The sequence below is a fragment of the Poromitra crassiceps genome (assembly GCF_964638095.1).
Source record: "Poromitra crassiceps genome assembly, chromosome: 1".
NCBI lineage: Eukaryota > Metazoa > Chordata > Actinopteri > Beryciformes > Melamphaidae > Poromitra > Poromitra crassiceps.
Window position 1 is genome coordinate 66757744 of NC_139623.1, and position 60948 is coordinate 66818691.

At 43.6% G+C, this 60948-nt stretch overlaps 1 protein-coding gene across 1 annotated transcript; it reads left to right on the forward strand.

The window, feature by feature from the left end:
* The first annotated feature begins 17362 nt into the window (after positions 1 to 17362).
* cyb5r4 (cytochrome b5 reductase 4) lies at positions 17363 to 60521 on the forward strand. Its single transcript, XM_083643995.1, has 15 exons — positions 17363 to 17691; positions 21892 to 22045; positions 23897 to 23997; positions 24911 to 24995; positions 27370 to 27451; positions 27564 to 27621; positions 34218 to 34311; positions 40407 to 40439; positions 40541 to 40663; positions 43489 to 43629; positions 44369 to 44515; positions 47920 to 48070; positions 56249 to 56335; positions 57543 to 57704; positions 58177 to 60521. Exons 1-15 carry the CDS (start codon positions 17608 to 17610, stop codon positions 58229 to 58231), a joined length of 1557 nt encoding a protein of 518 aa, XP_083500121.1. The 5' UTR covers positions 17363 to 17607; the 3' UTR covers positions 58232 to 60521.
* The last annotated feature ends 427 nt before the right edge of the window (positions 60522 to 60948 follow it).

Below are 60948 nucleotides of genomic sequence, written 5' to 3' on the forward strand. Positions count from 1 at the left end.
AGGAGTGTGAGAGAGACAAGTGTTTAGAGGAAGACGAGGCAAAGTGCCTACACTGTGATGGTGATCATCATGCGGGTTCAAAACAGTGCCCAAGGAGAGTAAATGAGGTGAAAGTGAATCAGATTAGGGTAAAAGAGAAGGGTATGTCATATGCTGAAGCTGTTAAAAGAGTGGAGAATGAGAGAGATACAATGGAAGAAATTGAAAAGGAACCAGAGAAGAAACAGAAGGGAGTTGAACAAAACATTTGTCTGGACAAAAAAGGATTTTTGACATTTATGGCCATGGTGATTAATTGTACAGAGCAGATCAAGGGAAAAAAGGAAAAGATTAAGATGATGATGGATGCAGCTAGAAGGTTCTTGAATGTTGTTGACATTTCCGGAGAGGAGATCGAGAAGGCGCTGAGGGATGAGTTCCCGCCGACTGAGTCGTAGAATGGACATATATATCGTGAATGGGAGCACTATTGAAAATGACCCATATGATGCTACCAAAAACGTTTTTTATTTATTTTTTAACATTTTTTTTTTTTTTTTTTTTTTCTCCGTGAAGCAAAAAACACATACAGGATATAAGTGATGAGATTTATGGCACATTAAAAAAAAAAAAAAAAGGCTTCCATAGGCTTCCATAGGCTACCATCATATTTAGGTCATTTTCAAAACTTTCCCTTCATACATTTCCTTAACACTTTTTTTCCTTCATTGAGGACATATTGAGGATACAAAATCAGTTGAGTTTGGTTTTGTTGCAATTAGTGTGAGGTTGACCCACATATTTGCGTAAAATGCCTGGACTATGTCTGGCCAAAGGTGGTCTGCCTGTGAGGGATGACACAGTCGCCACGGTCAGAAGCCCATACTAGGCATCTCGCGCCGCCTAGCCTTGGCCTCGCCTGCCCATTGGCAAGCGCGAGTGTGTGTGTTGATCACTAAATGTTATTGCATCAGTGATGTCACAATGCATCCTTGTGTGTGTACCCCATTATGATATCACTGATGACATCATCAGTGTGTGTGTGCCCCCCTATGACATCACTGATCAGTCTTGTCACAATGCCTCCTTGTGTGTGTGTGTGACATCACTGAACAGTCGTATCACAATGCCTCCTTGTGTGTGTGTGTGTGTGTGTGTGTGTGTGTGTGTGTGCCCTTATGACATCACTTTTGACATCATCAGTGAAGACTGATGACATCACTGATGACATCACATCATTAGCTAATTAGCCTAATAAAAAAATCCAGCTCACCCGCATGGGTGCCCTTTACACACCCTGAAGGTTTCAGCCCGATCGCACATAAAACGGCATAGCTGTCGCCGAACACAGAACTTGAAACAAACAAAGCCCACATACTCAATTTTATATAGACTAGCAGACCCGTGGGGACCCTCGCTGTGAGTTAGGCCCACCTGGTCTGGAACATGACATCATCACTGATGACATCATCACTGATGACATCATCACTGAACTTATTAGCCTCAGCCAGGAAAGATGACATAACTGATGATGACATCACATAATTTCATTAGGTACCACACAGGTGCTCTTTACAACCGCTGAAAGTTTCAGCCCAATCGCACGTAAAGCGGTAGAGCCACGGCCGGACAAAATTCTGCTCACACGCACACACAGACACTTCTCAAATTATAATGTGTGTGTGTGTGTGTGTGTGTGTGTGTGTGTGTGTGTGTGTGCCTCATTCATATGTGCAGACATTTCACAAGCTATGATCTGCAGAAGTACCTATACTTTTCACGGGGTCCAACCGCTATGCCGACCACCCGCAGTGCCGACAGCCCGCAATGCCAATGTTAGGTTTAGGCGTGGGGGGTGGGAGAGGTTAGGTTTAGGGTTAGGGTCTGAGGGAGGTTAGGTGCCCCAAGGCTCGGTACTTGGACGAATCTTTTTTGCAGTTTATGCTCCCACTGGGTCTCCTTATTCACAGACATAATATTAGTTTCCATTTCTATGCTGACGATACTCAGATCTATCTTAAAGGAGAATTTCGTTTTTTTTTAACCTGGAGCCATTTCCTGGCATTAATTATGAATTGGCCACTCACCTAGCGATGTCTGCAGCGTTTCTGGGCGTCCTAGCGTTGTTTTGAGATCAATATCGTCCAAGTCAGTGTAAAATGGAGTTGATTTGGGGCCAAGTGGTAGCCTGTATTTCCTGCATCTAAATAGCTATTTTTCTTCCCGTTTTCGCCACATATCGCCATAATCAGATCCGTCAACATCCAGCCGAGTGTTATTTCACCCCAGGCTGTTTCCTGGACTGCACACGGATCAAATTACCTCAAACGTGATCTAGGTCACCAAGTCTCGTGAAGTCCCGCGATACTTTCCTGTCGACTGGCCAAATACAGGCAGGACGCTTTGCGGTCGTGGTTTTAGCGTAACCTATGTGGGGTTTGGCGTAACCTATGTGGGATTCGAAATAACGAAGGTTATGCCAAACCCCACATAGGTTACGCCAAACCCCACATAGGTTACGCTAAAACCACGACCGCAAAGCGTCCTGCCTGTATTTGGCCAGTCGACAGGAAAGTATCGCGGGACTTCACGAGACTTGGTGACCTAGATCACGTTTGAGGTAATTTGATCCGTGTGCAGTCCAGGAAACAGCCTGGGGTGAAATAACACTCGGCTGGATGTTGACGGATCTGATTATGGCGATATGTGGCGAAAACGGGAAGAAAAATAGCTATTTAGATGCAGGAAATACAGGCTACCACTTGGCCCCAAATCAACTCCATTTTACACTGACTTGGACGATATTGATCTCAAAACAACGCTAGGACGCCCAGAAACGCTGCAGACATCGCTAGGTGAGTGGCCAATTCATAATTAATGCCAGGAAATGGCTCCAGGTTCAAAAAAACCGAAATTCTCCTTTAAAGGAGGACTTACCTCCAAAACACTTTTTTTCAGCTTTTAACCAATATATATGACTTTGGGGGTGATGTGTGAAGAATTCTGGTCAAAATTTCCACATTTGACACCAAACTGTTGCCATTTGACCATTTGTATCATTTTTCAGCAGCATATCTGGCATAAGCGCCCTCTAAGGGTGGAACACTGCTTTTTTTTCTTTTCTCAAATGAATGGGATATTAGGAACACACTGACGTCACAGTGTTCCCAAAGACTATGGGATTTCAAGATAATTACTCCCCTACCCCCCCTGTACCCTTTCGGCTCCTCAGAACTCCAAGCCTATTCCTATTGAAGTTTGCTCTTAAAATACTGAACCAAACGTCGTCAAAGTTGGCACATGTCTTAATTATAGTTAGTTTCCCGCTGAATGTGTCACTACTTTATTAATATCTTACCTGGATAAGCTCGAATGATGATGTTTATATTATCAGTCCGAGTTGGAAGCACTGTCTCCAGCCCAGGCAGGCGGGAGCGGGCGGGAGAGAGTCGTACTGTAAACCTCATGCACTAGCCCCAAGCTCCGGGGGCGCGCGCAGCAGCAGCTGGGCTCTCTCGGACTCGGCCAGAGCAGAGAGAGCACAGTCTGACATTTCCGCGGCTATCAGTCCGACTTGGAAGCACTTTCTCTCGGCCAGTCAAACGGGAGAGTCTGCTCTCTCATGCACCTGCGGGGGCGCGCGCAGCAGCAGCAGCACACAGCAGCAGTGAGAGGCGGGGGCTTTCAACAGTCTGACATTTCAGCAAACAAATCTCGTCGCAGTTTAGCGGACATGTAAAATATAACGCTATACTACGACGTGACAACGTGACAATGCTTCTCTAAACATATCGGCTAATATAATATCGTCACTGTGTACAAGCAACGCCAACTTTTCAGGAAATCAAGTCAGCAGAGCAGAGCGACTGGCTCTGTCTGTGTGTGTGTGCTCCTCGGGGGGATTTGCATGAGAACAGTCTGTGAGGAGGAGAAGAGCTCTGCCCTGCACTGCCTGCGCCCTGAGAGGAAAAATCAGAGGTGCTGCAACTTTTAACAAGAATCACGAAAAGCCCCAAAACGCAAATTAAAAACGGATTTCATTGCGCGGTTTATCTCTAGTTAGACGAGGGAATTACGTGGAGAAATCTCGCATTGTGTTACCCCAGAGCGAGAGGTTTGTCCTATTGTGCGGTGTGCTGCTGTGACGAACCCACGTCACTTTGCTCTCGTAACGTAGTTTGACACGCTGCCATAGAGATACATGCAGAAAAATAATTAAATTTCTAGTTCGCCACTGAATTACCAAATTGATATAACTTTCAACCATTTTGAGCAAAGCTGTTTCCAAACAGGCCACCAGCGTTGGCTAGTTGTTGATATTTATAAAGATATTGCCCCTCTCAAATAAATTATTTTTGAGGCAGTAGGCAAACTGTAATGGCGTCGATTTCAGAAAAGAAATCTTGACTTGAACACAGCCAAAGAGTTTAGTATAGACAAGAGCATATGTCATTTCTTGGTTTTTTCCATAGGTATTTTCAAATCACTGTTCTGATACATATCTAGGGGGGTAGTCCTCCTTTAATGTTGACCCTGTAAACTCAAATTTTAATACCGACCTTCTCAACTGTCTACAAGTGGATGTCACTTTAAAATTCAATTACCTCCCACTGTAGAAATCTTGGTGTTATTTTTTACCAGAACCTCAGCCTAGACAAACATGTAAATTCTATGGTAAAATCCTGCTTTTATCACCTCAGAAACTAAAAAATCAAAAATCAGTTTGTTTCTGTCTCCCAAAAACCTAGAAACGGTTATTCATGCTTTCATTACCTGACCAAGCTCGGACGCACTCAGGAGTATTTTTAATGGATTCCCCATCAAATTCTACATAAGAATAAGTATGTTTGATTTGTTAAATAATTAGTTTTAACGTATTTTATAATTTGTAAATTTATATTTTAAATAGTATAAATAGCAAAGTTGCAGCTTTTCTCTCATTTTTCTCCTGCCCTTCGTACTGTCAAATTAATCCCTGTTTGTCCCCACCACAGTTTTGTTTGTCTTTGACATGGCTGAGGAGAGTGTTGACGTCCTGCCTATTGATGAGAGCTAGGCCGCAGAGCCCAGTCTCTCTCTCGTAGAGACAGGGGACATAAATACAGCTTCCCTCCTTGATGCGGTGGGGGACAGAGACATTCAGGAATTTCTTACGGACCCTGATGTGTCTGTCCACACACATGCAACCACCGTTGCTAGGGGCCTAGCAACGGTGGTCTCTAGAGGACCTCAATTTTGCCTATAATGTGGATGGTGTGTGCATGGAGTTGGAGGGCCTGCAGTACATCAGGGCGGGCCTCCACTCCATGCACCTGCGTCCCCCGTCCCCCAATACAATCAAGAAACACTACAACATCTTGAGGAAACACTTCCGGGTTTCTGGAATGTCGACCGGTGGACGGAAGGCATTGCAGAACTGTTAGGGCACATACATTGGCGTTGTCGACGAGGGTATTTTTTAAACCTCACCGTCCTCCCCCGTGACATGGCCAAGGGGTCCTTCACCCCCTACACATACAAGCAGGGGGCTGGCCTCTTGAGGGAGGTGTTTACGCACTTTCAGAGGCTCCTCGGAGCCCTTGATGAGTTTGACGTCAGGAGGCCAACTGTGGTGAAGAACAGCTGGCACAACCTGTCCACGTGGGATGTCCTCATCCTGCACCAGCAGTTCGTCTTGGGCCTCCTGGACGAGGCGATGGACAGGGTGACGGACGGCACACCCCTCAGAATACTTCTGACCATGACCAGGTTCAGTCAGAAGGCAGAAGTGTTAGAGATGGAGCCGCTGGTCGACCTGCATCATGTGTTGTGTGTGTCGCTCCACGTCGCCTGTGCCATTGGGGCGGCGGACGAGTCCACCCACCTGCTCTGGTCGAGGGTGGTGCTCGAGCAGGTTGCAGGCCAGCGCGGAAGCTTCTTTTCCGCGCTGAGCCTGCATGAAGCTGTAAATTTCAGCTCCAACCTTGACTCCAACCCCCCCAACTGGAGCAGGAAGCTGTCGAATCTGCTAATCCCAAAGACACTCAATTTCTTCCAGCTCTACGTGGATGCCCCGCACCGCCATGGACAAGTGGCCTTCAAGCATCCGGTCAGTGGGTGCTTGGTGACCTGGGGGTTGGCGCACGCCAAGGTCAACCAGGCCATGGCCAGCCGAGCTGTGGAATTTGTGAAGCACTCTGAGGAGCTGCAGAAGCAGATGGCGGGCCCCCTGAACCTCAGGATGGAGGCTGTGTGCCTGTTTGACAGAACAGCAGGGGTGCCCTACATCATCCAGCCCTCGGAGTGCTTCCGGCTCCCTGCATTACACCACCTCCTGGCCAACTGTCCGCTGGTGGCTCCCTTTCGGGACACTGCCCAGCGCCAGGGCCTGCTCACCATGGTCAAGGACGTGTTGGGGTCCCTGATCCAGACCTCAAGGAAGGGGATAGGGGGATTCCTGCCTACCTGGAGATGCTACCAGGCCGAGTTGGCTATAGAGGAGCTAATCTGGGGGCACCCTCTATAACCTCTTGACAGGGTGTGGAGCATCTCTTTGTGGACAGATTCAGTCAACCCCGACAACCTCACCACCCAACGTGGCTTTCTGGGGCTGGCCCCCCCAACAGCGGGACAGTTGGCAGTGAACCGCCACCGCTGTCCAACTGGACAGATGTCAGCCTCCAGAAGGTCTGGATGGAGTGGCTCTTTGACATGGTGGAGTCCCTGGAAGCTGGGCCAGTGGTTCTGGGGGTGGCCTTGCTCAAGGTCCTCCTCCAGGACCTGTTCCAACTCAACGATCGGATCCCACTGTCCCTGCTTAAGGGACCCTCCTCGCCCGGACCGATCAGTTACATCAGTGTGGAAAATTTTGTCCGGGACCTGGTCACCAAGGACAGCTTCTTTTTCCCATCAACATTTGGCCGGGCGAGGACAATCCTCCATGAAAGGGCCCTTAATGTGGTGGAGGTACTCCTTGCTGGGCTGAAGGAGCTGGATGTCAAGTATTTCCCGGCCCTCACATACAGGGATTTAAGGAACCGCAAGAAGTGCGAGTGGGATGGCTCACAGTTTTGGGAAGTGGTGAGGGAGGGGGAGCAGCCCTCCGGCCCAGCATGTGTCTCTGACGCCACACTGGCCGTGTGCAATAAACTGGAGCATAGGGGGCTGACTTGGGCCAGCAATCTGCAGCGATTCCGGGACCATGGCATGCCGTGGATGGAAAAGGCCATGGCCCGCATCCCCCAACGCTTGGAGACAGGGCCAGAGCTGCAGCTCCTAATCTTCCTCAGCTGTGTGGGGTTGCTTCATAATGGACTGTACGTGGCGTTTAACGAGTTGCAAACCCTTGTTCAGCAGCTTCCAATTCCACAGTCGAGGATGCAGACCCTCCATCTCTTGCCAAATTACAGCTTCCCCAAGGTGGGGACCTGCATCATTTATATACTGCACGACTCCATCCCCTACAAGCAGGTCGCCCCCCACCACATGTTTGCCTTTAAGGGGAACAAAAAGCCAGCCATAGAGCTGACAGAGGAGCCCGCAGAGGATGTCCAGGAGGTGGACCTTACCTTTATTCCACCCTGTCCACCAACTGGCAATCTGAGGTAATTGCCTGCCAACAGCAGCCGTGGTTGGACAGCACAGGAGGATGGGTTAATCTCTGCTGACCTCCACCTGACATAGCTCAGTACTGCAAGAGGAGCCAGGCAGTGGGACTCCCAATCAGGTCGGTCAGGGCCTTCCGCTACCGCAGACTGACAATCCCAAAAAATGCAAGAGGAGCTGGCCCCTCCTCGGGATGAAGGAGCCCTGTTTTTTTTTCTCGTTTTTGGCAGACGGGTGGAGGAGCCATGTTTGTTATTTATTTTTCTTGAAGATGTGACATTTTGTATCCCTGGCTTTAATTTCTTTATTTTTTTAAAGTATGTTCATTAAAAAAACCTGCTTTGCAGAGCAAAACAAACAAACAAACCAAAAAAAACTGCTTTCACAGAGCAAAAAAAAGAAAGAAAAAGAAAATGCTTTGCAGACCAATCGATTGGACTACTGTAATTCCCTGCTCTCTGGCATCAGCATAAAATCCCTCTCCCTCCTCCAGCTCATCCAAAACTCTACTGCCAGGATTTTAACTCGGACCAGGAAACAAGACCACATTTCACCAGTCATGGGCTGGCCACCTTACACTGGCTACCTGTTGCTTTTACAATTGATTTTAAGATTTTATTGATTGCCTATAAAGCCCAGAGAGGACTTGCTGCAAGCTACTTATCCGAGCTTTTAGTGCCCTATGCTACCTCCCGCCCCCTGAGATCATCAGATGCGGCAGCACTTGTTGTTCCGAGGTCCAGACTAATTCACAAAGGAGACAGAGCTTTTGCAGTCAGGGCTCCCAGACTCTGGAACGACTTGCCTGAAGAGATCAGGGGCCCTATCTTCGTACAGGCGATATCCCCTATTTACGCTTGCGCACCTAATAATAATAATAATAAATTCAATTTATATAGCACACTTTAAAATCCAAGGACTTCACAAGGTGCTTTACAGATGCATGATAAAAGAAATCAAGCAATCAAACAAGGAAAAAAAAAAAAAAAAAAAAAAAACTACTAAAAGCTACTAAAAGAATAAAAATATAAAAGGTGTGGCCTGGCAATGCCTGGGCGTTACATCAATCAGATTCCCATCTCGCAGTCCATGTAATACAATTTGCGTGAAGCATGCTGTACTTCTCACCATGCGTGATTTGGATAGGTGTAGGCCTATTGACTGTATATATTATCCCTATCTCATAACAACACCATCACATCATATACAGAGTTTTGATGCAATTCAGGTTATTTTGTTGACTGGGGTGGGACAATAGAAACATGTAAATGGATGCAATGTTTTTTGAGAAACATATGGGCATAAGTGACAAACATATTTTCAAACGGGTCCCTTGTTATCTGAATGAAATTAAGCCCTTCAGAATCGCAAGTGGCTGCTTTACACAGCCTGTCTGTCTGATGTGATGATGATGATAGCTTAACATGCGTGCATGGCATGCTATTCACTTTTCTTTCCTTCTTTCCCTATTTTTGCACGCTGTGGTGGTGGTAGCCTACCAACTTCCAACCAGTCAGATCTTGTTTTTTCCCACAATAATTTCATAATACCATTTGTAATGCCACCGTTGTAGTGCTGTTGTTCAAAATTAAAGTACATTTTCTCAGATGTCTTTCTAGTCACACAATTTAATAGTCAGTGTTTCCCATACACTGATCTATTTGTGGTGGTACACCCTACATAGATTTTGACCCCCACAAATACTGCCACATATTAATTTCAACTAGTTGACTGCAAACTCCTGCTTTAGTGCTTACAGTATATTATTATCTTGTCTGAATATTATTCCAGCCAATAAGTTAGGAAGTTCCCTTTTGATATAATTTTACTTTTGTTTTGCCTACAAAGCAAAATGTTACTTTACTTGAAACTCCCCTGAAGTGATTTTGGTATTATTTATGCAAGCATAATTCTACCATATAGAACCTGTATGCAGAATATATATAGTATATATAGGGAAACAATTATTTTTTCATCGCTGTAAAACCACAGAACGGTAAAGAAGATATTGATGTGTGTAGTTCTTCATAGATCTAGTCTCTTCATTTTGATCTCAAAGTGCGCCAGTTTGATCCATTTTTACTTGAAACTGTACAAAATTTCATTCCGGGGGGGCATGCCCCCGGACCCCCCTAGGGGTTCAGCGGTCCATGACCTTTGGGTGGGCTGAGCCCACCCAAAGCTCTGATGCTAAAACCGCCCCTGTTGTGGGCTATCGGCATTGCGACCTGTCGGCACTGCGACCTGTCGGCACATAGACGTGGCACCGTGCTTGTGCCCGCCCCCAATTTGCTTTGCACATGGCACAAACGCTAAATTACCGCTTTTGGAAAGATAGGGCCCCAGGACCGCAAACTCTGTCTCATCTTTTAAATCACTGTTAAAAACCCACCTGTTTAAAACTGCTTTTCTGTGATTTTAGGGCATTTTAGGTAATTTCATTTTCTGTTCTTAATGTGATTCATTTTTGGCTTTTAATGGTCATTTATGTGCATGGTTTTTATCCTGCTTTATTCATTGTGTTTAAATTTTGTTGCCTGTTTTTATTGTAAAGCACTTTGTAACTGTTGAAAAGTGCTATATAAATAAAGTTTATTATTATTATTATTATTATTATTATTATAATCAGGTGAGACTGAGGTACCAAGGTGTATATAAGAAATTAACATATAAGACTATTATATGAATGCATACTGTATATGCTCATATAAGCAATTAACATATGTTATTCTCTTGCATATCAGAATATGCGTTCACAAAATAATTTAACATTCTTACGTATGCTCTTATTCACAAGTAACATATATGAGCGTTCTCATGTTGTCATATATATTCACGTAAGTAATCACTATATACAGTTATTCTTACATGTGTCTACATATATGTACATACAAGCACAGAACATATGGGATTATTCTTACATATGTCAGCATATATGGTAATAAAAGCAATACGCATGTTATTCTCTTGCATATCAAAATATGTGTTCATAAAAGGATTTAACATATGGGGCCCTATCTTGGTAGAGGTGATATCCCCTATTTGCGCTTAGGCAGAGAAGATAGCAGTCCACCTTGCGCTAGTGTCCAGGTGTTATGCCGAGTTTTGCACCCCCGCCCGGCAGCAGCTAAAAGCATCCCCACCTCACGGGAGCATATTGTAATGATTTATACAGAAATGTAACTGTTTAAAAGTGATATAATTGTCTGTGTAGACGTGATCTCCCTGTTTTCTAAATTAAAACAGCCCCGAAATATGGGGATGCAATTCTCGACGGGGATGCGGAAACATTCATGACACGTGCCCAAATCTCATTTGCGCTGGCATTTGGTAGCCTTTGGGGCCCAAATTTAGCTATTAGTGTAGAAACCATTTGGAGAAATAACAGACCGTCCTTTGTATTTGTTCTGCTGGTCTATTTTCATTCAAACATTAAACTAAAGGTTAATCTTAGTGTTCTTATGTTCATTATGTTGGGTCTCGTAGTTTGATTTCTGCTTTAATTTTTATTGTAAAAACGAACTTTATCATGCTTTTATTCTGAAGGCAAAATCACTCAACCGGAAGTGAAATTCCTGCTGGAGCTGAGAAAACCCCTGCTCACTTCACGCTGGTTCTGCCCAAGGAGGTTATCTGCCTTAGTGATTTCAGACTGTAGGATATGTCACTAAGTCACAGTATTTCACCATATCATTGTTAGGCAAAAATTAATTTATTATAATTGAATAACAACAATAATGAATGAGCTGCATTAAGCCATTCTAGTAGGAAATGTGTGTCACATCATCATAATACATTGAATTGAATTAAATTGAACCATATCTGAGATTGATTGAATCATATCGAATTATTGTTCTTTATCAATTCCTTACAACCTTTGTATTTATTGTATTGCAGACCATTTATCATGATCCACACCAAACCACCACATGCTTTGTGGTTGTTTTGCATTCTGGTATACTGAGGCTACCGTCAGTGGAGAAATTGGTATATCTTTCTCTTCTGCGATCAATTTCTCCCTATGATTGTTGAACCTCGACTGGCAGTTTGTAGAAAGAGTGGAACCCCCGGTGGTTTGGTTGCAGGCTAGTTTGGTTGTGAGCCAGTAGTCAGCATTATAGCACCACATTTATGTCTATTTCTTATAAACACGTCCAATAACACGAACTAAAACAAATGACACATTTCTGTGCTGAATGAATGAATATTCAACACACAGCATTATTCATCTATAAAGCTATTGCTATTGCTATTGCTACTGTTCACCTGGTACAAAATTAATAAAAAGATGCGGAAATCAGTGGGCACGGTTTTCTTACAATTTACTCCTAAACCGTGCTCACAGATTAGTAATCCATGTGCACAGATTTGTGTAATATTTATGTTGATAACATCAAAGGACTTTTAGGCACACTGAGGCAGAGCCACACACAGCTTGGCATAGTGAGCTGTAATAGCCATTAGGGACATAGACCATATGTGGACGATAACCATTAATTAATCACATCAGTAGGTCTAGTTTATGATCCAATTTGGTGACAATATGAAACCTATTTACTCGCTATAAGTCATGCTTGTAGTAGATGTATAATATTGCTTTGCTTTGCTGAATATGATTGGATAACAAAAAACAGAAACAATAATCCGTGTGTGTGTGTGTGTGTGTGTCGAAAATAGTTTGTGAATCTAAAACGTTAAGAGGGAAATGTTTTATTTAATGCCTCTTTAATATCATATCAACTCCTGTACAATTGGCCCCTAGTCAACTCCCTCACTTTCACTTTTTACAGTGATTAAATCACATTCTGATTATAATAATTGTCATGAACTTGCAACATGCTTATAATGCATTTATGATGATGGATATTGCTTTATGAGCTCTACTGCAGTAAAGCGTAACCAATCATTGTTCTATGATGTGCTATACAAATGATTAAATAAGCGTGCCTTGGTGCCTGTGTGTATGGCAGAGGATTATAATGGTTGATGCGGCCTATCTATTTAAACTACAGCAAGTATATAAATTGGAAAAGTGATATGCAAGACAGGTCTGCAAAAATGACAGTATGTCTTTGTATTTTTGTCCTCCTTGTATCCTTGAGAAAGTGTGAACAGAGGAGTGTGTGGGAGGTTATGAGGGACAGGGCTAGGGCTAGGGGGGGAAGGTGAGAACAGAGTTTATATGGATCTGTCCTGACCTCTGAAAGAGAGACAAAGGCAGGCAGGACACAATTTATTGGATTACTACTGATCTCTGGTGACGGACTGAGGAATAGACTAGGGAGGGAGCAGACAGATTATCAGTTCAATACTGCCACCAAATGGAGAAAATCTGACACAGGTTACTTTTGGTTGGTCGATTGGTTGCTTTTAAAAGGATGCTCAGATCCCATCTATCTCACACACTATCACACACGTAATGTTTGTCACATCACTTTCCTCCTATGAGTTGTTGTATATAGTTTAGCGAGTTATAAGGACCATATATTATTTGGGTTATTCGCCAGCTAGAGGGCTAGCTGACTGTCTGTTTTGTTGTTTATTCTTTCTTCTATTCTTTTCCTTTGTGTTTTTGTATTTTTATTATTGTGTGTCATCATATTCAGTCAAAGTTAAATGGATGTATTGACTGGTTTGGCATTGATCTCCATATGGCTTTAACAGCAGTTGATACCACCAGGTTACTGTAATACATTTTAGATTTTCTTCCTGGCCAAATGACAAATTTAACCCAAAATTAAGAGTAGAAAAGCTTAAGATTACTAGGCTAGATTGAATGTACAATGTTCACTAACAACCTTCATTAAATTAAATTAGTTTTGACCAGAAGTGTGGCAACAAAGCCTGAAAACTAACATTTAACATGTTTGGTAAACAAGCTTTACTTTCAGTTTTTACAAATATGAACAATACAAAAATGCATGGAGACAGCAGGTAGGCAGAAAGAAACAATTCAGCAGACATCCAAAGATCCTTTTCCAAGTCTTTTCAGTACAACAGGTCATCAATTCCCCAATCTTCTCCATTTAGAAGGCAGGGCATGGCCAGAAGTCAACACAGACTGCAACATTTGGCTTCAACACTCCTGAACAGAAATGGGGTAAGTTAGGAATATACTACTATAATATATGCTGTCATATATCTTCTTTTAGATGACCCCAGATCAAATAAACTGTATTTTGATGCTTTTGGGGGGTTGGACCAGGTTTCAAGGTGCTTTAGGGTCATGAATGTACATGAATGATCACACTAACTTTCAAAAATAAAATAAAATCAACTTGTTTTTTCACCGAAGCTGGCTGTGTGGTGATGTAATTGTGTGGCTGTCCTCAGGGTGGCAAGGATGCAGAGGCTGTTGAACTTGAACCTTAAAACCATGGCCTTGGATCTGGCCCTGGCTTCCAAGGAGAACGCCCGGCTGAGGATGCAGGAGTGCAAGAACCTCCAAGAGATGCCAAGGCCTCATAGGAGATGGCTCAGAGTGAACTATGCAAAACGCAGTAGGATGTCTGCCTCTCTGGCCCTCAGTTTCTCTTTGCTGGATCAGAATCAGAATCACTTTATTGTCACAATATGCAGGATTACGCCAGGGGCGTTTCTAGGGAGTGGCCAGGGGTGGCACTGCCTCCCCCCCCTTCCTGAAATCTGATTGGGCACCCTTATGTGCCACCCAAAATCCTGAGGGTGCTGGCATTTGTGGCTGAGATTACTGTCTTTCAGAGGCTGTAGCGGTCTAATTTTTTAAGCTAGAGTGAAGATACTGACAGAACAGATTTGATTTGGGTCACCAAATAGATTTGCAGAATTCCTTCGTCTTTTAGTTAAAATCTTAATAATTGGTTGTTTCCCTCATGAGAGGGGGGAAAAGAGCCTTTTAACTCTGCATAAATGCACTTAATTTGTCTCATTTATAGAGTTAAAAATGTGTGTACCGGTATGTTACTGATGAGAGGAAATGACAACAGTGAGATAGCCTGTTCCGCCTGGGCCAGACTCTCATCATCTCAACATGTGAAGTGGGACAGATTTGACCATTACATGTACAGACGAGATACAAACCACTTTTGTGTTGCCAGTAGGTGGTGGTATGACTATGCGCGTGTAGGGGGTACGGTGGCTCACAGTGTGTGTCGCCTCACAGTTAGAAGGTCCTGAGTTCGATTCTCGCCTGGGACACTGTGAGCGCTGTGGTTGTGTTCCCCCCCATATCTTCAGTGCCTACTGCCCAGGTGGGGTATCTCGTCGTAAGGGCCTTTCTCTCTGTGTGGAGTTTGCATGTTCTCCCCGTACCCCCCAGGGGGTTCCTCCGTATATAACCCCCCCACTAAAAACATGCAGAAGATCAGATCGTCATCGTCATCCGACCAGTGACGACAACATCCGAAGTTGGTCCCCGGGCGCTGTACGAGAAAGCGACCACTGCTCCTGGCCTGCCCCTCGGAGGAAAGGACATGCCTGGATGGGTTAAATGCAGAGGACACTTTTCACCGGCCACCGTCAGCATGAGTGTGTTGTGGCCGCATGCATGTATTGTGGTGTTCGTGTGACAATAAAAGACGGTCCGTCCGTTACGAGAGAGACGGTCCGTCCGTTACGAGAGTGTACAGTGTGGACGAAAAGTGTGGACGATTCCAAGGGCCCTTGACTGACAGGGGCCCCAAATGGCCAACATTTTCCGCCGCCGCCCTTCGGACGGCGGCATCCGTGGGCCCGATCTGATATCCTTTCATGGGGCCCGAAATCCCTGGCTACGGCCCTGCGCGTGTACAAATTGCACTAGGTTTGACACTGCACTTTCTCAGGTTCCTAGCAACACACTCGCCAATAGTGAAGTCGATTGGACGAACGGCTGTAGAGATAAACCACTTATTGTGTTGCCAGTAGGTGGTGCTCTGACTACAACTGAATGTTGATATGATATGTAGATTTGTTCAGGCCTGGACACTTATCAAGCATGACAAGTTTGGGGCTTAACGGGGTCTGAGCCCCGGTAAACCTGTGCATTAAAATGGCATGCATGTGCTAAGCCCTGCATGTGCATGTAATAAGATGGTCTTTGTCTGACATCCTACAGCACAGTAGCCTACTTGTAAAAGCTGTGGGATGTTCTCCGTCAGGCCTATCCCTCCTTTCAGTTCATTAGCCTACATAAGAGCTTGGCCAAGCCTCCACCAAGTGCAAGAACTTTTATTTTGAAGTCAGAGGACTAACTCTTCTCTTTAAATCCTCTTAATGTTACGTAGCAGATTAGCCTTCAAAAGAAAATCCTTCGGTTGCCATGTTGTTTGTTGGCTAACTTTGAAGACAGGCCAGAGGTAATAGTCCACTCACTGTCAGTGGACCAAGTCAGTGTGATAGCACTGCTGTTCATAACATGCTTTCACAATGTCAGATGAAAAGAGTACTGATTCAGAGGAGGACGAGGATGAAGACGGATCTGGAAGAAGAGGCAAATATGGGTTTTCGTTACCCAATTTTTCCAGCAGTGTAATTTCAGGTGGGTTTGTTTATCACCACTTGGTAGACTTAGCCTACATCAAATCATTATTGATGATTGCACTCTATAGAGTGAACCATTTTAACAAGCATTGGTCGCCTTGTCATAACAATGTGAGCTTGCTGCCAAAGCTATTATTTGTCTTGTAAAGCACTTTGTAACACCGATTATATTATTGTGCTGCTATTTGTCGACCTCTCAAAGGCGTTCGACACGGTGGACCATGGTATTTTAAGAAAGCTGTCCTCCATTGGATATTAGATGATGATATTTCACTTGGAGCAAAAACAAAAAATAATAAAAATTAGGGAAAAAAAAAAGTGATCCCCTTCCCTGTTATTTTTTGCTCAAACTGAAATGTTTTATGGTCACTCACGATTCAGTAAATCACGGGTTGGCTTGGTTTCAGGCCAGCCTTAAAACTCGTTATAAGGATTTTTCAAAATGTCTATAGACTCTATAGGACAAATCAGTGTGACGTCACAACCACCCAAAAATGCGGAACCCAGCGGCAGTTAACTAGTATGGGTTGTGCCAAACAAACGTTAATATCTCAAAAACTATAGGCGTACGGTACATCACATCGCTTATATTTTGACATTCTGAGTGAGAGCAGAATTAGCTCAAGAGTTTGATCTATGATCTGCATGTCGTGTTAAAGTTGTGTGAACTGTCGCAGTTTTTAAAATGTAAACAGGGTCAGCCGGCTTGGGCTGATCCCTCGTATAGAACATTTCATTCGGTCCAAAACTTTGTGTTTTTGTTTGTTTGTTTGTTTTGGTCCGAGTTAAATGTTCTATGGTCTCTCGTGATTCTAAATATAGCTGAATCGCTTGGTTTGACAAAGTAAAACTATTTTTAATAAGCATTTTACGAAATGTCTATGGGAAAATAAATGGCGGATGAAATCTCTTGGTGGGCATCCCTATCCCGGATGTGGGCGTGACTTTGGCTCTCTATGGTGGACGAATGAGAGCCAAAGTCAGTATGAGTTGTGTTGTGCCCATGGATCTAATTAAAAGAACGGCTGTGCCTATGCCTAAACAGCAAGTGGGCGTGACGTTGCCTAGACAGCAGAGGGCGGCAGAGGGCAGTGCACTGGTCGCCACATGATGACGCTTATTGTTGACGTTGTCGTCATATTCCCTGGACTTTCCCACGGTGACAGAACGGACAGAACTCCACAAAGCTATTACGCACAAGACAGCGAGCAGCGACTACAATGTCATTGCCAAGTATTTAATTTTTATGGTAGATATGACTTTTATCTGATCTTAATGTGACGAATAATGGTGGCTGCGGTCAGATAGCAAGCTAGCGTCGACGACCGACGTCACGTTAGCCTAGCTTAGCTTAGCCTGCTAGCTCAACTCACTTCTTCAAACTAGGGAAATGTTTAACCACAACAACAGAGGAACTTGCAGTCATTTCACGTTGCGTTACAAAGAAGACTAGTTCCTGTTTACTGTGCTGGTAACGTTATCGTTAACGTCGTTGGTCAAATAGATTTGTTCCGAAACTGGGGTTGCTTCCGAAGAGTCCAGAAGATGCTGAACATCCCGACCCAGGCGTTCCCAGCGCCGAGCTCCCAGCAGCGGGTCTCTCCTGCCGGCCAGTCCGGGAGGAAAAAGGTAACCACACACCTATATTAACATGAAGTACTACAGGACGCAATGCTCCACTAACGTTAAAGAGGACATGAAACATTTGATCATATGACTATAGTTAATTTACATTTCACCTCAGACAAGACAGGACACTGCTTTCAAGTCTGAAATGTACCTAATTTGGATGAAAGATGAACAACATCCCATAGTTTTTTTTCCACCACCAACTAGGGTGCTGCTAGATGATGTCACTACTGTAGGTTGACTGTGTACAGTACAGTATAAGGATTTTGAACGTTTTGATGAATCAAAACAACCATAATCCAAGTCAGAAACACAGCAGCTTATTCCGTGAGCCTGTTAATTCAAAATCCTTACTACCAAGTCCAACACTTACAGTCGAGCTGAAATGAAAAATGTTTTTTTTCCTATTTTAGATCACAACCCTGGTTACTCAGTGCACTTATTTAATAATGTATGAAAAAAAAAATCTTTTTTTTTTTTTTTTTTTTTTTTCTTTTTTCAGGATTTCATTCGTAACTGTAATCTACAGTATGCTGACGGCCTGACGCCATTCAGTTCTATCAAATTTCTACCCCATTTCAACCAATCATATCACAATATGACAGCTGTCAATCAATCTTCATTGGAGAAGAAAATTCTGAGCAGGCAAGATGGCTGCCTGGTGCCTACATGGGCAGACTTTTCTAACCCATAAATATATTTGGTCAATAAGTATGAACATACAAAATAAAACAAATGCTAATGTCTTAATTTAATGTAGAATGCAAAGACATGTAACTGGCTCGTCAACTCGCATTCCAGGAATAACGTTATTTACCGTGGCTCTTACCCCGCCCCCTCGGACATTTCAAGGCGGGCAGCAGCACTCTAAGCCTCACCTTTTAAACAGCGGTACGCCGGAGGCAGCCAGTTGCCCGGTTCTCTGCGGAGCCCACTCGCGTAGGGACAGAACCCACTGGATTTGGGGGCAGAACACGCCATACAAGCGTCAGGATTGTCCAACGTAAACTCCAGTCCCCAGAATGGTCCAATCAAATCATCCACGTGCTATGGAGCTTTGCGACTGTTAATTTCAGGCCCTGAGAGGGAGTGCACGTTGGACAAGCATACGGCAGGTAGGGATGGGGGAGAGTACTCGGGTACTCGAGTACTCGTTTGTAACGAGAGTACTCGAGTACCGTTTCCGCTGTCCGGGTACTCGCCCCACCCCCCTCCCCTATAAAAATGGACGATCTAACGTTAACAGCGTCTGGCGAATCGCCAGCAACACAGACGTCCATGTATATTAACGCAATCTATATTCAGCAGATGTAAAATAAACAAGATTTGATTGCAGTTGTTTTCCGTTCATGGCCAATTTATATATAGATGTGCAAGCAAAGATGTTAACGTTAGATGTTTTTTACTCGGACGGACCACTTTGACTAACGGACCCCTGACAGTAACTTTGTTTACCATAGCCAAACGTTCCGTGTTTCACCACGGGCGGGGACCATCACTCGGATGTTGTTGGTGGTTTTTGCGGTTAACGTTAGCGAACATTATTACTGTTTGCAGTTATCATGTTTGCAGTTATCACTTTTTGGCAGAACACCAGAGTTTTTAATAAGTGGATTTACTTAACAGTGATCAAGAAGCAGTATGGAATGATTACCGACATGTATTGGGAATTACTTTTACACAGTCACAGTCAATCTGTAAAAACTAAAAAGTGCACCAGGCAGCGCTTTTTCCATGCAAAATTGGTAATGTGTGTGAAGTTGCTGTGAACAGCCCCATACAAAGCAGATCACCCCTGCTCTCATCACAGGCATTTGGCGAATGCTAATGGTAATAAAGGCCTAAACATGGTCGTCCGTCAGAGCCTCGCCCCGCCCTCCCCGTGTGACGGCGGGTGGAGCGCTGTCCTACGGGGAGGGGCCGCCGTCGGCTGACGGGGGCTGCTCGAAAATGTGACTTCACGGCGACGATACGTGCGTGACGACAGCTGCAGGAGAGTTGTGATTGGCCGTTGCCCTGGCTCTTCGTCGTAAAGTCGCCTAGTTGTGTGGCTTAGCCTTCCCAAATGTTGAGGGTCGTTTTTTAGAATTTAATACATAGAATTGGGAACGTTACATTCAATTTCATTCAGACTGCCTGGCACACAATCTCCGCCATTTTCACACGGAGCTTCCGCGGGGGGGGGGGGAGCGGGGGCGAAGTGGCGTCCGAGCATGTGGGGCTCGCTGGCGCCGCCAGACGGCGAGACGGCTCCAATTCGAGGCGGACGGACGACCATGTTTAGGCCTTAATAACTGCTTAACATAGCCAAACTTAGGATCTTTCATGTGTGTGTGTCGTTCCCCCGGGGGGGGGGGAGGGGGGCGGGGAGTACTCGAGTACTCTTTCATAACAGAAGGAGAGTACTCGAGTATTTAAATCCCTTACAATGCCCATCCCTAACGGCAGGTAGAGCTGTGCGGTGCCCTCGTTTCCTCCACCTGTTCAGAGCACCTGTCCTCTGTGCCGGGTACGTCGGATTTACATTTAAAATATCATCAATCGAGTCCATAAATTCGGGTACCAGGCTGACAGGCATGGTTCCCCCAATGTTCATAAGCATGTCCCGACTGTAGCTGAGACACATAGTATCTGCAGTAATACTGTCAACAACACTGAAAACAAACAAACAAACAGAATGCTGCCCTGCTCGGTGGGAGGCACCAAAATGAAGCTATGCAGCAGTGTGTTCAAATCAAATGCCACTTGTTGGCCGACCCAGGAGACGTGAGGTGACACATCGATTAGGGATGTCGACGGTTAACCGTTAACCGGTTAACCGCCGACAACGTCATTGGTCGGTTAAGCATGTCGGTCAAACGGTTAATTTGCATATTAAATTGGCATACAACGTGTTGCCAATATGGTGTTTTTTTTCCTCCCCGCTGTAAGCAATGTTAACAAGTAGTTACTGTAGCAGCAGGATATAGGAATTAAAAGCTCCTGCCAGAACAACATTAATTTAGAGAAAGGCTTTTCCAAATGTTTGAGAGAAAAGCCGTGTGCATTGTCAAGCAGCACTGACTTCTCTGTCCGCTCCATACATGCGCCACAGCCCCGCCCCCCTCTGCTTTGACCAGACAGGAGAAGTGCGATACATTTCTCCCCTGACGCGTCGCCCTGCCTGCCCTGTGCAGACTACAGCCAGCCAGTCACTCTGCTGCTTCTGTGTTCCAGCCGCTGTCATGAAACGGCTTTTCAGTTTGGTCAGGACAGGAGCGCATGGCCTGAAACCCGACACCTTGCTCATCTCACAGCGTTCAGCGTGCACTGCACTTCATTCGGTTTCACTCTCTCTCCCTCCCTCTCTGCATGTTCATCATGCACACGCTCGCACTCAATGATCAAACGGTAGTTTTTTACCGTGTTACAAAAATGCAGACATGCGTCGATTGAAAAGTAACAATTAACGTTAGTCTTTACTGTCCAACACAGAGCAGTTCGGAGGAATTGTTTCACAACGAGAGACGGATTGTTTGTAGACTGCATTCATTGACACTTTCAAAGCCGGTGTGAAAGCAGCTACTGACAGCTGCATGCAGCCCTCGTTGCGTGCGTGAAGACAGAGGGAGAAGGAGTGAGACCAAAAGCAGGTATTATATATTGCTAAAAGTAGAAGATACTGTAGTAATGCACGCGTTGTCAGTGCGCCTTGCAGCCCCTGGGCTGTCGTCCACTCAAAGTACTTCACGGGGCGGCTGCGTGTCAATTGACGTGTCCTTAATATGCAAAGCGTGCAGCTCTAAGCAGTATAGCCTATCGGAGGAATGTTTTTGTTAAGATGGCTGGAGGATTCAACTTGTCTTTTCGTTTTGTTAATGTGTTTTCTTCTGCTTGTAGATGTAAAAATAAACGCTTTCTAATGAAAAAAAATCAAGCATTTGTTGTGGTAAGGGTTTAATGGGGCACAGACAGTCAAAATGCGCATTTTAATCTTCTCGGTTAACCGACACTTGTCGGCTAATGACTGTCGGTTGTCGGTCAAGAAAAATGATGATTTTCGACATCCCTAACATCGATCAGCATGTAGTTGCTGCTAGTCCTTTCTGGTTTTCCTGGTGTGTCTTCACCTTTAAGCAGCAGATTATCTATGTAGCCAAGCCAACTGGGCTAGGCTTCTGTCTCAGTATAACCTCTTGTGACTCTGCCGTGCCCGATTAGGTCGCCTTGAATCCGGGCCACAGTCTAATGGACTGGATCCGGTTTGCCAAGAGCGGACAAGACCTGACGGGGCTGAGAGGACGTCTGATCGACGTGACTGAGGAGGAACTGAAGAAACACAATAAACCAGATGACTGCTGGACGTGTATACGAGGTGAGCCAGCAGCATTAGATCAGCGCTTCTCAATGTGGGGTCCGGAGACCACTAGTCCTTGGGGCGGTTCCCCACAAATTGATGACAAATTGATTTCCATGTGAATAAATGTCTGTTAAGTCACTATCTATCTCAGCTTGCTTGTCAATCAGTAAAACTGTGCCACTGCCACACCAAGATCAATGCCTCGCAGATAAACATTGCATTACAGACCTGCAAGGAAGGAAAATAGAAAAGTAGGAAAGAAGTAATTGCCTACGCGTTTTGGCGCAATGGCCTTCGTCAGGGCAAAAGTGCCTTTTGCCCTGACGAAGGCCAGTGCGCTACATACAGAAAATACAAAATAATATAATGCAGTATTACACTGTCCCCAGAATTGTAAAATCAAATCATCTACACGCTATTATGGTCCACCTCTGTTGTTTAAAATACATACTACAGCATGCACTGGGACGCGTCATCAGTGATGTTAGCTGGGGTCGTAAGGTGTTTCGCTTCGGGTCTGTCAACATCATACACCCTCGCCCAGTAGACCCAGCCGAGGCCGATTAAGACCCCGACCCGCGTCCCGGAAGCAGCCGCTCACGGATCAGCCCTCCTACAGTACTCTGTCTGCAACGTTGCCCGCGGAAGGGCTGATCACGCCCAATCCGCTGCAATAGAGTTAGTGCTACACCGCAGTATTGCAAGACCCTTCGGTGCATGGAGGCTCAGGCCCTGTGGGTTTACTCCCGGCCGCGCTCCTCCTTCGTCTCACCAGACCCTCCCGGGGCAAAGGCATCCAGAGGCAGAGAGGATGCCTCAAGGATGCCTCAAGAAACCAGAACCCTATCATCTCAGACAAGATTTGTTTTCAGACTCTGAAACGTCTCAGACCCTCGCCTCGCGCTACTTCCCTCGCGCTACTTGCGATCGTTGGGTTCATTTCATCTTTAAAATATATTGAAAAGGTCTTAAAAAGTATTGTATTGAATTTAACTTCAGGATTCCTCCATATACTGAAATGTCTAATAGGATAAAATGATGAGTGATGACATTTTATATCCAAAAGTTCAAAGGTCAACTTCACTGTGACATCATAATGTTTTGCTTACTGTATCTGAGAAAACAATCTTGGGTCATTCCACAAAAATGGTCACTTACTTTTGCACCAAAAGTAAAGTAAAATCCTTTAAGTTGACCTAATCACATTAATTATATGTGTTATCTATCAGTCCTCTGTACTCCTCTGTAAAAATTATTCACAGTAATCATACATGCGTCAAGTATAGTGTTGTGTCCCATTAAAAAAATAAAATAATAATATCATCACTTAGCATTCAATTCCTTTAAAATATTCACTACATTTATGAGTGTGGACAGACATGGATGTAAACTTCAACTTGACTTGTTGGCGGAGGCATGATACAACCAAGGTGGTTATTTCTAGTTTTTGAAAAAACAAAACAAAGAAATGGCTTGACAGAAATGAATGTCATTGTGGAAAACACAATGTTGAGTGTGCCCTCTTCTCAAGGGTGCTGCCAGTGATTTAGGACGTCCTTGTATTTGGTGTATTTTTATGTCACCATGATGTCCTTGGCTCTTTGTGATGTGGTGAGAAATAGTCATGGGGTTGGCACTGAACCCCCTCCCCCCCCTTCACCCATATCAACAAATATTTGAATCAATCAGATTTGAATGCATTCATCAAATGATTATTTTGTCAATTGACTGGTCTCTGTGCAATTTTGGTCAGCAGAGGGCACTGGTTTGACATCTTTGTTCAAGCCTGCATCTAAGTTGAGTTAAGTTTATACTGAGCTGTGAGCTGTATACATGTTACATTCTCTTGTTTGCATGTGTTTTCAGGCATGGTTTACAATGTCACCCCCTACATGGACTACCACCCCGGTGGAGTGGATGAACTGATGAGGGCAGCTGGAATAGACGGCACTGACCTGTTTGACCAGGTAGGGTAGGGGTGGCTGAAAGGGAACAAATATAGCACAATGTTCAGTTTGCTTTTCAAGCCAGGTTCCAGGTTACTGTTACCAACCCAATGGGCCTTTTTCACAGAACCCATTTGTGTCTAAAAGGCAGGGTAAACACAGGTGCAACCAAAACAATAATGAGGGCCCCAGCGCTGGAACACCGAAATGGATTGGACGTTGGAAACCCTCATTAATGTTTTGCTTTCACTTGTGTTTATCCTGCCTTTTAGACACAATGGCTGCTGTGAAAAAAAGGTCATTGGTAACAGTTTAGTGCGCCATTTGCAGCCTCCTCCTCACCTGGTAAGACTGGTCCACTGCTACCTCTGTACGTGTCGCCTTGGAGTTGGAGTTGCATGGCCTTGGGGCTTTGGAAGATGTGTTGTTTTGCTTGTGAGTGCTACAAGCTAGGTGGTGTAGTTCTGCTAACTGTTTAGTGTGTGTTTATATGTGTCTGTGTGTGCCTATAGGCAAGGGGATGGGGTTTCCATGTGTTCATAAGAATCAGAATGACTTTTATTGCCACAGTATGCAAGTTACATACGAGGAATTTGTCTTAGTGTCTGTATGCAGCGTAGCGGTCACATCAATATACAGAGATAAGAAGTAGGAAGATAACTAAAGACAATCACAAAGTTGCAAGTGCAATCAAATTGAGTAAATATATACAATATGTACATGAGTGGTGAAGTGTTCTGTGGATGATAAATATGAATTTACATGAGATTTACAGACTGAGTTAAATAGGCAGTGGATTTACATTTACAGTCAGAGTTAAATAAGAATGAATTGAATGTACATGAAATTTACAGGCTAAGTTAAATAGGCATTAAATGTGCAGGGAATTTACATGAATTTTCATATGGGATCATGCGTGTATGCTTGTGCACAGGTCCATCGGTGGGTCAACTATGAGTCCATGTTGAAAGAGTGTCTTGTGGGCAGGATGGCTATTAAGACCAGTGCAGCTATCAAAGGTATACACACACACACACACACACACACACACACACACACACACACACACACACACACACACACACACACACACACACACACCACCTAATGTATATCTGTATCTCAGTGTGTTGCTATATCTGTGTATGTTTTACCGTAAAACTTCAATTAAAAGGCGGTCCCTTTTATTGGCCAGGTGTGGCTACATACACACTGGACTCAATTAGCCGGGTATTTATTTTTTTAAATAAATATTTGTCAGTTGTCAAATTTGCTGATCAAAACTCTGGAGAAACAGCAGTGAGACATTTCTCCATTGATCCCAAGAGAGCGAGAGAATGGCGAAAAAATAAAGGTATGCACTTTGGCATTCAGCAATTTATAATTAAGATGATTTAAGATGAATATGGAGCACGTTAGTTTACATTTCACTCACTTTGCAAGCAAAGACATTCCCCGCTTTGATTGAACACACATAGGCCTATGAATGAAACGATCCATCATCATCATCATCATAAAGGGAGCAAGTGGGCTCTGTTTGTTTGTTTCAATTTTTGTCCCACTGATGATGTCACAATGTCTATGACATCATCAGTGATGTCATCAGTGACATCATTATTGACCAAAATCATCTTATGACATCGCCGATGACATCATCAGTGACCATGTCATTCGAGCTCTCGATGATGCAAAGTTGAGCAATTGTGCGCTGCGCATGCCAATACGGCAGGCGAGGCCACGCAGCAGCCGAGCTACAGGTGAGGCTGAAGTTGAGAGCAATTGTGTGCTGAGTGACGTCACTCGACCACTCCATGATGTGATCAGTGATGGTCACTTGAGCAATTGTGATGTCATCAGTGATGCATAGTTTAGCAATTGTGCGCTGCGCATGCGAATAGCGCAGGCGAGGCCACGCAGCAGATGATCTGCGGGGGAGGCCGTGCAGCAGCCGAGCTGCAGGGCGGGCGATAACGAGCCTGTGCAGCGGGAGAGCCTATGAATCGAGCGATTTTTATTTCATTTCATCTTTGCATATTCATCCATATATTTATTTATGCGAGCACGGCAGCTTCATTTAGATTCCGAGCGCCCGGCAGCATCTTACTACTTTCCACTTTACTCACGAGTTGCTTGTAGAATCTCTGATTCCGTCATCTCTGTCTCTCCTGCGCTCTTTCTTAAATCCACTCCATGACTCTTGTATCCACTGAGCCTTTCCACTTCAATGTGTGACATTAAAGGCCAAGGGCAGTAATAGGTGGTCGACTAAAACGACCACCTAAAACTTCTCGTTGCTTGAAAAATCAAAAGCGTTTATTTAACAAACCCCAAAATGCTCCGAAAGTAAACTAAATGAACCTCTTAAAGAAACAAAATGAAAAACTGACTTAATGTCATAAGAAGTGCTCAAATGGGCGGCTACTGGTAGGTAGTAAATAAAAAAAATATATATTTGAAATGTCGGGCGGGCCGTTGAAGGCTTCATGGCATGCAGCTGTATTTACTGAAAAACACACACCTCAAATATCAGGTGGCACGGTCGCACCAGTGGTAGTTTTTATACAAGTGCTATTCATACTGGTTTACAGTAAATAAACAATTTGATCATATTTCCATATTTGCTGAGCCAAATTTTGTCTGAAAGGAATTAAATGCTCGTCCCTAACAGACGCAGGTCTGTTACAAATATACAACGGCTGCCTTAAGTCAGTGATTCCCAAACTGTGGTCTGCGGGGCTCAGCCTGATGGTCCACCAGAGCATTAAAAAACAACAACAACCCTGAAGCTAGTAAGGCACATTTACATAATACACATTAACCCAGAGAAGTAGGCTTGGGCCGATTTTGGGAAATATCAGATTTTGAAATGTACTTTCAGAGGCTGTAGTGAGCTCAGTTTAAAAGCCAGAGTAAAGTTTCTGGTATCATAGGAAAGTAGAAGAGCTAAGGCATAGATTGGTACCAACCATGTCATGCTAGCTTATCAGGAAGGCATCTAAATAAAATGTAAAGCCTAATGTTGGCGTGTGTGTGTGTGTGTGTGTGTGTGTGTGTGTGTCCGTATTGTACCAGTAGCCTTATGCTTTTATTTAGCCTTTCTGATGCTATATTGCTATTACATGGTTAAATCAGTGAATTTTATTTTATGGGGAGGAAATTGTTGGTAATCAAATCACAGTGGAAGTGGTCCCTGGGAAATTTGGTTTCGTACATACTGGTACATGGTCTGAAAAGTTTTGGAACCCCTGAATTACGTGATTGAAGCAAATAATCGCCGGAACTATTAATTGAAGTTTTCACGGTATCTTACCTCAGCAATCTTTTACTAATCTGTTTAATCCTAATGTGAACATTATTGTTAATTGTATTGATCTCTCCTGTTTCTCTGGTCAGCTATCATTCCGCCTCCACCACTGGCTAGCCTCGCCCCTCCATCCTCACTGGCTCCTCCCCCAGACAAAGACTCCAGTCCTCGGTATGCGATCAAATACAGCCCACAACAAATATGCTACACAAAAATAGAGCGTAAAAAGATAGTACACAGTCAAAGACATGTATTTCATGCTGCCTGTTTCTTGTTGCCCTAGGTATGACTGGTTCCAGACTGATGTGACTGTGAATCTGGTCATTTATACCAAACGGAAGGTAACAATTAAATTAAATTAAATTCAAAAAACCTTATTAGTCCCGCAAGGGACAATTTAAGGCATGAATAGTGAATACTGCAAACAAGCTGTACTTTGTACACATCCAAAAACAAAACAAGGAACAAGGACAATACATGACACTGATAAAGCAAGGATCCTTGATTACAATGTATCCAACACCACAGAGGAATACAGGAGTCAAGTCATATAAATTCAGTCAATACAATTTAAAGTGCATATCAAACTTGTTCAAAAGGATGTTGTAGGTGATCCGGGAGGAGACTGGAAGCCAGTGGAGTTGTTTTAGGACTGGGGTGATGTGGTGCCAGGATTTGGTGTGGGTGAGGAGTCGGGCGGCTGCGTTCTGGACCAGTTGGAGTCTCTTGATGAGGGTGGAGTTGATGCCATAGAGAAGTGAGTTGCAGTAGTCCAGACGGGAGGAGATGAAGGCGTGGATGAGTGTTTCGGCAGCAGGATGAGAAAGGGAGGACCGGATCTTGGCGATGTTGCAGAGATGGTAGAATGAAGATTTGACAACTTGGCGGTTGTGGGGTTCAAGGGAAAGGGTGGGGTCGAGGATTACACCAAGGTTGCGTGCCTGAGGAGATGGGGAAACAGTGCTGCAGTCGATGGTGAGTGAGGGGTTCATTCTACCATGTTGCAGAGATGGTAGAATGAAGATTTGACAACTTGGCGGTTGTGGGGTTCAAGGGAAAGGGTGGGGTCGAGGATTACACCAAGGTTGCGTGCCTGAGGAGATGGGGAAACAGTGCTGCAGTCGATGGTGAGTGAGGGGTTGTTGAGTTTGCTGAGGGTGGATTTGGAGCCGATGATGTGTAGTTCAGTTTTGTCACTGTTGAGTTGTAGAAAGTTGTGTTGCATCCAGACTTTTATTGCAGACAGACAGGAGTTGATACGGGAGAGGGGTGGGTTGTGGGGGGATTTGGTGCTGAGGTAAATCTGGGTGTCATCGGCGTAGCAGTGGAAATTGAGGTTGAAGTGGCGAAGGATCTGACCGAGGGGGAGGATGTAGATGATGAAGAGGTGTGGGCCGAGTACAGAACCTCGAGGGACACCATGTGTGACTGTGGAGGGGGCAGAGGAGTGATTGTGGAGGGAAAAAGAAATGAGAGCGGTTGCAGAGGTAGGACTGGAGCCAACTGAGTGCAATAACATCTGTATTGTCGCTGAATCTTAGTTTGTCATCAAACAGTTCCCAAATATTTATAGTTCTGGACAATTTCCACATCAGCTCCGTGCATGGTTGTTGGAGCGATGTCTATGTGTTTTGGTGAGATTACCATTTCTTTGGTTTTGAATACATTTAAATCTAAAAAAGAGCTATCACACCAGTCTACAAAGTCTTGTATTATGGGTCCATGTGATTGGTCTGACGGACTGAGAAGAGATAAGATAACACTGTCGTCAACAAATTTGATAATAACCACTAAACTACCATACACAGTTAAAGGGGCATAACATTACCTATTAATGTGCAAACACACCAGCTCTGAAAGCGCCGCATTCAGCTCGAGCAGGTTCACAGCAGATGCTTTCTGTTTTGCTCACAACTTGTACTGATTTCCTAGCCTGGGTAAACCCAACCTCCACGTGACCTCTATGTACAGTACTATCAGTCACAAAGAAACGTACGTTACAGGCGTAGTCTGTGACATCACGTTAACTCATTGAGTGCCAATGACGACAGTTGTCGTCAATTCGAATACTAACGTAGAGTGCCAAAGACGACGATTGTCGTCAATTGCCTTTTTTGGCGGTGGGACGTGGATCAAAGCCTTATGTATGTCCTGTACAAATATTGTAGCTATTGAAGCTGTATAACCTATTTTACGGACTCATCAGGTGGCGACAGTGCTCTCCAGATTAGAGAAATGTTCGAAATATAGCCTGAAAAAGCCCCCTGATCAAAGAGAAAGCGCTCATGCTGCAGCCCAGAGCCATGTAGATTGCTCTGGCTGCAACTGACGGTGCCTGGCAACAGCAGTCAATCCGCGCACACAACTGAGCTCCTCTGCCTCTGTCTGTCTGTCTGCATAGTTTCTTCACACGATTAGCCGCCAGAAAGGCAGCACCCGACGCCGAAGTGCCAACCCTTTCCCTGCAGTCCGGCAGCGCGACAAGGAAATGCTCCTTGTCGCGCTGCCTGGGAGGCGGCGCACAAAAAGCACTCCGAAAATAGACGCTGGGTGCGTGAGGCTGTGTGTTACTAGTGTGGGGAGGAGTTTGTAGCTGAGGGGGGGAGAGGGGGGTGGGGCACCCAGGGCAGCACACAACTACACCACGTCACTACATCAGAAAATATTAGCTAAGCCCTTTTCCCACATGCGTACCGGAAAATTACCTGTAAGTCAATATCGGACATTTCCCTGAATTTCCCTTCACACCTCAGCTTCGCAAGTGAGAATCTAGTCGTCAAATAGCCGGTATGTTGGGGGGTGGGGTGGGGTGGGGTGGGGTGCGGCGCGGGGGGCGGGGGGTGGAGGAGAGTGGCCTGGTGTCTGTGCTGCAGGCAACAACAAACACACATGGAGCCGGCGTCCACTCTTTTGATAATATTGCTGACGCGCTTTTTCCTCAAACGTAGACAGTGACGCAGACAAATTAAGGCGAAAATGGAAAGGGATATACGTGCGAACAGAAACAGATTCATGTTCGCAGTCTTGTCCGCTCAACATCGTGCAGAATATGAAGATAGACTAAACCGGGGACAGATCATGACAGTGTTATGTACCTCTGCGCTGCTGCGTGAGACTAGAGCCGTCTGGAAGCAAGAGAGACCAGGAGGGAATTTATTTTGGGAAGATGCTCTGAACAATTTTGATGACGTGGAATGGAAGCGGCATTTTCGCGTGTCCCGATGTACGTTCGACTACGTGCTGAGTCTGGTCCGACCCGCACTAACACGCAAGATCACCCGGTGGCGAAAACCACTGGAAGCGCGTTTGCGACTGGCAATAGTCCTTTGGTGGTACGCAACACCAGGGGAATATCGAACAATCAGCTGTGTATTTGACAGTAGACAGTCCAGTCTGTGTGCAACCTGGTCCGCGAAGTCACAGCCCACTGATAGCGGAAAATGACTGGACCCCTTTCTCACCTGTCTGTCTATCGCGGCATACCGCTCTTCTGACTAGCTCAAAACTGGTGAAATGGCCGCGACGATGGGGTCGCGCTTATACCGGCACGGCACCTTTCCCACATGCAGGCATTTGACCACGTTCCGGTCATTTTGTGGTACAAAGCGCATGTGGGAAAAGGGCTCTAGAGTCAGTGAATGTGCTTGAAATGCTGCATTTCACAAAAGGCTGAATATCTCAGCTTCTAGATAGAAATGCCTGTATTTGCTGTTTTTGACCTATCTTCTCCGGCTGATAACTAAAGAACGGAAAATGGTATCAATAAACTTTTTTTTGCTGATGATACAATAGAGTCTCCTTGTTCTTTTTGCGTGTTCGGTGTAGAGCTGTCGCGATTCCTTGAGTACCTCGAATAACTCGAATAATTAAATTGATCGAGGCCAAAATGATTCGCCTCGACACGGCATTTAGAGAGACTGTTTCTCACGGACGCTTACTGGTGTGGCACAGCGCTCTTCCTGTGTAAACACGTGAGGACACAGACAGACCAGAGAGCAGCTATAGCGACTAGCGAGCGGACCCCGCAAAATGGAACGAGGCGACGGAGAAAGCAGACAGGAGGAGCCGGGAAGGGAAGAACCAGGGCCGAAAAAGCGACCGAAACTGTCTAAAGTGTGGGATCATTTCACGCTGAAAAAGGACACGAACTCAGTGGTGTGCAAGTACTGTAAGACGATCCTTGCATATCACAACAGTACCTCGTCAATGCTTCAGCACCTGAACCGTAAACATCCAGTCTACGCATCCACCAGCGCATCTACGTCGAGCGGAGCAAGGTAATGTAACGTTAACTATACACAACGCTAATGTAAATGTATGCTAATGATTGCTACTTGATATTAAGACTAGTAGTAGTTGTGCTGCTGGCTTGCCACGTTGCCAATATGACTATTAGTAACTGCATTCACGCTGCATTTCTTTGATGTGGCTTGCCGTTTTCTGTGAGAAATACAAAGCTCAACCTAACGTTAACCTAACGTTAGCGGCTAATTTAACAGCGTTGTGTGTGTGTGTGTGTGTGTGTGTGTGTGTGTGTGTGATCACACTAGCCTGTTGGTGTGTGAGAGAGAGTGAGTGTGTGTGTGTGAGAGAGAGAGAAAGAGTGTGTATGTGGAGAATGTACATTTACACACCCTAGACCGGTCGACTCTTCTCATGATGATTGCAAACAACTATTTAATTGGTGCATTTTAGGCTCCAATTATTACACCACCTGACCTGTTATCTTGCTATTCTGATATTTGTGTCAATAATAGGCAACAGGTCTAGGGTGTGTAAATGCGCATTCTCCAGTTTTGTTATGAACTTACCTAATAAATATCAATATTAATTATTATTTCACCTCTTTTTCAGCGGATCACAGCGTACAATGGACAGCTTTATAAGGACGGGTCCATCATGTTCAAGTGAACAAGCAGCTGAGTTCAGCAATAGCATTTTGAATATGATTGTGACAGACATGCGCCCTCTGTCCATGGTGGAAGATAAAGGATTCAGAAAGATGATTTCGAGTTTCAACCCGAACTACACACTTCCCTCAAGGACCTTCTTCACGAATAAGATGGAGAAAAAGTATGAGGAGGTCAAAGGCAAGTTGATCGAGAGGCTTAAGACGCCAAACATGATGGCACTCACTACTGACATTTGGACAAGTGTAGCGACAGAGGCCTATATGGGGGTGACGTGTCACTTTCTGAGAGAGGATTGGGAAATGGAGTCCCACTGCCTTACAACCATGCCCCTTGAAGAGAGACACACGGGTGCACATATTGCAGAGTGGATTGAAGAGGTTATGTAGGCAGTGAAGGAGAGAAGAAGTGAAGTGGTGAAGGGTTAAAGGAAGTAGGCAGTGAAGGAGAGAGGAAGTGAAGTGGTGAAGGGTTAAAGGAAGTAGGCAGTGAAGGAGAGAGGAAGTGAAGTGGTGAAGGGCTAAAGGAAGTAGGCAGTGAAGGAGAGAGGAAGTGAAGTGGTGAAGGGTTAAAGGAAGTAGGCAGTGAAGGAGAGAGGAAGTGAAGTGGTGAAGGGCTAAAGGAAGTAGGCAGTGAAGGAGAGAGAGTGTTGTGAGGGACTTGGATTTTTTTTTTTCAATATTTTATATATAAAAAAATCAGCCCTCAAAGTCTTGGGACTTGACTTTGACTTGAGCTGAAGAAGACACTAGTTTAATACACACCAGTATGTGTAGAGACATTTATTTTTATTTATTTTATTTTTTAGGCACTGCTTAGCAAGGCAAGGCCCAGATTACGTCACCTCGCTCAATAATGACAGAAAAAAGAAAAAAAAGCACTGGTTGGGTTCATGTTAAAACTAAAGCAGTAAATATGTGCAATTACCTTGAGTTAATAAATACAGTTTTCTACAATTTAACTTGGTTGTGGTTTCCCCCTTTTTGCATGCAAGTTTGAAAGTGTTCCAATATAAACCACTAATGTGTGTACTCTTCCATTTTCCTTTGTTGTGAAGCTATCATACAGCGACCAGCGTGCTTGTGCACAGTTTACTGACATCACATTACAGGATTTCTGGGTCTTAAAGTTCAAATGTTTCAGTTATCTCCCGCTGCCATTTGGAAGCAGCAATGTGTGAAGTTGCCTCATGCAGCTGTAAGGTAAATGAACGATGTAAACTAGCTAGTAAGCCATTCATTCATAATATTTAACGGTTGCTGTACACTGGAATAACTCAAACGTCAGGTTGAAAAGATGACACTGCCAGTTCTATGCCATTTAAAAATAAAAATGTTGTTTTTTCTAAGAAAGAAACTAATGTAGTTGTTTATTTGAAGAGATTTATCTTATTTTTTGGTGTATAGTTACGATAAGCCTTTGAAAACACAAAAAAGGGTTCTTATCCGATTACTCGATTAATCGATGGATTATTCGGTAGAATACTCGATTACTAAAAGAATCGATAGTTGCAGCTCTAGTTCGGTGTTTACATAGTAGTATCACACAATATTCTGTGGGCCTCGAGAAATCACTGAAAACGCTCTGAAACTCTGGCAATGGGAGCGTCCATTCTCCAAAAGTGGCTGGCACTCAATGAGTTAAAGGCTGGGTTCATCCAGGCTACTGATTTACTGCCATGCTGCACACAATCGCTCTCGCAAAAATAGAGCAGAAGCAGCAGCGGCCGCCGGTCTGAACGGTCTGAATCTGTTAACAAGGATGCTGAAAGGAAACTGGTTGCTCATCCATGCAGCTATTTGTGCCGCTTCAGCATCTGGTATGTTTCAGGCATTAGACCTCTATTGGTGACCATTAGGAAACAACATCATTGACAAATCTCTAATTTTGAATGACCTTCTACTACACCACTGGTCCGCGTTTGATGAACGTGATGATGCATCTTGTTACTGATCGGTCCGAGGTATGCCTGCATTGTTGGTGGAGCAGACATGTTTAGCTGTCTTTGTGTTCTGTTCTCCCCTTAGATCCACAGCTCAGGCTGTACCACTGTTGACCTAGAGGGGGGTGTCCTACGACTGGAAGTGCTACTAGGGAAAATGTCCTACATGCTTCATTTACGTGAGTAAACACGTGAGAAAACAAATGAGAGAAACTCGGTTTTGGCAGGTTGAGTGGTAGAATTACCTAGAGAGATGCAATACAAGCAATAGTCATCCATATTGAATTATGAATTGTTTTGCATGATGAGCATTGTAAACAGACATACGTACGTAAGGAATGTATGTAAGAAGACAGACAGTGTGGGGAAATAGCCTGTGGAGAATGTGGACTAATCTAATTTAAAGGGATACGCCACTTTTTTGTGAGTTTTGCTCATTTGCTATCCCCCCACATAAGCAAGGTACACCATGCCTTTACCGTCACTGTCCCAGCAGTCTGCAGTGAGCTAGTCGTGGAGTTAGTAAGTATCGCCATAGAATGGACGCCAATGGTACACCCGTTCAAAATAACCAAAAACACACACATCTGATAGCGCCAAAATACATGTTGTGCTTCGGGTACTCACCACGAGATGAAATATTATAATAATTAGTAAGTTAGGATTCATCATTTTTGATTGAAGTTAACACACTGATTTTACACATCTGTTTCAGTCACTAATCATATGGACAACAACATTAACTCATTCCTGGCCATATACGTCTTTAACGTCTTATCAGGAGTTTGCCTCCCAGCCAAATATGTGGTTGACGTGTTTTTGTTTTTATTCGTGCTTAGAGTAGTTCAAAGACTTCCCCAGCCTGTGACATGGTATCAGGTCCCTGGCCTCAAAGTCAAGCCGACAACACGTGATCAAACAACTACCGCAGCTGTTGTTTTGAAATGGGGGAGGAGGAAATAACAGAAAACGGAGAAACGCTGCTTTGTTGCAGAGTAGGAGAAACGCCATTGAAACGCCCCTCGGCGCGCTGCCCGAGCTGGTCGCCTTGCTGCAGGGCAGCGAACGCTGGATGAGTTGTTCGCGGTAGTCAAACCCGTGACCAACATGATCGATCCGGTTCCAGCGCCTGGTCCCAAACCCAAGCCGGACCCCGTTCCTGTGTCCCAGCCCGAACGAGACGAGACGGAGTCACAACTTTGTGAGGAGGAGGAGAACGAGGACAACACAGCAACAGACAGGATTTCCCAGGAGGAGCCATTTTCCAGAGCACATTTGCGCCGTGCAAAGACCCGCCGGGATTACATTGAAAGTGACTATAGGCTCTTTCAAACACAGATCACGCAAAATTGTAGTTCGGGAAGCCCGTAAAGCTTGGCAGCCTCGCCACAGAAATTGCTTTCACACAGAGCCAAGCAGCATGGCCACTTTCCCGTGCTGTGGTGTACTTTGACTCTCAGCCATCACAAAGCTCCCAGTCGTCTGAAGAGGAGATGGTCACACACCGTCGCCAATTGTCCATGTCGAGGGCGAGGAAGACTGGACTCCAATGCGACAGGACCCTGATGATCTCGCGGTAAGGAGTAATTTTGTTGTTGATATATATGCATATTGTACAGACAGTACCAGTACCAGTACCAGTACCAGCTTCACGCACAAAGTCCCAGTGATGATCTCATCACACTCACACAAAGTCCCAGTAATGATGTCATCTGTGTGTGTGTGTGTGTGTGTGTGTGTGTGTGTGTGTGTGTGTGTGAGACTACACTGTCTCTCTGCATTCTATGATCGTATAGTTTACTGAGACACTAGTACACTACACTGTCTCTGTACTAAATGTGATTATATAGTTTACTGAGGATATGTTGCTTTTATTTCAGATGAGGAGCCGATTGTTGCACAACCCAGTGAGCCCACATCTCAGAATGAGGTCAGGACGGCCGAATCCCTGCCCATCTTTCGCCGAAGATTGAAAACTCCTTTTCTTTTTCTTTTTCAACTTTTTATTTTAGTTTTCAGTGAGTCCACCTTTGGGAAAAAAAACTCACCTTTTCAAGCTCCACTTGAGTCCCTCCTGAACTAACCCTTTTGAGGTAGCATCTTCCCCCCCCCCCCCCCTTCTCCACCCCAAACCCCTTCCCCCCATCTAGCATCTTCCCCCCCTTCTTCACCCCAAACCGCCCCCCCCCCATCAAACCCATTGATGTTACTCTACTGCTGCAAGGGTGTATCTGTGTAGATGATGTTCCACAGTTGATTCCACTAATGTTGACAGAATGTGACATTGTAAGTCGCTTTGGATAAAAGTGTCTGATAAATGACGAAATGTAATGTAATGTAAAGAGACACACATGGGCCCCGCGCACACACACACATTCACACTCACTCACACTGAGTAAACTGTATTGTTGAATGTAAAAAAAGCACTTCATGTATTATATATATATATACCGTAAATTCCGGACTATAAGGCGCACCGGTATATAAGCCGCAGGAGCAAAATTGACTGTTTTTTACATATATAAGCCGCACCGGACTATAAGCCGCGGGTGTTTTGATGTTTAATTACCATATGTAAGGGTTCGTGCACAGAGAGGAATGTCGGGAAAGAGATGGCTGTTTGGGGAAGCTCCCATTTATTAACATTTCAACAAAAGGTGCTGTCAACAATCAAACCAGGTACCGTAATCCTTGTCTTCATCTTTTAGGTGAAGGTGCAGCGTCAAAAACAGAGTCAGAGTCAAAGTCAAGTCACTAATCCTCGTCTTCCTCTTCTTCCTCCGTACTGAAAGCAGCAAAGTCCTCAACTTCAGTGTCGGAAACGAACAGGTTCAGGGTGGCTTCGTCAACCACTCTCCTCTCTCCTTCGTTGTCACTCTCAAAACCAAGGAACTCCTCTTCGTCACTGTCGGTGTCGGAATCGAACAGCCTCTGAAGGCGCCCAGCTGTGCCGGCGTCATCATCACGCAGCAGTCCAGCCTTTCGGAACCCGAATGGAGTTTGTGGTCTTGATGGCTGCTTTCACGGAATCTGTTATATGAGCCCTCATGCTGTCGAGAACGAGCAAAGCTTTTTTTTGGTGAAAGAATCCTCCAGGGCGCTTCTTGTTAACAGTCCGAGTGAGTGGCAGGTCGAACGTCAAAGGCACTTCATCCATATTTATGATCTGCTCCGGTTCGATGGAATATTCCTTGATCTTCCTTTGTGTGAATTCGCCGAAGTTTGTGATTTTCTCCTGGTAGTCGGGGGAGGGAGTTGTTGGCCGAGTGGCCGTTTGCTTACCGTAATTACCATATGTAAGGGGTCACGCACAGAGGGGATTGTCGGGAAAGAGATGGCTGTTTGAGGAAGCTCCCATTTACCGTATTACCGTAACATTTCAACAAAACAACATAACACAACACCACCTTTGTTTATTTTTACAGTGCACACAGTGTCCGCGGTGTGGTGAAAAGAGGGCAAGAGAGGAAATTAAAACAGAAGTGGATTTATAGTTAGAAAGAGTGCTAAAAAAGAGAGATTTTATTTGTATTTTTTTTTTTTTTTTCTGAAAAAATCCATAGATAAGCCGCACCGTTATATAAGCCGCAGGGCCAAAAAACGGGGAAAAAGCCGCGGCTTATAGTCCGGAATTTACGGTATATATTTTTTTTTTGTCATTTGTGTCATAACGAATAGTATTTACATGTCTGATGTCAATACAGTTCAAAATAAAAGAATTGAGAGCGAGTTCTGCCTGAGATTGTGTCCTTTACAAAAATGCCTTTTTCTCCAATTTCTCTTCTCAGAGAGACCTTTTTGGTGAAAACAGGGTGTATATAAATGGCTATAAGTAGAGTACAGAACATGCTAAAAGCTCACTTTTTTTTTCCTGGTGAACCCAGAGACGTACCTCTTCATTTTGAGGTATTGCAAATCACTTTGGTGCTAATAGATAATTTACTGTGGGTCTTGAAAGATGACCAACAATTATGAAAATCTTTGGCCTGAGCTAAATATTGGCAGTCCTAAACTGGCCATGAATGAGTTAACAACCCAGGAAAGAGCATTTGTGGGTTATGGAAGCTCTTAATCCAGTCAAGACTTTTCCATGATTTCATGAAATGAGAAATCAAGGAAACGTCTTGGACAGAATCTCACTGTTACAACAAATTGGATGGCTGTAAATCATAGAATGTCAAAAAGATGGACATAGTGAGTGTGACGTCACCCTTTGGTTTGTGAACTCCGGTTTTGAAGCCTCAATTTTTGCATCTTGGCCGCTGCCATCTTCGTTTTTTGGAGCCAGAAGTGACGCCTGCTATTGGTCCGTGATCGGCGTGCTGCGTGATCGCTCACTGGACATAACAGACAACCTGTCAATCACGCCAAAAACAAAACATAGTCTCTTTTACTCTAAACGGGTGAGTTATATAAAAATCCCCCCCCCACCCCGTACAGTTGTCATGAAAGGCTGAAAAACATGTTTATTTATGCTCTCTCGGGCATTTTAACATGGAAGTGAATGGCCTCATGTGGCCATTCGAGGAACTGCAGTTTTTGGTACTTCCGCATTGGCCTCAGTGCAACCAAGCGGAATGCCCCCCTCGCTGTAGTGGATGGTTGACCAGATTGAATTTAGAGGACAGCAGTCAGCAAAATGCTATAGAGACACTGCATGAAATAGGCCACGCCCATCACAGGGGAAAAGCTCCGTTCATTTCCACACACCAGCATCATTTTCCTTGAATTAACACGTTCACTGCCGTGGACGAGTTAACTCGTCAAAAAAAAAAAAAAAAAAAATTTGACGGTGGGACGTTGATCTAACCCTTTTACATCTCCTATAAAAATATGGGAGCCACCGAACGTGTACAACCCATTCCACCGACCCACTAAGTGGCGACAGTGCTCTCCTGACTATTGAAAGCCGAGCCAAAACTGCAGGGAAAAGCGTGAGGAAGCCATTCTCATACTGTAGGCGAAAACGCTTTCGCACTGGAGCACAACGGTGGCGCACAACGGTGGGGGGTTCCAAAAATAGACTGGGTGGAACACACTTTGAAACACGCAGCATAAAGCCCAGAATCGCAAAAGCTTCATCAAAGCTCTCAACCGAAACCCCAAGAAACGAGCGAGCCCATCCAGACTCGCCCGACGAGGGGCAGCCAGGCAGCACAGACAACAGAAACTCGCTTGTGACACGCCCGCTGCAGCCACGGAGGGAGGAGGAGAACACACACGGAGGGAGGAGTTTGAAGGAGAGGGGGGTTTCCTGCTGTTATGGAGGAAATTACTGTTCAAAACTATTGTTTAGATGTCTGACGTCTTACTGATGCCAAAAATAAATGGTTAAAGTGACTGTTCTATCGAATTTCACAAAAAGGCATTTTTCTCACCTTTCATTTTCAGACGCTGAAACCATGCTGTATTCAGCTGCTAATGCCTACATAACTACTAACTCTACAAACTAACTCTTTTATACAGAGAAAGCACACATTCTATTAGTTCTTTTGAGATATTTTGTGTTCACAAAATCCTAACAGAAAAGAATCCTCGGCTCTTGAAAGATGAGCCAGAATCCTCAAAAAAAAACCTTGGCAGAAGCTACCTACAGTAAAAAAAAAAAACTGTTGGCAGTGAATGTGTTAAACATAGCTAAAAGCTGTTGTGTGGTGGGCTGCGCAGACAACAAATGTAAAAAATCGCCAGTTAAAGTTTTTTTGTACTCCTGAGCAAAACAAGGAAGCCATTGAGAATTGGCGAGAAGAAATCAGAATCAGAATCAGAAAGACTTAATGATCCCCGGGGGGAAATTGGGACAAGTTACAGTAGCTCGCTCACAGAACACACATAGCATAAAATAAACAGTAGTAAATGCGATATTAAGCAAAATAAGCAGAAGAACACAACATAGCATAGAATAAACAGTAGTAAATGCGATATTAAGCAAAATAAGCAGAAGAACACAACATAGCATAGAATAACAGTAGTAAATGTGGATCTAGCTGTCAAGGAAGTAAGTTGGAGTGTTCATCTTCCGTATATACAATCTTTTTGTGCAACACGCAACCATGCACGGGACATACTGTAGGAGAACGCCAGGATTGGAAGGGGGCTTTCTGTTTTCCCCCGTCTTGGGCGTGGTTTCTGAATGATGACGCGTTACACAGTGTCTCTATAGCTAGTGGTCTGACTGACTCAGGCTTTTAGGCTGAATATTGACTTCAGTGCTTGATTTATTTTTACAATACACAATCTCCCTTACAATGCTGTGATTCTTCTTCTTTTTCAGGTCTAGCTGAAGAAGTAGAGGGAAGTGTTGCTGGTAAGGACGACTCGCCAACTGGAGATTCTGATGGAATCTGGAGATTCTTGGTTGAAATTCACGGCATCTTTCTTCTTCTCTCACTGTCTTTTCTGCATCAGTCCAGACAGCGTTTGCTGTGGGAAAGATCCAGCTCAGCATCCGCAAGCAAGCCAAAGGAAAATGGACGAGTTTGGGCCAACCACTAGAATTACACAATACACTTTTACGTCAAAAAGATAGAGGTGAGATTCAACCACTAGAATTACACAATACACTTTTACGTCAAAAAGATAGAGGTGAGATTCAACCACTAGAATTACACAATACACTTTTACGTCGAAAAGATAGAGGTGAGATTCAACCACTAGAATTACACAATACACTTTTACGTCAAAAAGATAGAGGTGAGATTCAACCACTAGAATGACACAATATACTTTTATGTCAAAAAGATAGAGGTGAGATTCAACCACTAGAATGACACAATATACTTTTATATCAAAAAGATAGAGGTGAGATTCAACCACTAGAATGACACAATATACTTTTATGTCAAAAAGATAGAGGTGAGATTCAACCACTAGAATGACACAATGTACTTTTATATCAAAAAGATAGAGGTGAGATTCAACCACTAGAATGACACAATATACTATTACGTCAAAAAGATAGAGGTGAGATTCAACCACTAGAATTACACAATATACTTTTACGTCAAAAAGATAGAGGTGAGATTCAACCACTAGAATGACACAATATACTTTTACGTCAAAAAGATAGAGGTGAGATTCAACCACTAGAATGACACAATATACTTTTACGTCAAAAAGATAGAGGTGAGATTCAACCACTAGAATGACACAATACACTTTTAGGTCAAAAAGATAGAGGTGAGATTCAACCACTAGAATGACACAATATACTTTTATGTCAAAAAGATAGAGGTGAGATTCAACCACTAGAATGACACAGTATACTTTTATATAAAAAAGATAGAGGTGAGATTCAACCACTAGAATGACACAATATACTTTTACGTCAAAAAGATAGAGGTGAGATTCAACCACTAGAATGACACAATATACTTTTACATCAAAAAGATAGAGGTGAGATTCAACCACTAGAATGACACAATATACTTTTACGTCAAAAAGATGGAGGTGAGATTCAACCACTAGAACGACACAATATACTTTTATATCAAAAAGATAGAGGTGAGATTCAACCACTAGAATGACACAGTATACTTTTATATCAAAAAGATAGAGGTGAGATTCAACCACTAGAATGACACAATATACTTTTACGTCAAAAAGATCGAGGTGAGATTCAACCACTAGAATGACACAATATACTTTTATATCAAAAAGATAGAGGTGAGATTCAACCGCTAGAATGACACAATATACTTTTATATCAAAAAGATAGAGGTGAGATTCAACCACTAGAATGACACAATATACTTTTACGTCAAAAAGATAGAGCTGAGATTCAACCACTAGAATGACACAATATACTTTTACGTCAAAAAGATAGAGGTGAGATTCAACCACTAGAATGACACAATATACTTTTACGTCAAAAAGATAGAAGTGAGATTCAACCACTAGAATGACACAATATACTTTTATATCAAAAAGATAGAGGTGAGATTCAACCACTAGAATGACACAATATACTTTTACGTCAAAAAGATAGAGATGAGATTCAACCACTAGAATTACACAATACACTTTTACGTCAAAAAGATAGAGGTCAGATTCAACCACTAGAATTACACAATACACTTTTACGTCAAAAAGATAGAGGTGAGATTCAACCACTAGAATGACACAATATACTTTTATGTCAAAAAGATAGAGGTGAGATTCAACCACTAGAATGACACAATATACTTGTATATCAAAAAGATAGAGATTCAACCACTAGAATGACACAATATACTTTTATATCAAAAAGATAGAGGTGAGATTCAACCACTAGAATGACACAATATACTTTTACGTCAAAAAGATAGAGGTGAGATTCAACCACTAGAATGACACAATATACTTTTACGTCAAAAGATAGAGGTGAGATTCAACCACTAGAATGACACAATATACTTTTACGTCAAAAAGATAGAGGTGAGATTCAACCACTAGAATGACACAATATACTTTTACGTCAAAAAGATAGAGGTGAGATTCAACCACTAGAATGACACAATATACTTTTACGTCAAAAAGATAGAGGTGAGATTCAACCACTAGAATGACACAATACACTTTTACATCAAAAAGATAGAGGTGAGATTCAACCACTAGAATGACACAATATACTTTTATATCAAAAAGATAGAGGTGAGATTCAACCACTAGAATGACACAATATACTTTTACGTCAAAAAGATAGAGGTGAGATTCAACCACTAGAATGACACAATATACTTTTACGTCAAAAAGATAGAGGTGAGATTCAACCACTAGAATGACACAATATACTTTTATATCAAAAAGATAGAGGTGAGATTCAACCACTAGAATGACACAATATACTTTTACGTCAAAAAGATAGAGGTGAGATTCAACCACTAGAATGACACAATATACTTTTATATCAAAAAGATAGAGGTGAGATTCAACCACTAGAATGACAGAGAGTTGGGTAGAGCGAGTTAAGAGTGTGCACAGAGTGGACTATCAAACACAATTGAAAAACATGAGGCGCACTGAGTGGAGAAGGAGAGAGAGAAAGACAAAGAGAGAGGGAGGGGGATTCACGTGCAGCGAGGCGCTTTTTCTTTTTCCTCATAACTGGTTCACCGGCCTGGATTTGGCCCGCGGGCTGCCAGTTGAATATGCCTGATCTACACTCATTAGAGTCTAAACAATGGATAGGGACAAATATACAAATTATGTTGGCTTCTATAAGGCAATCACAGTGGAATTAGAGAAACAAGTCATTTCCAATAATGTACAGTAACGTGTGTGTGTGTGTGTGTGTTTTGTATAGCACCTTTCATGCACAACATTTCAAACAAATAAATAAGGTAAACATTATTGATTCATTCTCCTTTTTTATACAGCCCTCTACTTTAGAGATTGTGTGTTGGCATCTAAGACAGAGGTCAACCATAACACCCATCTGTTCCGATTGCAATTGCCACGTGGGACTGTCATGCATGTGCCTGTTGGGAAACACGTCTACCTCAAAGCCCTCGTCCAAGGTAAGGAATAATCGGTCATCGAAACAGGAGTTGCGTACAATGATGGAATGAAGTAGTGTACAGGAAATACCACGTCAAAAGTGATTTAACTTAGAACTAACGAAATCACAATTACAAAGGCAGCTACACAGGCCGCTCATATGAATGTCAATTAGCAATGTGTCAGCTTTAAAAGCAATGCATGACTCATGTTGACATATTTCAGGATGATAACCTTCAAATATGTCCTGCCAAACTAATTCAAGGGTTTTTGTTATGAACAGCAGGATCAGATCAAAACATCATTGACATTTTATGGGAAGTAGATCTCCACCATAAAACAGTGAAGGAGACGTGCACATCCCAAAGCAGTCTTCAAAGCAGGTGCTGGACCCAATAAAATCAGCAGTGAATGAAAAGGTAGAGGCCGCACACTGTAGCTCCCATTTGCTGATTGGTTTGAAAGCCATGACGTTTAGAGCTCTCGCTCTTCTTCAGAAGAACACACGTCACGGGTTTGGAATAAATCAGCAAATAGAGCTACAGTGTGCGGCCTCTAGTTCTTCATTCACGAGTAGACCTCCACCTCCATGCATGCCTCAAATAACAGCGCAGTGTCCAATTGAGGTCATCTTCACACACACAGATCATAGACTTAACATTAGCACAGTTCAGACTGCAGCTGTCCAAGGAGAACTGAAGCTGTTACTTACTCCTCCTTAGATACATGATGTTCATGCATTATGTTGTCCATATCCAGACAGCGAGGTGGTGAAGCCGTACACTCCAGTAGAGCAGACTCTGGTAGCAGCCTCTCACCCATGCACTCCGGGATCAGACCTCTTCCTCATGATCAAAGTCTACCCTGATGGACTCTTCACACCGCACCTCAACAGCCTGCACATCGGTAAGGCACAGGCTGCTTCCAACCAGTCAATCATCTCTATCTGTACTTTCATTGTTTTCATCTTTTGTTGGCAGCTGGGAGTAGTTGCTGCAGCATGGGAGAAGCAAATTCAAATGGTTGTTCATAGCATCCCCTCTTCATCCATGCCCAACTATACTTAGAGAAAATGAGATTGGCCTTCATGTGCTTCCATTATAATTGTATAGGACACACTCATCAGTTAGATCAGGGGTGTCAGACTCATATTAGGTAGAGGGCCGGATTTGTTCAACTGAGACCTCATGGGGGTCGGATTTTTTTTTTTACTAAAATCAATTCGACTCATTTACCCATTTACTTCACAAAAGAAATACTGCTCTTTCCATTTCTCTTGAAACTGCCTGCATTCCGTGTCAACCTTTCTCTTTTTCGACAGCATCTTGTTGATTCCTTTGTTTTTTGGTAGGTAGCCGAATGCGCGATTCAATTCCAGCGTGGCATCATGGCAGCTTTGTTTATACCTGATGACCTACTGACATACTTGTCAGTGCAGGTTAATTAACTTATGAATGAACTCTTAGCTTGCTTATTAGCCACACGTAGTTCATGATAATGGGGTGCGATTTTTTTTTTTTTTTTTTAATATTCCAAAACAGCCGTATCTCTGACATCCCTGAGTTAGATGGTTTACCTTCTATGTAGCATACTACTTTCTCAAGTGAGCTCCGAGATAACAAACATGGGAGCAAATTGATAAGTAAACCACATCTAGAGCAGATTTCTGTCTCCTTTCCTCCTCTTCCCTTGGCTGGCTTCTGTTCCCCTCTACCTCCTTGTTCATCAGCTAAACAGATAAAGGAAACAGCGTTTTCATTTCAATCCATTACAAGGGGCCGATTGCTCTGCCCCTAAAACATGATTGATGGTGTAATTAGTTTCTATTTAACACATTGAGTGCCAAGGACGTCTGTGGACATCCTAAAAAAAAGTAACGAGAAGTGCCAAGGACGTCTGTGGACGTCCTAAAATCATAATTCATATTATTCCATAATTCTGCTGTTTAAGGTCGTACCCAGCCAGTGAGCATGAATCCCTTCAAGGGATCACACGGCGCCACCTTAAAAATCTACACGGGAGCTGCGCCACCCTAAAACCTTGACGCAGATCCTTTACTTTGTGCAGGAGAAAGCCGTGATCAAAGAGACACCGATGCATGCTGCAGCCAGAGCCATATAGATTGCTCTGTCTGCAGCTGACAGTTGGCTGCGATCCGCGCCCACAACTGAGCTCTTCTGCCTCTGTCTATCTGTCTGCATATAGTTTCTCCACACGATTACCTGCCAGAAAGGCAGCACCCGAAGCCGAACGGCCAAACCTTTTCCTGCAGTCCCGTTTGCCATTTCCTTGTCGCGCTGGGATCCGCCCGGGGCAAAAACGGAGGCTGCGAAAATAGACTGTGTGCGTGTGGGGAGGAGTTTGCAGCTCATGGGGGGGGGGGGGGGGGGGGAGGGGGGTGGGTCACGCAGGCTGCACAGAACTACACCATGTCACTACATCAGAAAATATTAGCTAGAGTCAGTGAATGTGCTTGAAATTAGAGTGCAAAAAGTATTCATAAAAGTGACTTTATCTTGAAAAGTAAAAAAAGACAGCAGAAAACCCTTGAAAGTGCTCTTCTTTCAGAGGCTGTTATTTCATATTGGAACTGTCTAGAAACAAAATTTCTTCTTTGAAAGAAGCAGGAGTGTCCAATGTTTCATTAGAGTCCAGCCCTGTCCATATAGCCCTAATAGAAAAAATTCTATAGCTGTTTTCAACTGAATGGAAGTGAATCTGGCACAGGCTCCAGACAATTTTACTGAAGCGCTGTGGCACTCAATGTGTTAAAGAGGATATAGTGAGACTGTAGTGGGTGCGCCTTGGACCTTCTAGGGCAGTGGCTCTCAAATCTTTTCACATCAAGGACCCCTAAAATGACACAAATTAGACCACGGACCCCCCTTTGATGAGATTCTGTGCCAGGGTCCCCCATCTGATACACATTTAGCTTTTAGATGTTTTACTACAGAAAGTGGATCAAAGCCATGACCAAAACAGTCATGCATTCTGGCATTGTGTTACTTATGGATGGTATTACAGTATAGGGAAAATAAGTTATCCCCCTTTTTGCTTGGGACCCCCTGGAACCCCCACTGCTCTCCCAGAAGAACATGTACATTTTAAAGTTAGATGCATCAATCTGGTGCACTGTGAGAGCAAAATTGACAAATTAGACTATGGTGGGACAAATTGGACTATGATGACCATAGTCTATGGTGGGCCACCATAATCTAGGTCGGCGATCCTCAAAGTCCGCCTCAAGACGCCGTCCTGTCCGGACCGACCCCTATAACCTACAAATCATTGAGAATTGTAATTTTCACGGAGCGTTTCTATTTTAACCGGCACATGCTTTTCTAGTCTTTACGGTAATACTGGTTTATCTGCCAGAAAGCTCACAGACCAATGAATGCGCTGTAAATCATCACACGTGATGCTACTCAGCCAATCAAATAAGCAAATCGTTTCTCCCTGTCGTTTCCTAGTGCTGCTGTGAGAGTGACACACGGACGGAGGGGATGCGAGACATAGAAGTAATTTCACATAGCGTGCTCAAAAGAAACGACTCTTACATGTCCATTCATTGTTCTTATGGGCAGTTCAAAACCAGTATGTCTCGGTTGAAGTGCGATCCGATCCTGACCTGTCTAACGCAAGCTACGTTACAATGTTCCGGACCTTTGCTTAAGGACATTTTCTCGAACTGGACCTCTTTGAATTTTAGTTGAGTGCCCCTGGTCTAGGTAATTAATGGGAAACACTAAAGAGTTATAAACAGCTTTCCATCTGCTTCCATCAAGCTTTTTCCACAGCCCAGTTCCATGTGGGCAGTCCTCTCTCTCTCTAGTCACCTATAGTCTTGTTCTGCTAGAGATGATGATACTCAATGCTATTGCTATGTTCCTATTAGCTCTACCTGCTTATGCACTCGCTATGCTGAACCTGTGTGAGAGCGGTCAAGAGGAAATATCCTTCTCTATCTGTGTCTCATTGTTAGGTGCTTCAGGAATGTATGGACCTCACCAGTATGTAACTCCATACCATACACACTGAAAGTTCCTGTATGTGTTTAATAAGTGTGTGTGGAGGTGTGTGTACTGTCTTCCTGTCAGTAACAAGACAGTACATAGGAAGAACATGAATTAAGCATGAAGAGTGACATTAACAATCTCGTCATGTATTCATGTATGAAACCTAGCCTGTTAACTAAGAATGTCATCTATTCATTAGATAATTGATAGGACTTTTATAACACTTTTCTAAGTGCTCTAAGACAGTTAATGATAATTGATAGGACTGTTCACCTGTGTGTTGTGGCCGGCTAGGTGACCATATCTCAGTCAGCGGTCCAGAGGGTCCCTTCAGTCTCCGCCCCCTGCGTGATGTCACACACCTCTACCTACTAGCAGCGGGCACAGGGTTCACGCCCATGGCCCGCCTCATTGGACTGGCCCTGCAGGACTTAGGCACGATAAGGTAGGAGGAGCTTCATTATTGTTCTCTTTTTCCTGGGTTTCAATGGGGAGTTTCAGTGTAAATGGTAAATGGTCTGCATTTATATAGCGCTTTTATCCAAAGCGCTTTACAATCAGTAGGTACATTCACCCATTCATACACCGATGGCGGCAGGCTACCACGCAGGGTGCTGGCACACCATCAGGAGCAATTTGGGGTTCAGTATCTTGCCCAAGGACACTTTGACATGCAGACTGGAGGAGCCGGGAATCGAACCACCGACCTCTTTTATCCAAAGTGATTAGTGGACGACCCGCTCTACCTCTTGAGCTACAGCTGCCCCGCCCAGTGTAACAAGAATAACATGTTGGAGACTGGGCAAATTCAAAGATATTGAATTATTGGCAGCTTTTAATCTCAAAGTATCAGCCTTCAAAAACTGATATCAGTGGAATCCTAATCCTAATGTAAGAAACACGGTTAGAAGAGAGAACATTACTTTAAGAGCCCACAGCAGGAAACATATAAGAATACAACCTCACCTTCAAGACCCCACAGCAGGAAACATATAAGAATACAACCTCACCTTCAAGACCCCACATCAGGAAACATAAGAATACAACCTCACCTTTAAGAGCCCACAGCAGGAAACATATAAGAATACAACCTCACCTTTAAGACCCCACAGCAGGAAACATAAGAATACAACCTCACCTTCAAGACCCCACAGCAGGAAACATAAGAATACAACCTCACCTTTAAGAGCCCACAGCAGGAAACATAAGAATACAACCTCACCTTTAAGACCCCACAGCAGGAAACATAAGAATACAACCTCACCTTCAAGACCCCACAGCAGGAAACATATAAGAATACAACCTCACCTTCAAGACCCCACAGCAGGAAACATATAAGAATACAACCTCACCTTCAAGACCCCACATCAGGAAACATAAGAATACAACCTCACCTTTAAGAGCCCACGGCAGGAAACATAAGAATACAACCTCACCTTTAAGAGCCCACAGCAGGAAACCTATAAGAATACAACCTCACCTTCAAGACCCCACAGCAAGAAACATAAGAATACAACCTCACCTTCAAGACCCCACATCAGGAAACATAAGAATACAACCTCAACTTTAAGAGCCCACAGCAAGAAACATATAAGAATACAACCTGACCTTTAAGAGCCCACAGCAGGAAACATATAAGAATACAACCTCACCTTTAACTCATTCTCTGCCAAAGACGTACCCGGACGTACTTTTAACAATGGCGTTCTGTGCCAAAGACGTACTCGGACGTACTTTCATGTTTTGGCTGTTTACATTACATCAGACTAGGGATGCACCGATCGATCGGCACGTGACCGGAAATGGCCGATTTTCACGTGATCGGCCTCGATCGGTGATCTGTTCCGGTCACTCTAAATAGCCGATTCTGTGAGCCGATTTTCACATGACGTGCGCGTACCCCAAAGCACCGAGACAGGCACCCAGCCACCACACCACACACGCCAGCATACCTTCCTCGTTGTGGATTTTTTTCACCGTCAGTGAAGTAGACAAAGCTCGCAGTTTGTCACACATGCAAGTCGAAAATAAGCCGTGGAGACAGAGATGCGGCCGCGTCCCGCTCGGCTGGAGTCCAGTCAGAGCGGCTCGCTTCACCTCACTGGCCCCTCTCTCTCTGCTCTCTCTCCCCGGGAAGCGGTGCTCCAGCAACCCGCCACCGCGCACAGCCGGCTTGGCGAGGTGAACGCGAGCATTGTGTCCAGTATGATAACCATTCCCCGACCTGCTTTTCCATTCCACATCAGCGCTGCTGCCTCAGCCTGTCAAGTCATGTTGTAACGTGACGTGGATACAGGAGAGACTATTTGTTTCGTATTGCAAATAGAACGACATGAGAACGACGGACATAATAATAAAAATGCATCGGACTCACAAGTGTGCAACGTTTTCTGTGCGTGACGATATTTTTTCGGATGGCAGATAAAAATACGCATACCAAACTTCGGACTGTGTGTAAACTCCGCCTGATATTCAGACTGAAGATCGTTACTGTAACTCATAAACTCATTTCCCCTCTACTCAAGAGGACTGGTCTGGAGCCAGTCTATAAACTCCTTGTCCATGGATCATTTTGATGTTCTGTTGCACCTGTTTTCTTTTGGAAAAGTAAATGCATGATAGCTGTGGGATATAGGCTATTGGATTTAATTTAATTTTTGTATTCATTGTATTTGCACAAAAAAGCTCTGTCCAGTAGCCTAACCTGGAACACTTTTATTTTGAGTGTTTGAGTGAGAAGGTCCTACTTCATGCAAATGATAAGAATTGTTTATTTGTTTATTTGGATCCCCATTAGATGTAAGAATTGTTCTATGAATCTTAATTTTTAAACAAAGTTACAAAAACGTTTGTGTAAGCTGTCAATTGTTGTTTTTAGAAAAAAAAATCAGAATCGGCAAAAATCGGTATCGGCAAGTCAGACTATTCAAAAATCGGAAATCGGAATCGGCCAAGAAAATGGCAATCGGTGCATCCCTACATCAGACACTTTCCCAGCCTGTGACATTGTTTCAGGTCAAACTGATAAAAGGAACCCGCTAGTTTAGTATTTATGGGTGGAGCCTGTGGTCGAAACAGAGTCTGACCGAGAGTTCTCGGATGGCGACGATGGCGAGGAAGACGGCAGCGTTTTTGTTGTTGCTCCACGACGGAGCGCCAGGGCGAGGAAGGCTCCCCTTCACAGCGTTCTGATCCGTCTGACACAGATGAATCGGAGGAGGAGAAATGGGTGCCACTTGGAGAGCGCGATGACGATGGTAAAAAGTAGCCTATTTTTTGTATCGCGTTTGAGATGAAATGATCACACACACAACATTCAAGTATAATTGTCACGCATTGTTTATAACTTATGCCGCCGGCATGACTCGCTTCACATTTCCTCTTGCCAGCTCTCCCTCTCAAGGGAGAGCTCTGTCACACTCAAGGGAGGGGGAATCACATGGATACGTCAAACGCGTCAAACCGCGTCACACACCCGTCCCCAGCAACCAAGGCGAAACATGTGTCACATAAACATTTCAAAGTTTACAGCACTAACGTAGCTATTGTGTGATCTTCTGTGCTAACGTTAGTTATGAGAGGTAACGTGACAGCAGGTAACGTTACAGCACTCGTTATTCCTGTGTGTGTGTGTGTGTGTGTGTGTGTGTGTGTGTGTGTGAGAGAGAGAGAGAGAGTGTGTGAGTGTGACCACATAAGGGTTCGTTCCATTTGTTTATGCTTTTATCAAGCTAAGCTAAAAATCCACATGGCAACTGTAAAAGTAAATTATTTATTTGATTTTGTGCACATATTTATCATACTTTGATAAATACTGCGGCCAAGCCTCATCTGTCAAGAAACCCCAGGGGCCAGACTCTCTCTCTCTCTCTCTCTGTAGCCGCTCACTGGGCGGGATGGACCGACACAGCTCCCTCAAATACATTCTCTTATTTTTTATTTTTTATTTATTTATTTGGGAAAACAAATACTGTATAATGTGTCTGATGTGTCACTGAGGCAAAAAATAAAAGGCTCAAAAGAGAGTTCTGCTTGAAACGGTGTCCTTCACTAAAAACCTCTTTTTCTCATATTTATGTTCCAAGGAGGGCATTTTTAGTGAAAACAAGCTAACTTCCACTGCTTGTAACTAAACAAGGAAACATGGGAGAGTTTCAGTTTTTTACAAGGGGTAAGAAGAGAGTCTCTGCTTTATTGTGAGATATGTTGTGTAATTTTATTCCTAGCACAGAATATTCTGTGGGTCCTGGAAGATCAGGAAATATGCTCAAAATCCTGGCACTGGGAGCACACAGACCGAAATGACCCTGGCAGAGAATGAGTTAAGAGCCCACAGCAGGAACATATAAGAATACAACCTGACCTTTAAGAGCCCACAGCAGGAAACATATAAGAATACAACCTCACCTTTAAGAGCCCACAGCAGGAAACATATAAGAATACAACCTGACCTTTAACACATTCACTGCCAGCCGTTTTTTTTTTACTGTAGGTAGGTTCTGCCAGAGGGTTTTTTTGAGGATTCTGGCTCATCTTTCAAGACCCGAGGATTCTTTTCTGCTAAGATTTTGTGAACACACAATATCTCAAAAGAACTAATAGAGTGTGTGCTTTCTCTGTCTAAAAGAGTTAGTTTGTAGAGTTAGTAGTTATGTAAGCATTAGCAGTTGAATACAGCATGGTTTCAGCGTCAGAAAATTTATTTTGAGATAAACGGCTTTTTGTGAAATTCGATAGAACAGTCACTTTAACCATTCATTTTTGGCATCAGTAAGACGTCAGACATCTAAACAATAGTTTTGAACAGTAATTTCCTCCATAACAGCAGGAAACCCCCCTCTGCTTCCAACTCCTCCCTCCGTGTGTGTCTTCTTGGCTGCAGCGGCCGTGTCACAAGCTCGTTGCTGCTGCTGTAACCTCGCGTCACCAGGCTCATTGCTTTGCTGCTGCTGTGCCTGTCTTTGAGGAAGTCTGGATCGGCTCGCTCGTTTCTTGGAGTTTTGGTTGAGAGCTTTGATGAAGCTTTTGCGATTCTGGTCATATTTATGCTGCGTGTTTCAAAGTGTGTTCCACCCGTAATCTATTATGCAAATTTGCAATCCCGCACCGCCAGCAATCAGCGCGAAAACGAAAGCGTTTTCGCCAATCCATTTTCATGAGAATGGCTTCGAGGAAACTGCTTTTTGCTTGCCTTCCTGTAGTCTGGGAGAGCACTGTCGCCACTTAGTGGGTCGGTGGAATGGGTTGTAAACGTTCGGTGGCTTCAATAATTATATAAGAGATGTAAAAGGGTTAGATGCACATCCCACGGTCAAATTTTTTTTTTTCATTTTTTTGACGGAGTAATACGTCATTGGCAGTGAACCGTTGGATTTTTTTTGACGGAGTAATACGTCGTTGGCAGTGAACGTGTTAAGAGCCCACAGCAGGAAACATATAAGAATACAACCTGACCTTTAAGAGCCCACAGCAGGAAACATATAAGAATACAACCTGACCTTTAAGAGCGCACAGCAGGAAACATATAAGAATACAACCTCACCTTTAAGAGCCCACAGCAGGAAACATATAATAATACAACCTCAACATTACTTTAAGACCCCACAGCAGGAAACATATAAGAATACAACCTGACCTTTAAGAGCCCACAGCAGGAAACATATAAGAATACAACCTCACCTTTAAGAGCCCACAGCAGGAAACCTATAAGAATACAACCTCACCTTTAAGAGCCCACAGCAGGAAAAATATAAGGATACAACCTCAACATTACTTTAAGACCCCACAGCAGGAGGAATATAAGGATACAACCTCAACATTACTTTAAGACCCCACAGCAGGAAGACATATAAGAATACAACCTCACCTTTAAGAGCCCACAGCAGGACACATATAAGAATACAACCTCAACATTACTTTAAGACCCCACAGCAGGAAAACATATAAGAATACAACCTCAACATTACTTTAAGACCCCACAGCAGGAAGAATATAAGGATACAACCTCAACATTACTTTAAGACCCCACAGCAGGAGGAATATAAGGATATAACCTCAACATTACTTTAAGACCCCACAGCAGGACACATATAAGAATACAACCTCAACATTAGATTGAGAGATTAACTTTATTGTCACTTCATGGTACAAGTATCACGAGCGAAATTCTGCTTGGTTCGCTCTCAGAGTCGGAGAGCAAAACCGGGTCGCCATTGAACAGCGCCAGCAATTTGGATTGGACAAAGCATATAAATAACTCAGAATTCACATTATTACTAGTTAGAAAAAGTAATAAAGGCACACTTCAATATTATACAATACAGATACATTTGTTGTAAATGTACAGGGTTACCAGCAAAGACAACCCACACCACGACACCAGGGAGGCTGCCATTACAGCGCCGGTTTGGTTCATCGTGGGAGGGTAGGGGGGGGGGGGGTGTTGCAAAGCGGGGGGAAGTTGCTGGAGGCGGGGGGTGGGGTTTAGGGGAGGGGGGCGGGAGGGGGGGGGGTTTGGGGGAGTGCGTGCGTGACCGTGTGTAGGCCTGTGAGTCCTTAGAGTCCATGGGTGTTTGTGTGTGTGTGTAGTCTGAGCCTCCTTCGGCTGAACACAGCGTTGCTGTGGAGATGGCCTCGTCAATTCAGACCAGAGTTCAGGCATCAGATGTCGGGGCGGGGGGGTGACGTTGGAGACGCAGATTGCACTCAGGGCTTCAGGAGAGTTTTGCTGCTTGTGTCCTTGACAGCTTAGCAGGTGGCCAGATTAAATCCGTTTGTTTTGGTTTTCCCCGGTGGGTGTAGGATCAACAACATTCCTCACACGAGTCAGTCCTGATCCTCGGTTTTAAACACTTCGTCGCAGCGGCAGTGATATCTCCAAGAAGTAATCCATTTTTACGATTCAGATCAGAAATCGTAATAGTCCAAGTACTCACTGCCCCGCTCATCTCGTTTATCGTGACGTGCAGCCTAGGGTCAATGACTGCTGTCTTCCCGTATCCCGCGGCGGTCCCGTCTGGGCAGAGGGGGGGTTCACCGGACCCCACAATAATTTTGTCGAATTCGTTGAGAGACCAGCCATATAATCCATATTTGTAGTTTCGAAGAGACAAATGCAAGATTGGCTCCAGGTAGCAGAAGCAGAGGGATGAGGGGGAGAGGGAAAGGGAGGGAGGACTGGAGAGAGAAGAAATGCGACCGCCTCCGTTGAAAGCTTGTCCATTACTTTAAGACCCCACAGCAGGACACATATAAGAATACAACCTCAACATTACTTTAAGACCCCACAGCAGGAAAACATATAAGAATACAACCTCAACATTACTTTAAGACCCCACAGCAGGAAGAATATAAGGATACAACCTCAACATTACTTTAAGACCCAACAGCAGGAAGAATATAAGGATACAACCTCACCTTGTTGGAGACACTGGGTCAGTGGAGGCAACCCATTTCCATATATTGTGGGACTCTCCCAAACTAAGTTCATACTGGGGTTATGAAACATTGAGTGCGATATTCAAGACTCAGATACCCCTGGACTTAGAAACCCTTTTTATCCTTTTTATTTTTGGAACAGAGGAGTGATACAGTAGAGATGCGTGGATGAGCTTTTATGCCATCCTAATCCACGTGTATGCATGAACCGTCCGCCCGCCATAAATCCACGCAAATTATTTCATAGTATTTATAGATCCGCGCCCGCCATGCACCCGACATTTCACAACGCTATAAAAGGAGCAAACTTACGGTTTCTTATTTTATAATTTCTTTATTGTTTGTTTGTCATGTTTATTTCGAATATGTATGTAAACAAAACAGAGACAATATACGGGGCCTTCAAAATTACACGTTAACAAGTCGATTGAAATAGTATTATGAAATAAAGATAAAGGGGTAACAAATGTAGACATATTCGAAAAGGAGTGAGAAGAAGTATAACTTAACTACAGTACTACTATGATACAGTATAAAGTTGCTGCATGCTCTCTTGGTGGCTAGCATAAAATCAATAACTAGAAAGTGGCTAAAGCCAATACCACCTTCTGTGGAGGATTGGTTTAGAATAGTCCTGGAAGTATTTAAGATGGAAAAGTTTACTTATTCTCTAAGGATCCAAAAAGGCAAATTCCTCCAAATTTGGGATAAATGGATTTATAAGAGTTTATAACCCCACTGAGAGCAGACTTTGTATGACTCCACTTACTGTAAGTCTTAAGCTTCCTTCCTCTTATTGAAATGAACAACAGAAATGTATGATCCCTCTGGTTCTGATGTATGTTTTTTGTTTTTGTCTGTTTATATATATATGGGGGGGGGGGCGCACTGGAAAAGGACTATTTGTAAAAAATAATGGAAAGTTTGTTTCTCTGTGAAATTACCTTTTTCTGAATAAAAAAAGAAGAGAGAACATTATATTTATTGAAACAACATTCTGTACATAAGGATTACGTCTTGTTTGGAAAATGGACAGAAAAACAAGGGTAATACATTCTATTTGACTGTTAATCTATCCATACCCTGTTTGCCTGTTAATCCATCCATACCCTGTTTGCCTGTTAATCCATCCATACCCTGTTTGCCTGTTAATCCATCCATACCCTGTTTGCCTGTCTGTCCCCAGAAAAACCAAGCTGCTCTTTTTTAACCGACAAGAGGAAGACATTCTGTGGCACTCGCAATTAGATGAACTGGCCGCTAAAGATGAGAGGTACCGTGTGTGTGTGTGTGTGTGTGTGTGTGCGTGTGTGTGTGTGTGTGCGCGTGTGTGTGAGGAAAATGTATATATATATATTTTTTTATATAACAGCACAGGTGTGTGTGTATATATAAAATAATAATAATAGTAATAATAATAATAAATTTGAATATACATTTTTCATATTTGAATATTCTTTTCATTTTTATATTCGAATATAGAATATTCTTTGACAACCCTAACATGGAGAAAATGACTTGTGATGATGTGTGGTGTAGGGCTGTCAAACAATTCTATATTTGAATATATATTTGAATATAAACATCAAAAGAATATTCTAATATTAAAATTAATATTGGTTTTAAATTTTTGATTTATTATTTGTATTGATTTATGATTTATTTATTTATTTTACATTTAACCAGGTAAAAAACCTGGCCAAGCCATTTCCAAGTTCGTTAACGCGATCTCAGGAACGCCTTGACGGAATTTCTTCCAATTTGGCTCAAATGTCGACTTGGACTCAAGGATATCTCAGTAAAGCCTTCACGGAATTTCTTTGAATTTGCCTCAAACATCCACTTGGACTCAAGGGTGAACTGATTAGATTTTGGTGGTTAAAGGTCAAAGTACAAGGTCACTGTGACCTCACGACCGCTCGTTTCATGCTCGTTAGCGCGATATCTCAGGAACACCTTGACGGAAATTTCATCAAATTTGCCTCAAACGTCCACTTGAACTCTAGAATGAACTGATTAGATTTTGGTCATCAAAGTTCAAGGTCACTGACCTCACGAACACCATTTCCAAGCTCGTTAACGCGATATCTCAGGAACGCTTTGACGGAATTTCTTAGAATTTGGCTCAAATGTCCACTTGGATTCAAGGATGAACTGATTACATTTTGGTGGTCAAAGTTCAAGATCACTGACCTGAGATCAAGATCTCATTAACGCCTTGACGGAATTTCTTCACATTTGGCTCAAAAGTCTTAACAGACATGGATGCCGAATGCTCACTTGTTGACAGAGGCATATATGCGATCATTCTAGAATGCGATCATTCTAGTAGTTTATTCTTTTTTTGTACTCAAATATATTCAAACAAATATGTTTTGTTTAGAGGGAATATTCAAATATAATTTTGGGCCAATTTTGACAGCCCTAGTGTGGTGTCAGGTTCCAGGTGGAGTAAATGACATGATGATATGTGGTGTCAGGTTCCAGGTGGAGTACGTGCTCTCTGAGCCCTGCGGTGAGTGGAGCGGCAGGAGGGGCCGGGTGGAGCAGTCCACGCTGAAGGACTTCCTCAACAGGCCGGACAGCTCCAAATGCTATGTGTGTGTGTGTGGTCCCACTGCCTTTACAGAGCTAACAAAAGCGTGCGTAAGAACTTCACTGCCTCCGATTTTACTGTTTTAGGAGTGGTGATCTAGGATCTTTGATGACACAACTGCACAGATCTTAGACCACAACTCCCCTTGTTAGACATTGTATCGACGGTTTTAACTCGACAACATAAACATTCTAAATTCCCCCCAGCTTACTTCCTGTTGCAGTGTTTGCTAGTACAATAACTGACAGGACATAAGCTAGGTTCCAAACTGTTCCCTAGCAACACAATTCTGTGAAAACAGTCTATGAATGATATGAATTTAAATTAGCTACAAAATTGCTGAACTTAAATGAACATTTATTTATGTCTGCATTGTCTCTTTGCTTTAGTAGCTCTGCACTCTGCAGTGCACACACAAAAATCCACAAAAAATAAATGTCCACAGCCCACATGTAATCAAAAAACTAAACTTTGTAAAATAAATAAAGCTTTGACAGTTTGTCACCTTGTTCTTGCAGGTTGGTGAAGCAGCAGGGCTTCAGTGAAGAAGAGATCCACGCCTTCCAGAGCTGAGCAGCTCCCACGCAACCCAAACCAACCCCAGCCAGCTGTGTGTGTGTGTGTGTGTGTGTGTGTGTAGCCCTTTTCCCACATGCGCTTTGTACCGCAAAATGACCGGAACGTGGTGTAATGCCTGCATGTGGGAAAGGCGCCGTGCCGGTATAAGCGCGACCCCGTCGTCCCCGACATTTCACCAGTTTCGAGCCAGTCAGAAGAGCGGTATGCTCTTAAGGGGATGCAAGTGGAAACGGGTCCAGTCATTTTCCGTGACAGCGGTCCTTCAATCATGGGCGAAGTGTAGCCTACACACGTTGCTTAATGTTCCAGCGGGCATAATCTAATCATTCGCGCACATTAAAGCAAACTGGCGAAATGATCTTGTGATAGCCTAATAAGAGCAGTATGTCAGCTTGCTGATTTCCGAAGGCAACCCCGGACACATCAAACGAAGCCAATCTGTAAAAAGTGCTTCAACGCGACGCAGGTGAACGGATAAACATCGAACCAGCAACTATTTCTCTCAGACACGGATCCCAACTTCTTCAAAGTGCATCATCTAATCATTCGCGCACATCAAAGCAAACTACTACCACATTTCGCTTCCTGCATTTGCTTTCTCTACATACATAGGCTACAAGCGTTGGGCAGCTTGCCTTGCAAGCCTCTGCCATTCTCGCTGTGTGTGTCCTGTGTCAGGCTGCTGAGAAGTACGGAGGACTGAGTGAAGTTTTGCCGACCCCCCAAATAAGCTCCCCCCGCCCCCCAACATACTGGCTATTTGACGACTAGATTCCCATATGCGCGCGCTAAGGTGTGAAGGGAAATTCAGGGAAATGTCCGATATTGACTTACAGGTAATTTTCCGGTACGCATGTGGGAAAAGGGCTTAAGTGTGTCTGTCAGAGAGAGGGAAAGAGAGAGAATCGCCTTTAACTTATCAACTTTTGTTCGTGATAAATAAAAGGAACATATTTCTATGCACAGAGGCGGATCTGATGATGCTAACGAAAAATCAACAACTTGGGACTTTGTAGAAACTGAGAAACTTCACCCTATCCAGGGTTCATACAGACAAATATTATTTCAAATTCAATGACTTTGGAGGACTTTTTCCCAGCACTATTTTTCTGTTCAAGGACTCTGCCCAAAAGCAATTTACCTAAACCTTACTGCATTTCATATCACAGCTTCACATGTGCTTTTTCTTTTCTTTTTTCAATATTTTATTTTATGGTTTTTCAGAACATGAAAAACCAGACAGGAAAGGGGGAAAAGAAAAAGAAGACAAAAAACAAACAAACATACATTTCCAACTTTGCAAAGTGGTGCTACCAGTCACGTAAAATGCCTATGTGCTTACAAAAGATACTGTGCATAGGATCCACTACAAGTGGTCCATAAACAATCAGCCAGGTGAGTCACTTGTCATTTTTAACCTCGTCAAAATAGGCCAGGAACGGGTCCCAGATAACTAAAAACTTCCCCAATGAATTAGTCCTTTGGAACCTGAGTCTCTCCATACGCACAACCGAGACCATGAAAAGAAGTAGAGAGAAGGACTAGTTAAAGTCAAAGAATTAGTTTCTTGGCAACAGTCATCCCCTGTGTCAAAGATTGCTCCACGGCCATTGGGACGAGCAAAGAGGACTCCGAGCAGGCAAAGATGGCGAGTTCCGCCTCCGGTTGAAGGGTTATTTTGTAGGCCTTAGAGTACCAGTCAAATATTTTGGCCCAGAATCCGGACAGTGAGGGACAAAAACAAAAAGCATGGGACAGTGTGCCCTCCGACACCCGACACCTATCACAATCAATGCAATCGTCGAACAAACACACAAACCTAGAAATAAGATGCCTGGAGTTGGGAGGACTTAACAAAACCTAAAAAAAAAAGCATGTTCATTTGGGAGAACTTCAAAATCGTGAATCTTGGATCGGACATAATGTCTAGCATGTACGTATATATCTATAAAGATGTGTCTGGGGCAACTTGTCATCTTTTGACTTGCATTCTGTCAAACACCACAAACATTTTATTTATTTGCTTATTTATTTCAAGCTCTTTTAAGCACTTCCCCACATAACAATGTGCTAATTTTCCAGGTATTAGCCTACCTAATACTTACATTTCGAAAAGTTTAATTCAAGGACTTTAAGCACTTTAAGGACCTTGTATGAACCCTGCCTATCATGAGAAATCACATACTGTACACACTATTCTGATGATCATGAACAGTTGGGTTTAGATTCAATCATGACAAAGCTAGAAATGGCTCTGGATGAGAGCGTTTTCTTTGATCTGGAGGAAGCATTTTTCAATCAAAGGTGAAACGACACAGATATGATGGGTTATAGTGGGACTTTTCATGCCCGCCCCTCATTCACTTCAATAGAACTGGCCCCCGAAGTCTTAACCTGATGCTGCCAGATGGTTTGTTTTCACATAACCATCTGGGAACTGGCTCGGGAAACCATTTCAAAGGTCAGGCGCTTAAAAAAACCTGGCAGGTGCTTGGATGAAGCATCTGTCCATCACAGGCTCACTTCTCACTGGCGCCACACCTAAAGGCTGCCTGTAGCTGCCTCATAGGACGGTGATTGGTGCCACTGGTGGTTTGAATCACTATTGTGTTATTAAATCAACAGAATCCAGGAGGTCTTGCTTGATGTAAGTCCCCAGGTTTTGATGCAGACTACCATGGAATACATCTAAGACACTCCAAGGGAAAAAA

What these genes read in the sequence shown, in the direction of transcription:
- cyb5r4 (XM_083643995.1), top strand. Translation starts at nt 17,608, where the DNA reads ATGCTGAACATCCCGACCCAGGCGTTCCCAGCGCCGAGCTCCCAGCAG. An exon ending in GCCAGTCCGGGAGGAAAAAG is followed by an intron (nt 17,692 to 21,891) that starts GTAACCACACAC and finishes GTGCCCGATTAG; the next exon opens with GTCGCCTTGAATCCGGGCCA. An exon ending in GACCAGTGCAGCTATCAAAG is followed by an intron (nt 24,996 to 27,369) that starts GTATACACACAC and finishes TTCTCTGGTCAG; the next exon opens with CTATCATTCCGCCTCCACCA.